This window comes from Cavia porcellus, unplaced genomic scaffold, assembly GCF_034190915.1.
Source record: "Cavia porcellus strain 051 isolate PalLab524CR breed Dunkin Hartley unplaced genomic scaffold, mCavPor4.1 scaffold_19, whole genome shotgun sequence".
NCBI classification, from domain to species: Eukaryota; Metazoa; Chordata; class Mammalia; order Rodentia; family Caviidae; genus Cavia; species Cavia porcellus.
Window position 1 is genome coordinate 21,052,005 of NW_026947502.1, and position 72,089 is coordinate 21,124,093.

Consider the following 72,089-nt stretch of genomic DNA (forward strand, 5'->3'; position numbering starts at 1 on the left):
GTGTGGAAAATAAACAAATGGATGACTCATGCTATGGATGGTTGAGAAAGGGATCTAACTTTAAGATGGTTTCTGAATCCATCTTTAACTCACAAGGGTAAAATTCTATGAATTTGATTTGGGCATCATTGTATAGATGATTTTAATATACAACTGTGTAGTTTTTGAAACATGATTTGTGGCTCATAATTCTTTGAAATTATCTCAATTTTCTTGACCTACAAGCAATTTAAAAACATAGGTAGGAAGTTGGGTAGTACTAGTCTTCTACTCCTGTGTAACAAATGACACCACAAAATTATAATTTGGTTTAACAACTTAAGCGTCCATTTGTTATCTTACAGACATCTTGTGTCACACACTGGGGTACAGGTTGTCTGGAGCTTCTGTCCAGGGTCTCACAAGGATGTAACAGAAATGCAGGGAGAACTAAATCTTATTTTAGACTTAGAGACCTCGTTAAAGCTCATGTGGTTGGGGAAAACATTATACTTCTTTGTAGAACCAGTTGTATGTTCCTTCCTCATAACTAGAGAAGTCTTTGACCTCTAGGCCTGCTTTTAAGGGCATAAGTGCTTAGGCACACAGAATGAACTACTGTCTGATTAGCTTAAACTTCCACTAGGAAAATGAATCACATCTGAAAGATTTCCTTTAATTTTTACATAGTAAGCCCCAGTGAAGGGACAGCATCTTATCATAGTCACAGATCCTGTTCCCAAGTCAACTAGAGGAGGTTTTACAAAGGCCTGATTCAGTGAGCGTCATTTAACTATCTACCACAGAGGATAAGTAGTGAGAATAAGTACAGCGTCATGAGATATTAGTCTTAGTAATGTTTGTATGTTTGTGTAGGTCATGTATTTATATATGAATGTAAATGCGTAAGGAGTGAATCATAATGCACATATATTTTGTCATTGAGTCATGTTCAAAACAATATTTGAAAAGCACTGGGATCAAGGAAAATTTTACAACTATTCTTGCATTCCCAAAAGTAAGGAGATAGCTCTTCCAACCATAAACAATATTAAGCAGCTTTAAGAATTAAAATCCCTCTCTTCATCACTAGGTGAAGAAGTGTTCGCATTCATTCATTCAATCAGTCATTACAGCACATATATGCAAAGCTTTGCATTAATCAACAAAGATGTTGAATTCCTTAAGGTCAACAGATACTAAGTGTGCTGTGAAACCAATGTCCAGACCATGTGTCCCGTGTACTGTAAATAAATGATCATTACAATACTAAATAAAATTTGGGGCAAAACTGTTAAGGCATTTCGAAAAAAGAAAAATCAAAGATGAGAGTTCTTAATCTGAAGAGATTTTAGTATTACTATGTCTACTACAGTAACATATTTTTCTTGAATTTTCAAAAGTCATAACTCCAGAATTTAACAAAAAATGAGAATAAGGAAAATATTAAAGGAGAGTTTATAAAGAACCAATGTCCAGACCATGTGTCTTATATACTTTTAAGGAATAAATTCATTCTACCTGCAATTAAAATAGAAAACCTACGGTCTATTTCTATTTCTTTATTTATTATTAATTTATTTTGATGCTAGGAATGGAACTCACATCATTGCACTTGCCAGGCAGGTACTGTGCTGCTGAGCTATATTCCTGGCCTTGAATTTTTCAAATATCATGTTTTAGTTTCTGTAGTTTTATTACTTCAAACAAATCCTTTCAAATCTCAGAAACTGAGTCTATGCCCACCTCAAATTACAAGTAGTTGTAACATTCTTTACTGGACCTGGTGTCATATACCTGTAATCCCAGTACTTGGGAGGCTGAGGCAGGAGGATGGCCCTGAGTTCAAGGCCAATTTGTTTTACATATTAAATTCAAGACTAGCCTGGACAACATAGTGAGACCCTTTATTTTCCCCAAAAGTAAATAAATAAATAAATAAATAAATAAATAAATAAATTTGCATTTCCTGAGCTGGAAATTGCTTTTGAACACATGTGAAAATCCACCAAATCAAGCAGAAATTCAGATGTCAGCTATCACTGCCCTTTAGCAGAAGCTAGTGACCTTGAGGAAACAATGCATATTATATGATGATGGTTATTAGAGCATAAATTGTTTATAAATCTATGTAAATTTTGCTAATGTAAATCTTAATCAGTCAATTTATTTGGTTACAGGATCTGTTCTTCACAAATCTTGAAGTGGTGTGGGTTTGTATGACCCTTTGTGATGCTCAAGTAAACATTCACAAAGCCAGTTAGATAGTGTGTGACACTTTTGTACACATGCATGCTCCTTGCCATTCCATCCTACCAAGTGGGTAAACACAAAAATTGCTTTTTGTATGCCTCAGGGAAATGCACTGATATGCACAGCCAGCTATTACACTGAAGTAAAAATTTACAGTAGAAGAATAAGGGATAAGCCCACTGAACCCATTGATATATTCTCAGTACAGTGGAATTCTGTCATACTTACAAGTTCAGTTTGAAGTTTTAATGCCTTCAGTCTGTCTCTTCTCCCTTCTATATAAAAAAACTGCTGAGTCTGTCTTCGTTAAGTCTTTTCATTGCTGAGACAAAATACCTGACATCCAAAGTTAAAAGAGGAAAGATTTACTGTAGCTCACAGTTTGTAGAGGTTTCAGTTCCTAACTGGTTGGTTTCGAGGTAGGGTGACATGGTGCAGGGGAATCACAGACAATAAACAGCTCATGCTATGAAGAAGGTAGCAAAAGAAACAAGCAGAAAGTGTCAGGTAGCAGCCACAGCAGCCCTCTTTCTGTCCCTTATATTCTAGTTGCTCATATCCAGAGTGGGAAACTCTTAGTCCTAGCACCAACCGTGAATTAATGCCACACCAAACACTTAATTCCAGCATCATGCACTGTAGATCCTCTAAAAAAAAAAAAAAATCTATGAATGCATGAGCCTTTGGGGGACATCAGTGCCATAAATGGTCTTTAACATAAAGGGATTGCTTGCAAACCAGTGTTTTTTGTTACTATCTTGAGACTTTATTATTCCTAATGAGATCAAATTCAATGTTAATAAATTTCTGGGTAGTTAGATAAAGATATGTTCACTTTAGTGATTGTGAGCCAGTTACCAGAGACCAGGATGTCCTTCATTTTCATATTGTCTTAAAATTTCTGTCAATCTTTGCTTCCATGATCCATTGATGTTTCTTCAACCACATGAGTAGTATTTTTCTTGCAAGAATCTCACAGAAATTAATAAATCTATCTTCATTTCTATCTTGTTAATATTGTTGATTAGATTCATGGTTTCAACATTTAGCTCATGAAAGATTTGTTTCCCTTGAGATTTAAAATGAAGAGATTAATTAAACTCTCTATCTTTGTCCTTCATGTTCTAACTCTATTAGGAAAAACAGGCACAAGACGCAAAACAAAAGAAAGAATTATATTTGTAATTAATTGATTGTTTTTTCAGCAATTATGTACAGTGTATAATTATCAAAAATTATGTTAAAATCCCTATTTTACATGAAAAAGCATAGTTGCATCTAGATTGACTAATCTAAATATTATTATAAACTTCATTAAATATAACTGAATACTTAGGATGACAACCTTGAGATTCTGCCTTTATCTGCTGCCTATGAGCTCTATAACGATGGCTAAAAATAGTTTACTCATTTTCCTGTAATAGAGATTTCAGTTCTCTACTTGTACAGCTTTTCTTAGTGAGATTGCAGCTACATCCACTTCTGTGTATATTAATGCAAAGAGTCAAGGGTGGATGTCCTTCAGATAATTCAAAATACATGTTACAGTGGCAAAAGTTCAGTTTCAAATGAATAACCTGCACTTAGTACATAGTGACATTTAATTTAGATGTTCAGCAGTATAGATTATTGGATCTGGGGGTTATACCTTGGCCTGTAATGAGTGCAAAAGTGACATATGACTGATGTTATTGTTTGCAAATTATTATTCTGCCAGTGAAGGTAACTATTAAAGACAATCAAATATAGCCCAGCTGTATAGTAAAATCATTACTTTCTGCAAATATCTTGTGATTTATTCAAAAGCTTCTGCATTATGGAGGGCTAAAGAATTTGAAAGACATCCCCACTATAATCCAAAGAGGTTATGACCTCATAGATTAAATTGAATGAGGAGTTGCTGTTCTCAAAGTGCCATAGCCTTGAAGACACATTCTTGGCAGTACATGGTCAGCTTGATGAGATTAAAACAAGCCCTAGATTTGCATAACATTTGGAATGCTACACTTTTCTTTGTCAAATAGAATACTGACACCATAGATTGGTTTACTCTTGAAAATATTAGCTTGTAATGATACAAATTTGTAGGATGAAATTATGAAAAATGTTTGCCTTATTAATAGCTCATGCTCTCCAAATATTTGTTAAGGGAAGTTTCTATTTGCCTGGGATATAGATCCCTCAATCTCTGTACTTGTAGTATATACAGATTCCTTACCATGATAATATTCTCTTACAACTCTCCCTTTCATTTTCCTGATAACCTGCATTACAAAAACAATCCAGCAAGCTTGGTAACAGGCAACTTTAAAGATGGTCTGAGGTTTTCAATATCTAATGCTAATAAATGAGCTTGTTGAGGTTTGTCAAGACTGAGTGCCTTGACTCTTCAAAAGAATAAATAAATAAATACCTTCAATTCTCTAGTCCACCTGATCATTGTACAGATTAATAGCATATTTAAATTTTCAGTTTTCCAAGGGTACTCTTTCATTGTTTCCTCTCCTACCACAATGCTGAGTTTGTATTTAAATGTTTCATTTTGTGCGTTTCAAACTGTCAGGCTGAAGAAATACCAATAAGAGTGTTAGGTTTAGATAATCGAAAATTCCCTTTACTCAGCTTCTTCGTCTATATTTATCTGTCTGGCTGTGAAATCTATTCCAAGAGTATTCATCTACCACCCAAATCTATTCACCAAGCATCAAGACTCATCAGTGAGATGGAATAATGCCATTTAATTAGTCTTTGATATACAGCTTAATTAGGTCTTAATAAGGGGTAGTGCATCCTAAAATCAATTATCTTGCTCTTTTTAATAAGAGCAACTAATTAGTAGGAAAATCACCACAGTTCTCTTTTTATCCTGAAGCTTTCCATAGTGCTAGGAAGAAGGTTATGAAGGAAAAAAATATCCTCCACAATATTTGGAAGAAATGTCAAGCTGAACCTAAAAGGATATACTCAAAATAGTTGCAATAGGTTAGAAATATTTTATAGATAATGCAATGCTTCCAATTCAGCATCTTTAAATATTTCACAATATTTTTGTCCATGCAAGAGAGAAAAGTCAAGTGTTTTCTTCTCTGTCACTCTTCTCTTAGTGTTAATGATAAGTGTCCCTGACATAAGTAAATCCACTGTGACTGTGGTTCTGGTGGACTTGGGACCACATTTATAAGTCATCTAGTTAACAGGTGCCTCTTTTGCTCTTAAGGACCCTTCCCTCATGAACTGCTAAATACAGTATACAAGTGGCTGTTGGTTTTTCCCTTTGAATTGTATTTCTTCCAAAACCATCCATTCTGATTAGCTATAGTAGCATGATACTTATAAATTTATACAGCATATTAATTTGACTCCAATTCCCATTATAAATTTAAGCCCTGTTTAAGCTGTCAATTTCAGGATATGATTAAAACAGGCAATCTCCTAGGTCTCTCTGAACCTACATTTTAATGAAATAAGATACAAAGGAAATAAAGACCAAAACAAAGATATAAGAGAATTTCTAAGCGTGATGGCTGATTTAGGTACAAGCATATGGTACTGTATTTTGTGAGAGAGTGGCTGGGGACAGAAGATAGATTTCCAAGAAAAGCAGGAAAAGGTCTCTAAGTACCTGATTCAGGACAAGATCTAGCAGAGAAACCAAAATAAAAGCCCCGGGTCAGGAAAAGCATAATATAGTTGAACAATATGAGAATGGCAACATGTGATGTGAGTAGTAGGAGACACAGTTAAAAATAAGTCACATGGCATGAAGATATCAGAACAGGTCAGGTCTGGTCAGCTATGGAAAAGAACTGTGATGCTATTCAGGGTAAAAGGTATAGAGGATATGTATGTGCACATGCGAGAAATTCTTTCAACCTTTCTATATATATATACACATTTTTGTAGTAAAATGTTCAATTAAAAAATCAATATAATTACCAAAATGGCCAAAGTAGGTCCAATCATAGGTAACAGTAGCTTAAGGGAGAATTTTAGTGGGAGAAGTAGAGAGAGACACCCTTCCTTCAAATTGAAGAACTGTGTTAAAAATTAACCTAAAATGATGTGATCCTTCTGGGAAGAATATCTCTGATGGTTTTCTGTTACATTAAGACTAAAATCTAAGTTCTTTTCACGTGCAAATGAGTCCAACCTTTTGGCTTCATTGGACAGCATTGAATGAAGTTGAATTTCTAGGGCTTCATATAAAATGTATAATGATTTAATGCATGAAAGTAGAAAGACTTCCTTTTTACATGCATGTATTATTATAAGATTACAAAAAGAATAAGGAGCCAGTAGGCCACAGTTTGGGTATGTCTGGGAGAGCCACTTGGTGAAACAGAAACTGAAGACTGAGAGAATGACCTTGTGAAGTTTGTCATGAGTTAGAAGCACACTTCATGCTGGTGAGACTGTCAGTGGAGTGTAACTGTATTGTGCTCCTTTACTTATGAAATGAAGCTGCAGTGCAGTATTCTCCCAGCTATATATGACACTTCTAATTTGGGCATGCTTGAGGATATAGGACACAGTGTAGAAGCTGTCTTCAGACAGAGCTTATCTCCTACTGGAAAGTTACTTCAGCATGTGACCAGCTACCAGCAAACTCCTTCGAAGCATGGGTTCATAGCAGCTCCTTGATGCTGACTACATCCTAGGAGAACACACTTCATAGAAGACACAACAACAGTACCTTGTTGAGCCCAGTTATCAAGCTCAAAAAGGTGCAGGCCGTAGACTCTGTGGCCCCATACAAAGTTATTGTAGTCAAGTAGAATTACTCTTTAGTAAAAACAACTCTATGATAAGAAAAGCATCTATACCAGGAAAAGGAGCACATGAAAATGTTTCCTTGGTACTGAAAGACTAAGCAGCCCCTTGCACACCTCGTTACTATGCAATTAAATGATGCACTGAGTTTGATGATAGTTATAGTGGTACAACTCTTTTAATGCATTGGGATGTATTTCGTCTTGCATTTTAAGTTTGTGGATTGTGTGGCATGCAAGTTCTTAATTCAGTAAATCTGTTTCATTATTTAGAAATAATAATAATAAAAGGGTACACAAATACAGGCACAACATGGGAATATGCTACATTTGAGGGGTCCTTCCTCAGCTATGTCTATCAGTGCATTTAATCTATATTTTTTTCCTGAAACCATTTAAGAGAGCATGATTTCTTTTATAGAACTCATTTGATCTTTCCTAGATGATTGAAGGAAACAAAAAGCCAAATATCCAAAAAGCATGTTAAACCATAAAGAAAGTGTTATGGGTTCAGTTTGTTACTCAGAGTTCAAAGGCTTGTATAATAAAGATGATCAGGTACCTCCTTGCCTTAGCTTCCCCTTCCTCTCTGTATTTGCTACTGCATCTTTTTGTCTTGCCTTCTGATAGCAGTCACTGCTATTAGCACATAACTTCTATTTAAAAAAATCTTATTCACTCTGTGACTCTTTTTCATCCCTTCAGTATATTAGACTTACTTCTGTGAGGGAAGAATTATTCCGAAAGTCAGCCCTCCTCCTGAGACCTGGTAAATGGTTACCTTCCTTTGACAGCTAATCCTGGCTCAAATGTTGTTCCTGATAGTTCAAGTCCTGGTTTAACACCTGGGTGAGAATAGCTGTTAGTTGGGAGGAATGAGAGGGCTCCTGTGAAACAAACTACTCTGGAGGTCCATGGAATAGAAGATGAAATTTCTGACCTCCTTTAATCCAAACACAATGAGATTTTGGGAGACTAAGTAAGGAGATTTATTGGGGAAGAGCAGGTGATTAATTATTATATGAAATGGGGAAGTAGTTTCACATCTTTCTAAGGAAATGATTGAATTGAAAATGAACTTCCATAAGAAGCTATGTATTGAATCTAAGCACAAGAAAAGCATCTGGGGCCATTTTAAAATGTGGTTTAAAAATTAGAAGGTTGTCGGAATGAAGTTTACAACTAGAAGAAGGCTTAGGTTTATTCAGATCCTGGCTATATAAGCACATAAATCACCTTCAAATTCAGCCCCTGATACAAAGCTCAGTTCCATGAAGTACTGGCTACTGTGTAGGTGGATAACTAGGTGCATGTCCGGATGAATTATTATACAAATAAAGGTAGACTCCTGATAGAATGACTGAGGATAATTTTTGACCCTAAAATAACAATATTGGGACATTTCAGAAGGGAAAATCAGAAATCCACTTCATTACTGTGACCATATGCAGGAAACAGATTTATATCTGAAGTCTCCAAACTCATATATCAGACGACTTGGTGAAATGTCACGTTTGCATTGTCCAGAAGAAGCCAAAGAAGTGTTAGCACTGGAAACTCTGAGTAATCAGCTCTTAGGAACTGCCTAGAGAAACTTGGCACCAACAGTAAGGATGTGCAGGTCTTTGGTTGACAAAAGTCTTAACTGTTGGCTCAGCATGACTCTGCCCTCTTTTTCAGAGTGTGGACTCTGTAAGGCCTCCATAATGATCTGCTTCAGACTAGCTATCTTCAATACAAGATTTCATGCTTGTTGGGTTATCTTTTTATCTGTGTGTACCAGTTTTGATAATAGGTAGGTGATGCAGTTAAAGAATCAGCTGCAAAATTCCAGATTCTGGATCCTTCATTTGCCTTATTTTCTAGCTGTGAGTGTAAACGTTAAGATCTTTAGCCTCCATTTCCTAATGGACTGTGATGAAGAATTGGAAAATTCACCAAAATAACTCAGAATAGTGTTTGGTAATAGTAAGCCCTGTAATGCTTATTGTTCTTATTTTAAGATTATACAGAATAGTTTTCTTCTCTTTTCAATTACTGTAATTTATAACTGAATATAATGTTAAGGACTTAGATACTATAGCTTTTTGCATCTCTTTTAAAAGCATTTTCTCTTCCTATTATATTTCTCTAAACAATTGGACTTTTTGATATATTTTCAATGACCATATAAGCTTTGAATGTTGATACATATCAGTGTTTTCACTGTAACCTTCCTTTCTAACCCCAACATGTTGTTACAACTGTATGTTTCAGTGTTATATTTCTCTAAATTCAACGAATAAACACATCTCAATAGCATTCATGTCTAGGCAACTAACTAAATAGTTTTGAGTATCTGTTTTGCCCTCTTTGGATTCACAAATAGCGTGAGTTGAAGCAAGAGTAAAATTGATATTGATTACAGTGATGATAGAAAGCATGAGAAATACCTCTGCCACGGGTGTATTTCCTTCCTGTAGAGATCTAGAGAACTAAAAGCAGAGTAAACCTGTTTCCATCTATGGCTCTCACTTCCATATGTTTCATGAAGCCATTTATGGCTTCTTTTGCTACTCTCGCTAACTGATTCCTTATTCAGCAAATAGAACCAAGATACAATTAACCTTGTGAATAGTTCTTTAGGGGCGACATATTTAGATTTGATTGGGTCTCAGTTCGGTCACTCTCATTGACCTGAAGGGCAAAAAAAGAGCATGCTGACTGCTTTAGGGTAAGTAATATTGAATTAAATCTCTTCAGAGACTAGTTTAAAGCCTGGAAAAGTCTTCTAGCTTAAACAGTAAGAGATAATTGGAGTGTCTTGTGGTATCAAGCATCTGAGTGCAAATTAATATTTTGGTGTGATTGCTTGTTGTATGTTTTTGAAGGATTCCCATTGAAAGTCTGTTTAGTTTGTGCACAAGCCTCCCAGTTATCTACTGAGAACAGTTGCAAGTAGCAGTTACAGTATTAATTACTGGATGGATGTTCTTTCAGAATGTTAAAAATCAGGTTATGTTTTTATGGCACTTTCAACAAGTATTACATGAGTCAGGGTATTCCAAAAGTTAAATGCCTTCTGAAGTCATGTGTTCAACTGAAATTCCATAGATAAGTCTTTCCAGTTTTCACTTGTATTGAGATAGAACTTTTCTGTTCTTTTCCTGAAGAATATCTCAAAATATTTGGACTTTAGAGAGCAATTAAGAGAAGGACTAGAAGGACACTTGTGAAAACAGAGCATAAATGAGTCTATGAATCTGCACCTTCAAAGGGAATAGCTCATTTGGAAACTTTTATTCCCCCTGAATCACCCACATATTCTTTTCTGTGCTATAAGTCTACTAACTTAATTAATGGTTTCAATGGAGTCAAGATTTTTTATTCATTTTCTTGACCCCCCCAAACAGTGTTGCTTAACTTTAAAATATTTGTCTCCCAAAGTGATATTCCAGACATAAAAAGGACTCTAAGTCCACTCATTCTCTCATGTCTTATATTAAAACCTACCATCTTAGTTTTTCAAGCTATAGAAGAGAAATAGTTAATTCTCAGTTGTTCTATCCATTTAGTACTATAGACTGTCTGGTTAGGGCCTGTGACCTTATGTTTTAATTACTTTTTCACTGCTAAGATAAAATACCCAGTATCCACAATTTAAAGGAGGGAAAGTTTATTTTAGCTTACAGTTTGTGGAGGTTTCAGTCTATAGTCTGGCTCTAAACATGTGCAGCTTGGCAGAGGGCCACGGTGGAGGAGAAACAGCCTGTGGCAAAGCAAGCAGAGGGCAGAAGCCATTCAGCTGACTTCCATCATTTTCTTTGTGTTCCATCGAAGCTACAAGGCTTTTAGTTGGTGCCACTTACACCCCTGGTGGACCTTTCATTATCCACACCCAAAACTATGCTAATTAATACACTTTTGATCCAGAAACCACTAAAAAGCCACACCTATGAATGTATGAGGCTTTGTGGGAACATCTAGACATAAGTCATAACATCTTACCAATTGGATTTAAAAATGCTTGAGACATAAAATAAGCAATGCCCCAAAATATTGGAAAAACTCAAATTTGATATTATGACATATTTAAGTCAATGTCCATAAAATAGCATATCAACTACATTAATTATGTTTAATGTCATCAAAACCTTATAGCATTTAAACATAATTTTCAGAGTAGGAGACTTTGTTTTATAACAATGTTGGAAAATGTACAATGACTGGTGAGGAATCCCAACAAATCATAAATTAAATTACTGATACATAACCAATAAGTTCCAAAGCCAAATTAAAAACAATAATACTTACCAATTAACAATAATTTAAATGTCAAATATGAATGGATGTTACTTCTTTTAGTATGATGTGTGGTGCTATCCCTAAAAATATAGGAGCACCTAGAGACATTAAAGAAGATTTATGAGGCCCTTTCGAGTCACAACAAATAGAGACATTTATAGTTTATAAATATAATTTATAATATGAAAACATTCATATAAAAATTGAAAGCAGAATCTTGAAGGTATAGTTTACATTTAAGTTTTGTAGCCCTACATACCATGAGAATAACAGTGGAAAATCAGGGGAAAAACAAAGTATGGTATATGTATCCAAGTGGACTATTACAATGGCTCTACAGTATTACACATGTCAAAGCAGGGGTGAATCTTGAAGACATTATTTTAAGCGAAATAAGCCAGTAACATACACATGTGTACACACACCCCTCCAAATACTACATTGTCCATATATTTGAGAAGTCTAAAGTAGTCAGACTCATGGAAACTGAAAGTTGAATTGTACTAATTAGAGGATGAAGGCAAGAGGAAATAGGGAGTCATTAAATGGGTGCACAGATTGAGTTTTATAAGGTGAAAGCATTATAGACATAAGTTTCTATGCAATGTGAACACATTTACTGTTAGTGGCCTGTCTACTCAAAAGTAGTTAAAATGGTAAATTAAATGTCATTAACACAACTAGAAGAGTTTGTGGTATACTAAGTTATGAAGTCTTTATTTTATTTATAGGATTATCCTGTATACGAGAATATTTAGAAAATTAGAAGATTCTTCTATTGTTTATATCACTTTTCCAATATAGTAGAAAAAATTTAAAACTATGATATTCTGAAATTTGAATTTAAAAGTATTTAAAAGTCCATTATAAATTAAAAAATAGTCTTTAAAATATATGACCCAAAAAACTTATGTTATTTTCCAAATGTGTGTGTAAGCAAAATATTAATAAACAAATATTTATGTTTTGGATAATTATATAACAAACAATTGTAAAAACTGTTATTTTTTACAATTTTTGTCTGTTTAAACTACGAAAAATTTTATTTGTATGACATTGTTGCAATGCTTTATCAGGCCTGCCTTTCAGAGACAGATTTCATTTGTAACTTGAATCTGTCTTATATTCTTTGCCCATTAACACATAAAAATAAAATGAATGACTTAGCTCCAATATGATTAAAATGTAAACATAGGCTAGCACTTAAAAGATATCTGGTTATAAATGCTCAACCCTATTATTTGAAATATGCTCAAGTAGATTTTTAAGATTATTATTAAAAACAAAACATAACCTCACAGCCTTTTCAAGAAAAATTCTAAGGTACTATGGAAATACAAGGTGAAAAACCTTAAACTGTAAAACAGTTTAAGATGTGTTAGAGATAGATGCAAAGATTTTCTAATAGAACACAAAGTAAGATAGATTTGAAAATGATCCTGGAATACAAAGCAATTTATACTGCTAAAAAAATATTGAGGAAAGCACCAGACAAAAATATCAGTTAACATTTTAATTGGACTCCGTAAGGTAGATGTGAAAAGCCAGTGGGATGAATGTGTGTTGCACCTATAGAAAATTCTATCAGAGGACACAACTAAGGCAAAAGCCCAAGATTTGAGAAAAATGAACTGAATCTGAAGAAACAAGGGTACGTGGCAGAGTAGCCAGAGAGGGAACCAGGAAAGTACAGGGAGGGCAACTTACGAAGGACCTTGAATTCTGAGCATGGTCCAGCATTATTAAATTGTAGAGAGAAGTTTGGACATATTTGTGTTCCCGAGGTACACTAAAAATGAACTGAAAAAGGACAGATGGTACAGCAAGCAGGCCATTGTCAGTAGTAGTTAGAAATAAGCCTCCAAGCATTTTAAGGATTAAGATAAATAAACTTAGAGAAAATTACTTCATTTAATGTGAAAAATAAACTTTTTTTTTTCATCTTAAGAGGACAGTAAAATTATAAAACAAAGTCATGGATTGCTGCTACCTAGTTTTTGAAATATTTTAGATACCCATACAACCTCTTTAAATAAGTTTGTGTTTGCAAATAGAAGAGTTGAAGGGAATAGTTTTTTCCTATTGTAAATGGAATGGATGAAGAATCCAATATTTCAAGACTCTCAATGCTGCGTTTTTCCCACTGAGCATGATTCATGCTTCCTTCAAGAAAAGAAGTGAGAAGAGATCTATCTTTCCGCGATAAAGCAAGTTAAGAAAAGTGCAGGAGTGTGAGCTTAGGTGGGGTGTAATAGATTGATTTTGATTACAACTTGAATGGGAAAGAGAACAGATGAATAAAACGTGCTCATTCATTCTTCAGCATGATGTGCCATCACTTAGTGAGAAGTGGAAGCGTTCATTAAAAATATGTGGTAGCCTGCTCCCCTGGATACCCACAGCCAATCTCACCTCATTATTTCCAAATTGGAGCTCCTTAAACGTTACCCTTACACAGTGTTCTCTTTCTGTATTTTCTGAATTGGTGAAAGGAAATCTTAGCATCCATTTTCTCCTCGTTTCTAAAGCTGGAGCCCTGAAAGTCTAGAATATTCCTTGTCCCAAATTTTCTTGCCCATTTTTCTTCTCTGTCCATAGAACTCATGGGTCCTCATCTGTGCACTCTGTGAAGCAGCTCCTTCCATTAATTCTCTCCTGTCTTCAGCCTCCATCCTTACGATATTTTTGTCTCCTCAATTTATCCTTTAGAGATCTACTATAAATGTATTTTATCTAAAATATAAATTATAACAATTTCTTCCTAGTATGTTAGAACAATATTCTATACATTAATACATATAAAATATAAAATGTAATCATTTCTTTGTAGTATATTAGAATAATATTACACTCACTAATATATGTGTATGTATGTAGTTACATAACAATATTTTTCAAACTGCTAGTCACTTAAGAGGCTAAATTTCAAGTTCAGTACTTATTGACTATCATGACAAGAAGATATTCTTGAGCTCTTCTCTAATTGCTTCATAAATGTTACGAGTATAAATTAGTATTTCCAACACTGTATTGTGCATAGTAACTTTTCAACAACAGTTTTACTATCTGTATTCTTTTTCCTGGTTCTCTCTCTCTCTGTCTCACTCTCTTAGTGTGGTAGTCAGGTCTTTTATACCCTGGCCACTATCTACTCCTTTTTACCAAATGTTGGAAACCCACTGACTCAAAACATACAAGAAAACGTCTATCACCCAGTATGTATCATACTTAATCATTGCTTCACTCTTTGTATATGGTATTTTCTTTGAGTGAAATGCTTTTTACTCTGCCACAATAACTTAGTTTCGATTTCCCTTTTTGTCCATATGAAGGGTCCATCTCCCATAGCGGGTCATGATCCCTGTCAGAACATAGCTGTGCTCACACACATTCCTGCAGCCTCTCATGTACCTCTAGTGAGACTGTGATTACAGCACTTGGTTGCTCATCTTGCTCTGTAACCTGGCTGCATTCCCTAAGGCTGGGATCTTGGCCTTATTCATTTGTAAAGTCTCACTGTATGTACCGAATAGATATCAAATACTACAGACATGGGTTATGTGAATATCACTGCAAAAATTTAGGAGATACCCAGGAGTCTCTCTTTGGAAAAAAAACTCTTTTAGTGATATACTCTCACTTATTTACACAATTCAAAACTAAATAATCAATAAACATATGAGATGATTAAAAGTGACCTTGTTATTTCTATATTTTTAGCTTTACAATTTATGACTCTGAATTGCTCTTGATATAGTTGATATTTTGAAATAATTAAATATGATTGACAAAGCACATAGTGTGAAAATCACGGGACAAGGATGTCAGTGTCAAAAGAATAAAGGGATAAAATTTGAACACAAAGGAAATTTGGATCCAAAGTCTTGGAGCCAACTGAAAACACCAAAAAATGCTCTATTGATGGGGACAATTCAGAGTAAGTAAATACTTCCACAGTTCTCCTTTTCCAAAATGGCCTTTTGTTGCTTTGTTTCAGTTTACAAAATAATTTTTTTGGTTACCAAGAAATCATTGCATTGATATTTTCTAGGAAAATCGTTCTGTATCATAATTAGATTAGAGAGGACACATTCCTAGAATGATCCTCCTGTCATGCAGCACATTGGCTTTTTTTTTTTTTTTCATTTTTCTTTTGCCCTTGGATTACAACTTTTTTTTTCTATCTCCATTTTCTTATTTTATTTAACACTTCATGGTTCAGTAAAACTCTCAAAACAGTCTGGCCTGAAGAGTCCTTTTTTTTTTTCAAAAAAGAAAAAATACTATGTTAAAATGGGGATATGGGCATGACTCCATAGTTTCAAACTAATTCACAAGGTAATGGTGAATTCTACCTTCATCTGCTAAACAGGATATAGTATGAAAGGCAGAATTTTTTAGGGAACACGGACTCTCCATACTGTTTGAGGAATGAGCATTCTTTCTGTGTCATTTTATTGTCTCTGTGTGCCCGTATATCTATGCACACACTTACTGCACTCAGTGAATTTGTACACTTCTGTCTTGTTTTGTATTTTGCTCATTCTTCTTACCATGATCATATTGAAAAGAACTAATGGAATGGGAGGGCACTGAGATGCAGGAGACAGAAATCAGAATTTGTTTTGGTCTTTCCATTACCTCTTCAAGAGCCATCCTTGATGTATCAGTCTTATGACGCCTTAGATGCTGAATTTTCTGCTGCTTATAATGAAAGGAAGGCAACCTAGTACATGAATTTTTGTTAATTACTCATAATTTCTGAAGACTTCACATATGTCAGAGGTCCTTACAAACTCGTGTAAAACAGAATCTTAGTCTTTAGCTACGGAAACTTTGATTTTGAATGACGAAGTGAAGAGAAAAACACAGAGATCTATACTTTTAAGAAGCACCCTCAGTTATTCTGATATTTGTAGTCTATGCATTATTTACTGGAGAAATATTAAGGTAATAATGGTCATCTTCCTTTTTTAGAATTGATTGAAAGCTCTGCAGATGGAATGTTTTAGACTAATATTGAAACCAAGTAAAAAGCAACTTGAATTCATGTCTTAATCATTTACTTTTCAAACTTTGATTTCATCACATAACATAATCCTGATTTGAAAAAGGCACTGGGAAGATTAAATAAAATTGATACTAAGTGCCTGAATTATAAAAATCACCCATATTTATTTGATAAAGTAAGCTAAGATTTAAGCATCATTTTTGGTAATTTTTAAGAAAAGAATTTTTAATTCAACATGAGAATTAAAACTTCAGGTGAACCACAATATACAAGTCAACTAACTAGCACATTTCCTGCTCAACTGATGATATTGTCATTTATTTGTAATTTACAGGAGAAAAAGAAAGCAGAGGAAGAGTGAAGAAATAAATTGAGGAAGGATAAGGGAAACCATTGAGAATTCATTATATCAACTATTAAATCTACTGAGAAAGATAGATTCCTACCAATTCCTCTTCACTAATTTCATTTTGTTAATTTGCTGATTTCATGAATGAGTAATTGTTATGTTTCAGCAACTGAACTAGGAATAAAAATAAATACACATAACATAGTCACAATCTAGAAGAAAAGTTCAAACAACCACATTCAATGACATTGTGTTAGGTATTTGGGGGTAAAATATGGGACTTTATAAGTGTCAGTAAGATGCACATCTAATATAGGCATTTAAAACTATATTAAGTGAATGTTTAGAGTTGTTACTTGTCAGGCAGCAATCAGAAGCCTAAGAAAAACTTAGCCACAGGCAGGATAATAACATGAATTTCAAATCATCTCAGGCACTGGAATTGGACCCCAGAAATAATGAACACTTCAAAGGATAACATTAAAGCAATTTCTTTCCAATGGTCTCTCTCTTTCTGTCTCTCTGTACCCTTCCTTCCTTCCTTCCTTCCTTCCTTCCTTCCTTCCTTCCTTCCTTCCTTTCTTCCTTCCTTCCTTCCCTTCTTTTTTTTCCTTTTTTGTGTCACACTGGGATTTGAACACGGGCCTTTGCATCAAAGCTACACTCTAGCTTTTTAATTAGATCTGGCTAAGGCAGGCTGTTCTTGAACCTGGCATTCTCTGTTACCTTTCTGTCAGTGTGATGAGATTATAAATGTGTACCTTTATGGTCAGTTTGTTATGATGTCTTTATGGTTTTCTTTTTTTTTTAATTTGGGGTTTTTGTTTTGTTTTGTTTTGTATCAGGAATCAAATCAAGATCTCACTTACCAAGCTGGCGCTGTACTGCTGACCTATATCCTCCAACTATGCAGTGATTTCCTTTTTAAATTTTTTTTGATTTTAAGAAACAAAACAGAAAAAACGGTAGAAACAATACACAATTTCAAAAAAATTACAGTAAGAAATCAACACTAGTTAATGTATTACACATTGTTATCTTAGAAGTAGTCTCTCAAGTTACAAAATCTAAGCATAAAACATGAAGACCATAAAACAGTGACAGCACAAACTATTCTTTTTCATGAACTGTTTATATATGCTGCTTTCTTATTTAACTTTAGGGGTACAGAACTGAGCAGTTTGTCAGAAATATCAGTTACTTTACTAGTTTTCTTTTAGTTCTCTGGTGTGACCCCAGGGCTGTCCACATTCTAGGGAAGGGCTTTGCTACTGAGCTACGGCTCCAGCCTGTCCTTCACTTTACCTTGAGACAGAGTCTCACTGAGCTGCCAGGCTGGTCTTGAACTTCAGCCTTCTTGACTTGCCCTCCTGAGTAACTAAAGCATCAGGCATGGGCCAGCCTAAGAATCTGTTAAAAGCCCCAATAAAACTTACCCGCTAAGGGGGAAAAAAAGATCTCTTGAAGGAAGACTGTTTATACAATCCAGAGACCCACTTCTGTGTTGGACACGACGCCTTTGCATAACATCTCTCCTGTTTACTAGTGACCTGATTCGAGGCTGCTGAACTTCTCTAAGCCCGTTTCTTTATGTATACAATGATGATAGAACTTTTGCATAAGGTATTTTAAATGCTTTTCATTCTTTAGTGTAGGTAGATCTGTGCATCAATCTGGTGTTGCTCTCTTTGTTTCAAAAGAATTTGCCCTGATATTTCTGGAACATTCCTCTCCTAGTGATATTTTTCAGCATTATGATGTTTAAAGTCTGTATCTTTTATGTAAAATGTATATTTGTTGGTTATGGAATTCTAGGTTGATTTTTGGGGGGACATTAAAAATATTGCTCCACTGTGTTTTTGTTGCTGTTATTTAAATAAAAATTATCTTCAATTCTCCTTATATTTTTCATTCTTTGGATAATGTATCTTTTTCTTTAGTGTTATTTGAGTAACTTTTTATCATTTGGTGTTAGAGATGGATCACTTTTTAGCAGTCTTTGGTGTCCTTTGGTATAATTATTGTCAAGTTTCTTACTTTTGGATTTGGTTCAGGTTCTTGGATCTGTGGGTTTATGGTTTTTTTTTTTTTTCAGGTATGGGAAATTTTTACAGTTAATTTTCTCAAATATTTTTCCGCTTTATTGTAGCTGATATTCATCTAGTTAAAGTAGTAACATAGTTCACAAGTTGTACACATATCTGTAGAAAGTGTGTTATGCAGTTTGTCATAGTATTACATCTGGTTTCAAGTTCAGTAATCTGTAATATTCAGTATAATCTCATTATAATCTGTTTTACCTTCTACCCAAGACATTGTAGTTTTCAGTCTCAAATTTTGATAAAATTTGTTTTTATCTTTCATTTTTCTACTTTCTCCTCAAATATAAAATACATAGAAACTACTTTATGTCCTCATCTTCTAATTAAAATACTTGTGTCAATTTCATATGTTCCGATTGATGGATTTTTTCTCTTCACTATAGATTATATTTTATTGCTTTTCTGTGTAGCTATCAATGATGTTCATGTCAGACACTTTGAATTTAACTATTTAAAGTGCTCAATAATTTCATATTTCTATAAATGTTTGCGAGCTTTATTCTGAGATAGTTCAATTACTTAAGAACTTCTTGACCTTTTTGTATCATTTTTAGAAGGACTGGTTAAGAACACTAGCACTAGTACTCATCCGGGATTAATTATTCTTCCATTTAGACATGAACTCTTTTTGACTACCTAATTATTTGTGCATTACTAGCTTTTTTTCAGACTCCCTAGCAGGAGCAGGCACTTGTCCTTCCCTGAATGAGTAGTGGGTATTATTCGCCTTGATCCTTTTGGGATTTTTTTTTTTTCCTTATGAAGCTAAGTTTTCTTCATGTATGCAGGGAATAGTAGTCTGCCAAACACTCAAGGGACAATTTTTGTGGGTTCATGACATGTCGCTCTGTGAGTGCTCTCTTTGGCAGCTCTCTAGCTTGCCAACTCTGTCTCCCTCAGGCTCCTGGTACTTTGTAGTTCTGAGACACTACAAGGTGACCTTGGCCTGAGTTGCTTGCTTTGTAGTCTACGGTTCAGGAACCTTTCTGGGCAGGCGTCAGGCCCACCTCACTTGATGGAAGGACTTCCCTTTGTTTCTTGGTACCTGATGTCTCAAAACCATGTTTCTGCCTCTCCTTTATTTTTTATATTTCTAGATAAAAGTGTACCTGGTCTCTCTTATTTCATCTCAGCTGAAGACACAAGTTCCTTAGGATAATTTTTAAAATATTAAAACATGTATTTTTCCATGTATAATTGCATGCACTTTCATATTTCATATTTCATATTTCTAAGGAGACAAAGAATATTAGGGTGTTGAGGTTACAAGGTGAGATGCCCCTCGAAAAGATTTCATCATCTGGATAACTGTATAAAGACAGTAGTTAGGGAGCCCACTATTTGGTAACTTGTGTAAGATTGCTTCTTTACAAGAATGGGGCACATTTTGGGAATCTTAACCAAAGATTTAGTGTTGTTTTGCATGTGCCTTGCTGATTTTTGGAGTTAGGTGGCTTGTATTCTAATTTCTCAAGTAATTCATTCCTGATATATCTAAGGAGTATCTGTTTTAATATAACAATACTTGTTAGATTCTGGCAGAATTTTGAAACAATGAGAACATCTTTTTAAAAAATTGAATATGTTTCACTGAAGTATAATGGTAATTAATAAAACTGTTCTGTTAAAATTAGTCAGAAAATTCATTTTCCAATTTTTATAAATTAATTTATTTTCATTATATCTTATTTAAATGTATTTGTTTAAATAGGTAAGATTTAGGGTTCAGTTGGTGAAGCCTTTATCATTGTTTTGCTCTTGTCTAATTGTGTGCGTGTGTGTTTATGATAGTTGCTTATTGCTAAAATGCTAAAAATACCTGTATATACTTTTTAACATGTAAGAACTGCCACATCATTATTGTCATATTTCTGCATGACTCTGTAGAATCTATAATATCTCAGTTTATTTCATATTTTTATCAATGATATTGATCTCCCTAATTTTTTTCTTCTTTGATTCATACTTTGACATATATCCTTCCTTATATATTTGACAATAGTGTATGGATATTTCTACAGAATATTTCTATAAATTTATAAAATTAGAATTTTAGAGGGCATAGAACAGATATAGTTTTACTTTGGTTGTAATTGCCAAATTGCCTTCCACAAATAATTGAGCCTTAAATTACAGTTTAGATTTTAATGTATACAAAATTATAACAATATAAGGCTTACCTCTTTGAGCTGTCTGGACCTGCATGTAAATATTTACTCAAGATATAGTCCAACTGCACACGATAATCTACTATAAAATTTAGTTGCTTATTATTAATAATACATATATAAGGATAAGGTGTCAATTACTAATTTAGAACTACTCAACTAAATTGGCAGTTTAAATAATAACTATCCATTATGAACCCATAATTATATACAATTAACTTACTACAAAATAGATGTATGAATCTTCCATGTCAGTGTCTTAAGAGATCAAATGAGAATATTTACCTTTATAAATAGATTTTTGTGCCAATACTAGGTAGTACATGCTACATTGCTTCAATTTTGTGTTAAAAGCTAATCTCATAAACAGTTTTCTCCATTTGGAAATATTAGTTCTCTAAGTAAGTGGATTTCTATATACAGCTCTTTCCATATTTGTAAGTGTCAGGGGAAATTGTCAAAATTAGATAAAATTATATTGTGAACTCTCGAGGAAGGAAGTATGTAAGAACAGAATGAGCAGTGCTAATGTAATCAAAGTAGTTTTCTTACTAGCCTCTGGATGTATGAAAGGAATCTACACTCTATTTCTTTTCAGTTTTAAGTATAGGAAAGCAGTCATTACCAACCATAATGTAGACAAATTGACCAAGAAAAATTCATAATACTATTACAGATTCTTCTGAGACTGTTACCCAAGAAGCATTTTTATTAGTATTACTAAGTTATCCTAACTATTGTATAGACAACACCCTCAGGCCGAATGTTTGTATTTGCATCTGTTAGTCTGATTGCCAATCATGGGAATAGTAAATAGAGAAACGAAAATAGACCCATTTGCCCTCTTTCTTTCAGCCTACTACCAACAGTAATATAGATAACAATCTGAGAAAATAGGGTTGTTATAATTTATTGGACATGTTGCCGTAATGCTTCCTGTGGGCACAGAATGACATAAACAAACAGTGCATTTTCCTAGCCATGGAAGAGCTGAGTAAATAGATCATATTATTTTAATGAGGACATATTAAACTTTAGCTCTTCCTCCTGATCTGGACACTTTGTGAACATATATATGATGACTTCTGAGGAATTATCTGTGAAATCATTACAAAGGTCTTTTGTTTGAAAGCTGGTTTGAGATGCATCAATTTTGGTGCTGTAGAATTAGAATTAAAAACATAGGAAACTTACCAGTGTACATATTATAATTGATATCTTTTGAGGATTTTGTTACTCTGGGACAGTGTTAAAAGAAGATTACTTAAATGATAAAGTTACTATTTTTCCTCTACTAAATGGCCCAGTTGCTTTTAGTATTCTGTTCAAGGTTAAATAAGAATTTCATGGTAACTTAATTCCTATTGGAAATATTCTGAAATTGGGTTCTTTTTTTCTTTTCTATCACATAATCAAATCAACTGTCAGTTTCTCATTATTTCCTGAATTTTAAATTAACATAAATATGTATATTTAACTGAAAGCAAAACAAGAAAACATTATCAGTATCATCTGTTAAAGTCACCTGCATTAATAAAAGATAATTTGACATTCAGCTTATTAATGTAAGAATTTTTTTGAAAACCAGTTATATGTATGAATTTATGAAACATTTAGCAAAAACTTCTTTTTTAAAAATTTTATTTAAAAGGAAAAAGAGAAAAAACAAAACAAAGCAGTGTAAGGGTACAATTAATACAGAACTACAGAAAAAAAAACACAGTAAGAAATCACCAGTTAATAGATTACAATTATCATCCTAGAGACAGTTGCTCAAGTCACAGTATCAAAGCATACAAAGTGGACATTCAAACAGTGAGACTGCAAACAGTTGTGTTCAATGATCCAACCAAAAACATTAATATGGGCATCTACTTAACACCCCTAAACACACTTGCAGTTGTATATTTTAGAACACTTTTTTTTCCTCTCTTTTTTACAATAAATTTACACATTTTGGGTTTTATTACTCCTTAGTTCTTATTACTTTTTTTTTGGAAGAGAATAAAGTCAAATATGGCAAAACAAAGCTGTCAGTCAAAACCAAGGATATACATAGCACATGATGTAAAAACAGAGTACAAGGTTATCGACAATGGTTACTATAATGCCTCTTGCTTCCTTAAAAAGAATTGTCTATCTCATTAAGCATTATAAAGTTGAACAAAACAGTAGAGAACAAGACCGATAAAACCTAAACCTTGTAAACACTACAGGACTTCCAAAGAAGATAATAGTCAAACCAGAATGGGCATCATAGTGAATCTTATTGCCTTCAAAGTAGTTGCCTATACCTTCAAAATTGATACTAGGGACTGGGGATTTAGGTCAGCAGCATAAGCGCCTGCATTGCAAGCAGGCAGTCGTGGAGTTTGATCCCTGGTACCAATAAAAATGAAAAAAAGACAAAAAACAAACAAAATTGATACTATCATACAGAATGGAACAGAGTCTAATCAGTCAAAACAAGATAGTGGGAGTATTACAGGACTTCAAATCAAGTTAATAGGAAATAAATAAGTTGCTATAATATATCCAGCTAATTTTTTTGATTTTTCCCTTTAATTAAAAAAATCATAAAGAATAAATAATTTTTTAATGAATAAGGAAGAGATTGAGATAAAAGAGGACATAACACCATAACAGTACAGGTCAAAGCATGACAGTTTCAGCAACCTAGTGCTTCACCACCAAATAACCCAGTTTTAATAGTAGTTACCATACTGTCTTTTTCCTTGAAATATTTGAATATAACTTCATATACTATAGCTTCAAACATATCAAGTCAGTGTAAAACCATTCAAGTGGGTGAAAGCATTGTAGGATTTTTAGAACCAACTAACAGAAAATGAACAATGGTTTGTATATTATCTCTTTGCCTATAACAATTTTTATTTATACTATCACATAAAATAAAATCCAACAAGATGCATCATGATAAAACCAATGGAGACAGAAGAGCCATAGTTCAGTGAGGCTTCAAAACAAGATGATAGTAAATCAGCACTAGCTATTTTGATGACTTATTTTCTTCAAAATAGCTGTTCATTTCATCACAAGCAATAATATCAAGCAGCCCAGAATAAAGCCTTTCCAGTTAATAAGTGAAAACTTTATAAGGCTTCAAGGCCACATAAAGGGGAATCATGATTACCTCCTACTTTTATATATTTGAATCATTACTTACATTAGGGAAACTATTCAGTATTCACACATGAGAGATTTATTTATTTCACTTATGAGTATGATCTGAAGCTGCGCCCATTTATTGATAAATATCTCAACGTAATCCTTCTTTATAGCTGAGTAATATTCCATTGTATAGAAATACTACAACTTTTTTATCCATTCCTCAGTTGATGGACACTTGGGTTGTTTCCAAGATCGGGTGATTACAAATTATGCTGCTATAAACACAGGTGCACATATATCACTGTGGTATGATGCTTTCAGTTCTTCTGGAATATGCCTAGAAGTGGAATAGCTGGAACAAATGGGACTTCCAATCCCAGCTTTTTGAGCAATCTCCAGACTGACCTCCACAAAGGTTGTACCAGTCTACACTCCCACCAACAGTGTAGGAGAGTTCCTTTTCTCCCACAGCCTCTCCAGCATTTGTTGTTGTTGGTTTTCTTGATCCTGGCCATTCTTTCAGGAGTGAGATGGAATCTCAGTGTGGTTTTAATTTGCATTTCTCTAATGACCAATGATGATGAACATTTTTTCATGTATTTATTTGCCATTTGTATTTCTTCATCTGAGAATTGCATATTCATCTCAGATGCCCATTTTTGATTGGGTCTTTGAATTTTGGGGGTCTGAGTTTTTTAAATTCTTTATATGTTTTAGACAAAAGTCCCTTGTCTGAGGGGAAGTTCACTAAGATCTTTTCCCAGTTTGTCAGTTTTCTTTTCGTTCACTAAGATCTTTTCCCAGTTTGTCAGTTTTCTTTTCACTATGCTGGAGATTTCTTTTGACATGCAGAAACTTTTTAATAAGAGGTGGTCCCAGTTATTGATTCTGGGAAGTATTTCCCCGTGCGGTTTGAGTCCTGTTCATGAATTCTCTACCCACCTCTATGTCTTCAAGGTTTCTACCCAATTTGTCTTCCAATAGATTTTGTGTTTCTGTTTTAATATTCAGATCTTGATCCATTGAGATTTTAATTTAGTACATGGTGATAGGCATGGGTCTAGCTTTAGTTTTCGGCAAATGTAGAGCCAGTTTTTCCAACACCATTTATTAAAGAGACTGTCATTCTTCCAGTGAACCTGCTTGGCTCCTTTATCAAACATAAGATGGTTGAGTGTGTTTGTAGTTGTGGTTGTATCTTCTAATCTATTCCATTGATCTTCGGCTCTGTTTTGATTCCAGTACCATGTTGATTTTACTACTGTTGCTTTGTAGTATAACTTCAAGTCAGGGATTGCGATGCCTCCTGCATTGCCTTTGCTGCTTAGAATTGCCTTTGCTATTCTAGGTTTCTTCTGGTTCCAGATGAATTTTAGGAGTAATTTCTCTAGATTTATAAGGCATGTTGATGGTATTTTTATTGGGATTGCATTGAATCTGTATAACAGCTTTGGAAGAATGGCCATTTTCACAATGTTTGTTCTTCCTATCCATGAGCAAGGGATGTCTTTCCATTTTCTGAGATCATCTTCAATTTCTTTTTTCAGTGTATTATAATTTTCCCTGTATAGGTCTTTCACTTCTTTCATAAGAGCAATTCCTAAATATTTCATTGTTTTGCTTACTAGTGTGAAGAGTGTGGTTTCTCTTATTTCCATCTCTGTGATTTTGTTGTTAGTGTATAGGAATGCTATTGATTTCTGAGTATTGATTTTGTATCTGGCTACATTACTGAATTTATTTATTATATCTAAGAGTCTTTCAATGGAGGTTAGATGGTCTTCTATGTAGAGTATCATGTCATCTGCAAACAATGATAATTTAACTTATTTTCCTATCTTTACCCCTTTTATTTCTCTCTCTTGTCTAATTGCTCTGGCTAGTACTTCTAGTACTATATTAAATAGGAGTGGTGATAAAGGACATCCTTGTCTTGTGCCTGATTTTAAAGTAAAGGCTTTCAATTTTTGGCCCTTTAGGATGATGCTGGCTGTTGGTTTGTCATAAATGGCCTTTATTATATTGAGGTAAAGACCATCTATTCCAATTTTCTGTAAAGTTCTTATCATGAATGAATGTTGGATCTTATCAAAGGCTTTTTCTGCATCTATAGAAATGATCATGTGATTCTTACTTTTGGCTTTATGGATATGGTGGATTACATTTATTGATTTACGTATGTTGAACCATCCCTACATTCCTGGGATGAATCCCACTTGGTCATGATGTATAATCTTCTTGATGATTTGCTGCATCCTGTTTGCCAATATTTTATTGAGGATTTTTGCATCTGTGTTCATTAGGGAGATTGGTCTATAGTTCTCTTTTTTAGTTGGGTCTTTCTCAGGTTTTGGTACTAGAGTAATATTTGCTTCCAGGAGTGACTTAGGAAGGATTGCTTCCCTTTCAATTTCATTGAATAGTTTGAGGAGTGTCGACATTAGGTCTTCTTTGTATTTCTTGTAGAATTCTGCAGTGAATCCATCTGGGTCTGGGCTCTTTGTAGGTAAGGACTTAATTACATTTTCAATTTCATCAATAGAGATTGGGTTATTCAGCAGTTTTACATCCTCTTGATCCAGCTTTGGTACTTCATATGTTTCTAGGAATCTGTCTATTTCTTCTGTGTTATCAAACCTTTGAGAATAGAGGTTTTCGAAATAGGTGATGATGATCTTCTGTATTTCTTTAGAGTCTGTAGTGATTTCACCTTTTTCATTTCTTATTGCATGTATTTGAGCTTTTTCTTCCATTTTTTTTAATAAGGTTGGCTAGGGGCTTATCAATTTTATTTATTCTTTCAAAGAACCAACTCTTTGATTCATTGATTCTTTGGATTGTTTTCTTAGTTTCTATTGGGTTGATTTCTGCTCTAATTTTTATAATTTCCTCCCTTCTTTTGGCTTTGGGCTTGACTTGCTCTTCTTTTTCTAGCTATTTGAGGTGTAGCATCAGGTTATTTATTTGTATTCGTTCTGTTTTCCTGATGTGGGAACTCAGTGCAATAAATTTTCCTCTGAGGAAAATGCTTTCATTGCATCCCAGAGATTCCGGTAAGTTGTGTCTGTATTTTCATTTTCTTGTAGGTATTGTTTAATTTCTTCTTTAATTTCCTCTGTGAACCATTGATTACTCAATAGTGTGTTATTCAGTTTCCATGTGTTTGTGGGTCTTTTGCAGTATCTTTTATCATTAATTTCTAATTTCAAAGCACTATGATCTGATAACATGCAAGGGATGATTTCAACTCCTTTGCATTTGTTTAAATATGTTCTGTGAGCTAATATATGGTCTGTTTTAGAGAATGATACATGTGCTGCTGAGAAGAATGTGTATTCTGATGTTGTTGGGTGGAACATTCTGTATATGTCTATCAAGTCCATTTGTTTACAGGTGTGATTCAGTTCTGTTATTTCTTTGCTCATTTTCTGTCTGGTTGACCTGTCCCTTGGTGTCAAAGGCATGTTAAGGTCTCCTGTTACAATTGTGTTACTGATAATTTGAGTTTTCATTTCTGTTAATAGTTGTTTTATATAACTGGGTGTTCTGGAGTTTCGGGCATACATATTTAAGATAGTTATCTCTTCCTCTTGGAGTTTTTCCCTAACGAGTATGTAGTGACCTTCTTTGTCCTTTATGATCATTGTTGGTTTAAAGTTCACATTCTCTGCAAACAGAATGGCTACTCCTGCTTTTTTTTTTTTTTTTGATTCTTGCTGCATGAAGTATTGTTTTCCATCCTTTGACTTTCAGTCTGTGAGTATCCTTCTGGTTTAGATGGGTTTCCTGTAAACAGCATATGGTTGGATTTTGTTTCTTGATCCTTTCTGCTAGTCTGTTTCTTTTGATTGGTGCATTGAGACCATTTACATTAATGGTTATAACTGTTTAATGCTGGTTTATTGTTGACATGTTATCTCTTTGCTGTTGCATCTTTATCTTTCTGTTCTATTTAATTATCTACTTTACTTAGTGGTTTTTTTTCCTTTGTGTATCTAAACTGTCTTTCAATATTTTTTGCAGGATTGGGTTGGTGTTCATGAAGTTATTCAGCTGCTCTTTGTCATGGAAGTATCATATTTTGTATGATAGTTTTGCAGGGTACATCAGTTTAGGTTGGAAATCATTTTGCTTTAGAATCTGGAATACTTCACTCCATGCTCTTCTTGACTTTATTGTTTGTGTTGAGAAGTCTGCTGTGATTGTGATAGGTTTTCCTTTATAAGTGATCTGTCTTTTCTCTCTGACAGCTTTTAATAATCTATTCTTGTGTTGGATTTCTGGGATGGTGATTATTATATGTCTGGGTGTAGTTTTATTTCAGATATGACTATTTGGAGTTCTATAGGCTTCACTGAACCTGATGTCAGTTTCTGATCTCATGCTTGGGAAATTTTCAGCTATTACTTCTCTAAATATCCTCTTGACATCCTTTATGTTGTCCCCTTCTTTTTCATTAATCCCTATCAATCTTATGTTGTTTTTCTTTGCATCATCTTGCAGTTGTTGGGTTGTTATTTCCTGATTCCTTGTTATTTTTAAAAGATCTTTCCTTTCCTCTTCACTAGCTGCAATCCTGTCTTCAAGGTCTGAAATTCTATCTTCACTTTCATTGAGGTGGTTTTTACACCTTTCAGTGGAGTTTTTTTTTTTATTTCCTGTATATCTCTCTGCATCTGCTTTATGTATTCTGTTTGTTTCTTATATTGCTCATCCAGGCATTCTATCTTTTTGTTTATTTCCTCCAATTTTTAAACTGTGTTTTCTTTAGATATATTCAGAATCTCTTTGATTTCTTTTACCATTTCTTCTTTTACCTGGGAGATTATTTCGAGTTTGAATTCCTGTAAAGCTTCCTGGAGTTGCTTGTTTATTTCAGTAGCTATTACATCCAATATTTGAGGTGTATGGCATATATTTTCTTCTATATATATCACTCCTAGGGTTTCTTGAGATGGGCTTTAATTTGGTCTTTTGTTTTGTAATTTTCCTATATTTCTGTGTTTCAAGTGTTATTTGAAAGCTTCCTCAGGGTCTGTTGGAAATCCACTTCTATGTTCACAGCTCCTGGGACTCTGGCATCCAATTCCCCCAGGCCGCTGGGCCTCTGGAACCTATGGCCCTCTTCTGCCTGTTTAGAACTCCATAGTTCCAGATAAGCTGGGCTCCTAGGATAAACTGTGCACCAGCCTGCTTGCTGGAACCTCCACAGTTCTCTGAGTGCAGCCAGAATGGGGGGGGGGGCAAATGTCAGCACCTCAGACCCACTTAGCCACTTCACTGCACCTGGAAGCCTGGAGGGTCCCGAACAATCTGGGCTTATGGCAGAGTGCTCTGGGCACTTACTGCAGGCTGCGGGCCTCTGGAACTGGTGATGCTCGCCTGCTTGCTGAGAAATCCACTGTTCTCCAGACACACCCAGAAACTTCTTATAATAATAGATTCGTAGAGTAAAAAACCAAAAACCCACTCACGTGCATTCTGATGCCATTATGATAGTTATTTTGCCATTTGTGCAGGTATCCTGCCTATCTATAATTCAATCAGAAAAACTTATGAAGTATGAAACTATCAAGCATATTCATATTTTCTGTTCCAGTTAGAGAAAGAAAATCACCTTTGGCCTCTCTTGAATGAATTTCAAAAGCTTTAACACACTTTTACAACTAAGATGACAGAATCACCCCTGCATGATGTGGAATTCATGCTTACCATTGAAATTAGTTTAATGAGAACTTTTAGGTGTAGGCTTAGGTGAACTGATCCCACTCTTTACTAGAAAAAAGCCATTTTTGCTCAGCAATATCTGAGGTATCTGCTACTCAAAATTTTTCTCCAAAATCCTCTTGTGACTTTTGCATCTCCAGTGTTTTACCATTATAGCGAATTGCAACTGTGTGTTCAAAGAAACATTTTGGACAGCACTGATCTATAGTTAGAAGAAATTCAAAGGGGGGATTCATTTTGTATTGTACAACTGACTATATGAATCTCTCTTGTAAGTGGTTGGTGTATTTGAATTTTTTGCTTTGTTTTGTTTTGTTTTTTGTACATTGTGTAAAGCCATGGTCCCCAGATACAGTTTAGTTTGGTAAGTAAGTACATTTCAATCTGAAGATTGAAAACATTCTTCTTGAAAGTTGTGAAAAAATCAATAGTCAAATTAAACTCAAAAGATATAAAAACTACTTTAATTTAGGAAGGATTATAAGCAATTTTGAAACGTATGGCAAATCTTATCATCAGTAAATCACTGGACAAATACTGATGTGAATGTAAAACTGGTCTCTACACTTCTACAATTAATTTGTTGAGAAAATGGAACTTAGCACTGATTTCAGACAAAGCAAACTGTTTTAGAGCCAGTAAGATACTTTGTCACAAGCTACCTCAGTTTAAATTCTCTGCTCTTCTTAATATCAAGAGGAAAGTTGACAGCAATTAAGCAAACTGTTGGAATCATATGAATTTACTTTTAAAAATAGAATCGTATTTAGAAATCTGAAGAAAGAGAAGAAAAGCTTAATTTCATAGGGAAAGAGAAATTCAAGGGAAACCTTAAGAAAGAGACATCATTGATTGACCTAAAATTGAATTCTGCTCATATGGATTGACAGAATTTGTGTTCTTGTGAATTAATTCAAACATTGATTTCTGGAGAGAGTATTAATGGATAGGACTAAATGAAAAGTGTAGAGTAATTTTTAAATAATGTTTTGTTTGATTGATTGATTGGTTATAAATTATTTATACTTTTTATCCTTAAATATGTAAATGTCATCCTTGAACTTCCTCCTCATTTTTTTTTCCTTAGAAACATAAATTTTAGACTTTTAGAGAGTATCCTCTATTACTCAAGTGTAGATTTTCTTTTCTGGCCATACCACCTTGTTTTCCCTAATTCTCATTTAAATGGATTTCTAGAATAATTTTTGACCCACTGCAACATGTCTTTGCATTATGCTGATGCTTCTATGAATATAAAAAGACTTTCTCCAGGAGCCTGCTGTATTGGCCTCAGAGTGCTACAACCATGCACTTTGAATGCAATTATGCAAAATAAATGAAAGAAATCTACCTTGCTGATATTTATGTAACAACTTCTAGAATAAATCTGATTTACAAATAGACTGCGACCATTAGCTAGAAGCCTTACCACATCATTATCTCACAGAACTTTACCCAAGTGCGATGACTTTTTTCAAATCAGCATTATTTTGCAAAGTAACATAAAACAGAGAAAGCCAATTGACTTTTTCCCCAGCCTTTCTGATGAAGAAATAAAGCTACTTAAAAATCAATGAGGGCTGCATTTTCAGAAGTATTTTTAGTTGTGTGTTTCTTGGGAACTGTGATTCTTTCTGCATGATTCATCTTATTTTTTGGAGCCATTTAATATTCTTGAGTTGTATTTAGCTTCCCTATAAAACTATAAAGAGTAGTTTGAAATTCTTAATTGTATTAAAGCTGTGGTTCCAATAACAATATTCAAAGGGTGCTGCCCAGTTCGTTGTGCTATGAGTATCAGAGCAGAGAAAAAGTGAGGGTTTTTTTTTTTTTTTCCTCTGCTGACTTTTAAGTAGTATTGATACTGAAAGGAATTTGGAGAATCTCAAGAAAGATGGATGAGAAGGAAGAGTTCTGTCTGGAAAAAGATTGCTATGAGGTGGTTTATCTGTAGCCGTGATCACTTTGGTGAGTACATATTTTTTATGTGCATCCCAGGATACTTGAGGAGATGATACAACTTGCTGCCTGCATCACACAGCAGCTCTCTGTGAGACGCCATTCCTTTTTAATATTAATTCTGTGCTGTGTGACCCATGATCTGTATTTTATTTGATTAAATAGCTCTTAATTAAAGGACTTTTTAATGAGTGGAAGACTTACAACCAGTTTTATTCTTAGAAGTAATATCTTGACACAAGAATATTTCCAGAGTGTGTGTCTCAAATGCAACTATGAAATACAGACTTCTGTGTAATTTGTTCACTCATAAGTACTTCAGTCTCACCATAGAGGTGGCATTCCAGAGCCATGATGAGACAACACCTGGAAGTGACAGAAAAGCAATAGGAAGATGTCAGGGTAAGAATGAAAATTACAGTGAATTTTTCAATTAAATGTCATTTAATGCTCACTATAATAAAACATGCATTGCCATCTGTCCCCTCAAAATATTATCCCTTATTTTTAACATACCTCTGCCATCACTCTTGCCACTTTCTGAAGCAGTTCTAGAAGTTCTCTTCCTTGAGTGTTTGTAGTTTTGCTGTCGTGGCTGCCCAATGGCCTCCATCTATTGAAAATGACTTTGGCAAATTCGGTCAAATAAAAACCTTACAGTTTGCCTTCATCCACTTTTTTCAATGGAAATGCCATCATGTAACTTCTGGTCCTTGCCCAAAGTCAAAAAGAACATGAAAAGCAGATGTCAATAAAATGCTGTGACAATGGAACTAAAGACGTTTATGATATTTTGGAAACTGTGGACTTAGTTATCTGGGTAGTTAGAGAGTGGTTACATATACTTACTATATGTTGGGTTCTGTTTAACAAGTTTCACAGCAGTCACTCTATTGGCATCCTAAAACAACTTCAGGACAACTTTTATGACAACATTGAAATAGCAACTCTTACTATTCTTTTTAATACTTTTTATATTTTTATCAGCACATGTTAACAATGCATGATGATTACATTCTGCGTGGGAGGCCCGATAGAAGACACATCCTCACGCTTTTTTCATCTCCTTCCCTTTTCCTCTCTTTCTACTCTCTCCTCTTTCCATCTTTAGCTCCCTTTCCATTTTGTAAAAGATCTTTCTATTTTCTACTATCTTTTATTTTGCTTCATATTTATATTTTGTTTCTTACATTAAAAAAATGTGATCTTTAAACTTGCGTGTCTAATTTATCTCACTTAATATTAAAGTCCCCTGGTGCATCCATGATCCCACAAATGATTCAACTATATCCTTCTTTATGGCAGAATAGTACACCACAGTGTTTAAATAACAAATTTATTTGAGGTTAATTGGTTAAAGTCACAGCTAGTGAGTAGTAAACCCAAGATCCAAATTTAGACAGTCTGACTTCAGCGTTTTACCACAGTGTGCCATCCAAAGTAGTACTTCTCATACTTCAGTAATCATAAGACTGTTCAACGTTCAGTCCTAAAAAAAGAATGGGTAGGGTCCAGATACTCAGAGACTCTGACGCAGTTATCAGATAGTTCCCAGACACTCTGTCTCAATAGGCTTGGCTGGGCCAGGGATTTTACAGTCTTAATATTCCCAGGGCACGTCGATGCTGTTCAACTACAAAACACATTTTAAGTAGCCCAGCCCCAAGGAACTATGCAAATCAGCACAGCCGAGTTGCTTTGCCAGTGTGTTACAAGGATCAGGCTCAGATTCATTCCCAAGTCTTACAGCCCTTTTTCTTTAGCTGAAAAATACAACCACGTTTCCATATTTAAACCCAAGTGATTTGGTATGGTTATTTTTAGTTTAATTCCTGGAAATGCCCCTTCCCCATTCCATACTTCATATTTTAGTTATCACTAAAGCTTTTCTAGAGTAAAGATGCGCAACTGCTCAGAAGTTCTTTCACATAGATCCACTCAGCCATCATCCTGCTGCCAAGTGAAGGCTTTTGCTAACGATCTTCCATGGCTGGCCTTCTCAGCAGGCTTTCCTGTAGCTCCTCCTGAGGCTTCAGGATGCACCTCTGCTCTGGCCAGTCTTCTTCTGCTGCACCTGGGTGGTCTGTCATTAAATACTGTGCAGCTGTCTCTGCCAGCTCTTAGACTCCCCTCGCCAGCTTGCATGCCCTATTCCAGCTGCAGGTTTTTGCATTGTCCAGTGACTTCAGATCCCTTCTTAATCATCTGGCTTCTCTCCTGCTATTGTTTCATCAGTGCCATCTTGTCATTGGCCAGCTTAGGAATTAACACTTTTCCTAAGATCATAGATAGTGGGAAATCCTTTACTTTAAGGGAGAAATGAAGAGCACTTTCTTCTGTCCTCAACAGTGTTATATGACCCCGTGGCCTTCACAGGGAAATCTTCAAATACTTTAACATGTGTACGTTTTCTCTAATCTGACATATTTTGCTGTGTCCATGGTAACCTTGTTAGAAAGAAAATTTCATCCAAACATATGAATCAGGTTTCTCCACCTGCCACCTAGAGCAGAATTTTCTGGGAATTTGCTGTGATTTACAATGTCTGGCCTATGGGATTTAATCAATTTGGGAACTGTAAGTCAGAATTTTTGTTTTTAATCAGAAAATGATCTCCTGAAGGTGAGGAAAATAGTTTCTCGAGCTCAAAAATTAAAAATCCAAAAGGTTATATTTTTTTGTGTGAGGAATCGAGCTCAGGACCTTACACTTGCTAGGCAGGTGCTAGTTCACTGAAGTTATATCCCAAGCCCAGCCATATACAGTTTTTCTTAATTAGTCATCTTATTTAACATTTTTGAAAGAAAATATACAGACTCCATTGTTTAAAACAATTTTTAAAATTATTCATTGCACTTTGCAAAAAGATCTCTAGACAAATTTATTTACAGATTCTATCACGGAAAAATTTTACTGACTACTTTCTTTCTGATAGTTTTCATAAGCCGTTTCATAAGTTATTAAAAGATCAAAATGTTTTAGTAGCCTTACTGAAACAGATCAAGCCATGTTAGTGTCTCGTTTAGTCTCTTAATAACTAACCAAATAAACATATAAATGTCATTTTTCTTTTGAGAATTAAAAATACCTAGCCCCCAAACAATTCCCTTTGAAAACATTTATGAATTTAACCATATTTCCAGAGAATGTTTGGCAGTTGTCATAGTATAAAAAAGATTACTCCCCTAATAATCTAACACATTATGTCCTTCAAAATACTTATTTTTCATATTAGTATATTGCATCTGTGTTCTTTCTCTAATTTTTAAGTAATATTTTTGCTATGGAACAAAATCAAAATATACAATGGATCTCTTCTGCATAGAAAGGACATTTTTCATAGCTCCAATATTGAAATATATAGTGTCCTGTCTGCAGGACTAACAAAAACTACATGTTAAGTATGAAGATTTACAAGAAACAAAAGTGATTATTAGAAAATTAGCATCAGAACTACTCTTTATTTTCTTCTCACGACAGTGTCTGAAGATTGCTATAAGATTCAAGCAAACCATACCTAAAAATTCTGCCAAGCATTGTAACAAAAAAGGAAAATAAAACCACCTTAGTTTACTCTTTTCTTCAAGGGTTAGAACTCACCAAGTTGAATGTCTTGAGTCACCCATTGCTTTTTCCATGGACTCTCTAACAAACCTCAAGGGTCTGTCATATCTAATTACCAAAGGAACATAGAGCCCTTTTTTCTACACTCTGACTGCTGTGTTGCATTATTGAATCTTAAAAGATCATCATTCCTACATTGTTCTAATATAAAATAAAGTTAACTTATTCAATTAATGACACCACTACTCTCATGGAGTTCTCAAGTTTGCAACCTGTAACAGTTGTTGATAATTTCTAAGGATAGACCAGTGCATGAAAATAAAACCTACATTGAAATACAGAAAAATGCTGAGGTAGGATTCTTATCTGAGGGGAGTCTACAGAATCCTCTGTTCCTTTGACTTTCTACAAATATTCCAAATATCCACCGAGATAATGTGGAACCTGTTCATGAACACATCCTATGAGGTTTTTACAAAATTACTGATGTGGAGCAAGGCTCCTCTTCTGTCCTTGCGAGCTCCATTCCAGGTTAAGTGACACTGCATTTTTCTTTTTTCAGTAGCCATAAGAAAGGAAAAAGAAACTTCTATAAAACAAACTCAGTGTACAAGTACTAATGGACTCAGTAACATTTAGTACTGGCAAATTGCTGAAAATTTGTCAGGTAAGGTGATTTTGTTTTCAATTTATGCCACAGAAACATAATGTAATGTCTAATGCCAAGAAAAAAAAATCCACTACACTCCATAAAACTATATTACTGTATATGGGTTTGGCATTTGAAGTGCAAATGAGAGCAAGTTGCCCTTTTCTGTGTTTCTTAAACAGTGTGTAAAGTTGTTAGATTATACTGTAACATTTTATGAAATCTTTTGTGCTATAAGAAAATTGCCTTCCTGACCATGGTGATGTGAACCAGTGTAACGCACGTGACTGAGAACTCAAATGGCAGCCCACAAGGAAAGATCTGCATTGGTGTTCAGGCATCGCAGGCATCCGGGTGGTCTTCGGTCATTGTGCCAAACCGAGATTTTAGACACTTGAGCAAGAGAAAAGAATACAGTAAAACTTCAGATACATCCGTGAAAGCCTTAGTGATGCACATTGAAATCAAGGACCTGCAGAGGGTGATTCCCTATGCTATTCAAAAACTACAGATATAAATTCCTCAAACGGAGATGTTACATGTTTTGTTTTGTAATATAAAGTGTAATATAAAGTGAGAGATATGGTTGTGCAAACACTGAAAGTCCTTTATTTCAAGGAAGTTTACATGGAAGTTTTAGAGAAAAAATTAGGTTTTAATCATCAACCTTCATGTATTTTATTAACTTGAATACCTTTCTTACCTCTCTGATCCTATTTCCTTGTTGGAAATAGTAAGATAATAAGAATACACTCTCTACATGTCTCACAAGATCACTGTTAAGATCAGATTAATGTATGTGTGACTGCTTTAAAATGAGTTGGAGTTTTATGATCCTGAAATATTATCTTCCCTTACAAAGAGGAGTCTAGACTGAAGGCTTGGTGGAAGCGGCCCTCGCTGGCTTTCTGTGTTTTAAAACAGAACAAGCTGTGAAATAAAAGTCAAATCATTGAAAGAAGTTCTACTCTCTGAGTTGTCCTACAATCATAGTGCTAGTGTCGCTTCTCAGAAATTTGAAATGACTTATTAAATGATTATGGAAATATGGTTTGATGCAAGTTCTCAAGCAAATTTTGCACTAGATCTTAGCCAAAAGGCTGAGAAGAGGTCAAGAAAATCTTGAAAGGCGACTCCTATGTTTACTCATTTACATTTGTTCAAATATCATGAAATTGGAAGAGTTTTTCAGCAATTTCTTACAACTACTTGGACCACATTCCATTCATGAACCCGAGAAAGCCTCTATCAACTTGTGAAAATGACTCACTGCCCTGCTTACAGTTTCAGAAATAAAATCCAGCACAACCAAGGCATGGATTCAAGCCATCATCTCCCTACCCATTACAACTGTCCGTCTTGTTATCAAACGATGTGTGACATTTCTTTTGATCAGATGCTTTTCTTTCCTTTGGGCTTTGAGTGGTCTTTCCTTAGGCAGTTTTCTAATGATTGATTTCGAAGATTTCAAATGTTAACTTTCCAAAGTGACTTCAATATGTTCTAAAATAACTCAGCCTTGAATTTTGAAAACTTAAATGTTTGAAAGATTGGCCTTCCTATCCAGCTCCACTCTTACTATTTTTAGCCCCCACAATAATCATTCCCTAGGGTTTTCTTCTACCTTTTATTTGCCGAAACATTTATTGAATATTTCACCAAAATAAATGAAGTCTCCCCTACTGTATTCATTTTTTTTTAGATTCCCAGTGCATATTTTTATGATACTCAGGTATGTTCATGTATTTCCTCTATTTTACTTTTGAAGTTCCTTTATAACATAGTAATAAAAGTATAGGAATTTAAAGTCCACTCATGTCTGTGGGTGAGACAAGGTCTAGAAAGTAGCTCAGCATGCCAAAAGCACAACTGGAGAACTAATTCCTCTTTGTTTTGAATTTCAAAAATCTAGTGTATTCTGGAAATGCCATGTACTACCAGTGAATTATTGCACAAATTGCTAATCTCAAATTTTGCTGCTTGATAATATTTCAGCATCACCTACATGTAAAATTTAAAAATGTACAGTTTCAATGTAGAAGGTAGATACCTAAGTTACACATCTATGTAGAAACAGGTCACCTGATGCTCTCAATTGGCTTATTGTTCACATTAAATATATAATATCATTAGCTGGACATGGTCATACACATCTATAACCCTAGGATACTAGGGAGGCTGAGGCAGGAGAATAATCATGAGTTTGAGTCTTGCCTGGGCTATGTAGTTCAAGACCTTGAATTACATAGCAAGACTTGATTCAAAAATAGATAAATAAATAGAATAAATAAGTAAATCACAAAACAAAAACAATATTCTTAAACTTTTAATTCTTGTTCTACGTTTGTATCAGTTCACTGCTATTCTTTATCCCACATCTTATAACAGCTTAGTGCAGAAACACACAAATAAGGAAAGTGTCCTTGACGGTAGCTTCATTCAGTGAGGGTTTTATATTTATTTTTCCTGATTCCTTTCAGCCTTCCTTTGGCCTTTTATCTTTTCAAAAGCAATTCTGTAATTTTTCCATGGCTATTTGACCTACCATTAAATCAAGCATTGGTTTCCATGTGTGTCTTTGTGATATTTGAGTGAGATGTTTATCTCAACTTACTCAGCTTTAAAAAAAATTCTTACTCAAGCTTTTCATGATTCATTTTCTTTGCTGAGATCAATCATTTGTTCTCTTTTATGTTTCACCTAACAAGCCATTGTTAATTCTTCATAATCACACGAAAGCTATTCATCTCTAACTTATTTTTTAATCATTTTGGGGGGTTTTACACTTGTGTCATTTACCTTTTCAGGATTTCATATTATGCTTTTGCCATGTTTCAATTTCATGCTACACTGAAGTTGTGACTCTTTTCAAACCTCTTTTCTTTTGTCATTATTTACTTTACTTTATCTCCCCTTGTGCTATTTTGAGCTTTTCATCTTCCATCATTCCAAAATTGCATGGACATTTTCTGCATTGTATAAATTCTTGTTCCTTTTTTCACTGTGCTCTCCCTTTTGTTCTTGATGGGAGTCAAACTGTCACTTTTCTTGCCACAATTATAAATGAAAATTTTTGTGGCATTATACATAACTTCACACTTAGTAGCTACAGCTTCACTTATTTTCACTTTAAATTTCCCACTTGTATCTAAAATCAAATTTTATCTTCCTATATTTTATTTCTATTCTATTTTACTGCTTCATATTCTTTTTATATTTTTCTGAGACTATTTTAAACTAATTTTCCTCTCCTGAAAATTTCCATTTCATTATCTTTTCCTTTTTAAAAAATATGTAGCATTAGCCCTTTTCTTAATCTTATTTCAAATCTTTCTGCCTTGGTTCTGTCTATTGCTGTCTTACAAAGAATGTATGGTATTGACAAGAAAAGGCATAGTTTAGATTTAAACCTATAATTTTTATATAGAATATAAAAGCAAAATAATCATTCTCATTACCAGTGCCATTAAAAATGTTCCTCAACATGGCTCATTCCATTTCATGTATCATTACAAGCATTATATATTTATATCTATCTATCTGTCTATCTATCTATCTATACACATACATACTTAGATTCATATACCTTTTGATATCTTTACCCATAACAACAGCAATAATTGCACTAACAGATTAGTAATTTGTAACCCACTGGCAAAATAAATCAATTGTAGAAGAATGATGTTTTGTAGCATCAGTGTAAATTTCCCTCTTGCAACTTTTTCCTTTAATTATATTCCCCATAATGTTTTAATGGGGAAGATTTTTTTCCAAAAACTTTAAAATAAGAGTGTTGGTTTTGAAAACTGTTTTGCTAAGCATATGCTTCTTGTCAGCACTATGATTTCATTTATAGAGGAGAAATCAGTTGTCCAAGAAATTCTACTATTTGTACAATAGTATCTGAAATTTTAAATGTGTATATCTTTTCTTATTTGTTTCTGTAGAGATTTAATGACTAGTCCAAATATTTTTAAATTATACTTTATTTATAGTTATTCCCATCTGATTATCCACAGATAAGTTATTATTTGGTTTTGACGGATAGTTTTTATAAGACCTGAAGTACATGATATATATTCTTGAATGTCTTGTATATTTTTGAACATATATCTAAAATTAATTCATAATCATTCATACAACACTAATTGATTTTCTTGCTTGCTGTGTAATATTTCATGATAAAGAAATGTATGTCTCTGTGTAGCTTTCAAATCTCTTTCTTTAGGACACATTTATATGGCTAGGATTATGAAGGCAAACGTTATTTATCTTCAGGCTTACAATATGCACTAAAGATTAGTATTTTAAAACTTGTCATCTAAGAAAAGATTCTGAGAATGCTATTTTATTCCTACCTTATGGATGATTTGATTTTGCATGTGTTCTGATTTCTGTCATGTAAATTCCAGTAATATTCCCCTAACAATTAGTTTGTTATAATATGGGTGAACTTTCCCAGAAGAAATTGTGCACTTAGGATTGTAAACATGATGTTGCTTTTATTTCATGATTTCTGCATGTGGAGAACTCTGTTTAAAGGTACCAATGAATCTATAACACCCTGGACCCCAGTATCAAAAGAATAGCAGACCTTGGGTGTTTACTGGAAGGAAATCACTTCCTCAAATTGTGAGAGACACCAATTTGGTTCAATTTTAAATAAGTGCATATGAAACTCAGATGCTGTGTGTGACTGGCATCTGTTTTCTGCCTGTCGTTTTCCCCTCTGGCCCTTTGGCCCCTGTTAACTAACATCGCGTTAGAAGAAGTGATTGAAGCAAAAGACAGCTTCACAATCAGAGCCATTCAAAGTAAATGTTTGCTATTTTTGTTACAAGCTAATACAGGGTAATAATTTGCAAAATTGAAACCCCATTCATGACAAGCTAGTAGATAGAAGTCAAATATTTTCTTAGAAACTTAGATTTTAAATAATTTATATCTCAAAATTATATTTAGAGTCTTAAATGTTTCTTATTTGCTCCTTTTTCCACATAAAGTTTAAATATATCCTAAATGTTTAATTTAGTGATCTTTTCCATGTCACTTTGAGTATGGTTTTCCAAAGAGGATCTAGATAATAAATTCTCTTCCCTCAGAGAATCTGAGAGGTTGACAAGATTTTTGATGTGTTTTGGCTTTTGTTTCCTTTGCTTGATTAAAAATCTCAGGGGGAAAACAAAAGAAAAAACATAACAGCCATAATCAGTTTTGAACTTTTTTCCAAGTCAAGTGCAGATCATAATAGAATTGGACACGATCTTCTCCTCCAACTCTTTGATTGGAATCTTCCTTAATGTATGGTTGATATAACAGAAGACTCCCTTCTTCGTATAATGCCATTACTTCCTATCTCCTTTTTAGACAAATAACAAGGGCCTCAAAAATCAATCACATGCACATTTTAAATTGCTTTTTAATCATAAGTTTTGGTGCTCTGCAACCTGAGTTGACCACATTTGTGTTGGAAATTTGTAATTCTTTTGCAGCTGTTGCTTTTTATTATGTAAGTTAACATTTAAAATACAGCATTACACATTAAAAGGATGGGACAAATCATTGTTTAATAGATGAAAGAACAATAAGAATTCAGGCTATAGCTTTCCTTTTGGGGCAATTAACAGAGTTGCTCTAATGAATTCCCTCTAAAAATTTCAGTTACTTAAAGCTGACTTAATTAAACCATGGAGGACTATAAGATATCAAATGTTACTTTGCAGTAACTTTTCGACTCAGTTTAAGGGTTTTTCAAATTTGTATTTATGAACACACTTCACAACATTGCTAATTTTGATCCTGGCCTCTCCACTTATAAACTCTAAACAACTAACCTCAGCATATATGAGTTCACAAACTTTTCTCTGCATCTAAAAAATGTTGCAAGTGGCTAAAAGATAAAGAAGTACATTGGCTAAATATGCTATGGGCCAGGGTTTATCTAGTAATCAACAATACCAACTTAACAAGTTCGTGAGGTTTCTTTCCTTCTTTCTCTCAGGCTTCTACAACCTCAGCATCTCTAACAGGAGCTTCCTCTTTTGTGAAACATGGGTCTCAAGAGGATTAAGATTCCATGCTTTGCCATTTCTGCCCAGCAGAAGAAGTGATAGTCTTAATCTTTTGATTACACAAAGCTATGTCCTTCACTTAGTTTAGGCACCTCTGCCACATAATCATAGCTGAAACCAAGGAATCCCACTCTTACTCAGGCTTGATGATAATGCATTCTTAAACCAAAGCTGCATTAAAGCTGTGAAATTATGTTGATTGCCTCAGGTCCATGAGGCCTCTGCTCATACATGTGAGTGTGGCCAAGCCTGCTAAATGGCCAGGCTACGGAACACTTGGGAAAGTAAACTAAGGTAGTGAGAAAGCAAGTTTCAATCTGATCTACAGGTACTCAGGGCCTTCAATGTCAGAAAAGTAGTTTAGAAGGTGAAGAGAAAGTATCATTTCATGAGGACATTTTATTGAAGATTGTATTTAAGCTACATATGATGTACCATAGGGACAGAACTTGGCATCAACAGGCTGTGTCCTTTTTTGCAAGAAACCACACTTACATGTTATTCATAGATCACAAACTATGTTTTTTCATGTGAAAATAAATTCAAAGTATAGATGAACTAGTGACATGGCATTTTTGGGAATGATAAGAATGGCATTTCCCTGGCATTTTTGGGAATGATAAGAATGCAAGCTAATACTTGTAGCAATATTTCAGATACCAAATTCCTACATAAGCTCTGTCTTGATTTTCCTAACAAATTAGAAGTGTAAGCTTTTCATTCACTTTGGAAAGAAGGAATCTGAGGATATTTCCTCAAATGTGTGACAGATCAATGATGCATAAAGACATTTACTGGTGATCTGTAATCTACACAGTGAACCTGAAAGTTCATAATTGATGAATAATAAGACATGCTAGGAGAAAGGGGCTAACTGACACATAGCATTGGCTCTTCCTGTTTTTGAAGGTTCATATCAGGAACTTAAGAGTATTTTTGTAAACTTTGTATGAGACTTTCAAAAGTGAGGGTGACTGATAATTAGTAGAATAATCCTCAGTCTAACGACATCTCTTAGTATTTTGCCCAAATAATTAATAAGGCCTATAAACACAGGGGCTCATGGAGCTGTAGGTCAGAGTGAGGAGACAGAGACGTTTTCTCTTCGTTATACATTGCTTTCTTGAAGGAGGCTAAAAGGAGCTTGCAGGTGACATCGACACACTTTGCTCCATTATTTTGCTTGATGGAAATGTTGGAATTCTGGAAAAACTCCAAATGGATGTAAGCACTTTTAGGGAATTGGAGAGTTTGTGAAATATAACCTTGGATAATGAAAAATAATGGATATTGGCAAAAATAATCTTGAACCCTTCTTTGTCCTGATGGGCTTTGATTTTGGACAGTTCCTTTAAGAAAAAATGTTTAGGAGTTGTCCTATCTCTATCTTTGGACTTTATGCCCAGTACATGTCAGCATTTGAAGCCAGAAATAAGCTGCAGGCGCATTAAGAAAGGAATGGAAAAACACCTGAACTATTATAAATTAATGACATGGATGAATAGTGACAAACTCCAGTATCTAGAATAGTGCATCCCATTCAGGTTGCATCTGCTTATGGTTTCTTAAAATGTATGGTCAGTTTTTATAAGGACCTAATCTTGTAGACAAAAGGAAAATTTTAGAATTTGCCTCTGGTATTTAAACTTGGTAAAGCATAATAAACTGGTCATATTCTCTTAGCTTTTATAAAGAGAGTGCTATTTCAAACAATAGGTCCATATTCTTATGTTAAATAAAAGGAGAATTACATTTTCTGAAGCTTTGATTTTAGAAACTAAAAGTTTGCACATAAAAGAATCCCATTAATGTTCAACTGTACTTTACTGTTCAGGCCACAAATACTTTTAGAGTAATTACTCCTATTTTGTAAAATGTATATCTTAATGGAACTCTTTACTTTTTTCTATTCTTATGATTTGCCTTCTTTTTTTTCCCTTCTTTTTCTTTTTATATTTAAGCCATTTGGTCAGCACTTGTTTCAGTGATTGCAACTCTTTACGTTCCCCAAATTTAGATATGTCTACAAACATAACCTTCAATCAAATTGACTGCAGTCCAAATTAAAATCAAGTTGGACAATATTTCAACATTGCAAATTTGAAAGTTTTGGATTTGATGTTGAACAACTTCTAGGTCTCATATACGTGACCTAAATGGTGTACAAACACCAAAACGAAATGTTAGAGATTGTGCTATACATCTGAAGCTTTTGTTGCCATTACACTTGGATTGTAGAATGAGTTTCTGTGACTTCATCTGCCTATTTGGCATAGAGCACACAGAGTCTTTTTCCCTTATATAAAGGAAATACATAGCTTCCCTTTTACCAAGTGCCAATCTGGAGCCTTCAGGAATAATAAATTGTGTACAGGTAGAGGTCAACATGATAATTACATTGCTTTATTTTTCATAGATATAAATCTCAGACCACTAGTAACACTAGTAATCCTGCAAGTAGATATAAGCTAAGTGTAATGAAATCTTGTGTTTATGGTAAAGCATGGACCTAATGTCTTAGTTTATGTCTTTGATTCCATGTATAGCTACTATGGCAACAGAAAACTAAAAATACTCAGCAGTGTAACAGACCTATATTGTAGAGTTGGATAATTATTTTTTTCTGATTGAATTTTTCAAACTCTTTAATGATTTGTGTCATGGACTAAAAATACCAGCACCTTCTAGTGGTAGCCACAAATACATTCTGGAGGCAGAGACCATACCACCAGAGTTTAGAAGACCACTCATTTAGAAATGACCTACCTTGACCACATACCCAAGTCCTGTTTTTGTTTTTGTTTTTTTTTTTTTTTTAGCTTATGAAATCAGTAAAAAAGACAAAGCCATCCGATGTACACACACACAGCCAGAGACAAAGAACAGACGCCCTTTCTTCCACTTTTATAACTCTTTGATATATGTGTTATTTTCTTAGTGTTGAAGTTATAGCCCCCAAATAAGAAAATACAATAGAGCCAATAAAAACAAAAATTTAGCACTTGAACATCTCTTTGGCCATTTTCTTTCTGTGGGAAATGAAAAGCTGGCATAGTGGTTGAGAGTGCAGCTAGGTTTATAACCCAAAGAAGGTCACAGCCTCTGTGTGGCTGATTCTTCTGTTGTAAAATGAGGGTGCTTCCAGGATACAACACACTTGATCGCCATAATAAAAGAACAGAACGTCTGACATGGCTGTTACATGCTATGTGCTTAATAAATGTTATTTGCATGTTATGTTGTTTTGAATTCTCATGAAAACATTGCAGTAGGTATTATTAGGAAGGAAAATTAAGAATCTTAATTAGATCCATAGCAGGCCTGCAACTGAATCTGGACCTGGCAGATACCTGAACACGCCTGTTGTTCCTATGTAATATGCAAATAAAGGCTACAAAATAGGAACCTTCTGTATCATTCTATAAATGAGCATTCAGGTGCTTAGAGGAGAAAATAACTGGTCACTCAAATTTCTCTGTTTTATTTTCTATAAATAAATAGCATGTAAATTTATCCTAAAGGAAAGATTTTTAATAGTCTAATTATATATTTACAATGCAGTGTGAATTTTTCAAAAAGTTTTATATGGATTAAATTATTATGTCTTTATCCCCAGAGTGATTAAGTATTTTGCCAAAAAATGCACAGGAAGAAAGGAATTGAGTTTTTATTTTTACTATTACACTTTAAATAAATGAAGAGACAATTATATTCTTGGATATGAAGAATCAATATTAACAGGAATCTATTAATGGAATGCAAGCCCAAACAATATCCCACTTCTATAATTCTTAAACGGAGATTGAAAAGATGATTTTAAAATTAATCAGAAACAAATATTTAAGAGTAGACAGTAATTACTCATGAACATGGGAAAATTTGTCATACACAATATAAAATCAGTAATAAATACAACGCTGCATGCCTGACACAGGGGCACAAAATAACAATGGCAGAGTAAAGTCTTTAGAAATAACTGATCTGAAAATTTAATGTATAATCAAGTTACCATTTTGAAGTATTTTCAACTTGCAGGAACAAGGAGAGGTTACACAGTTATAATATTGGGAAAGAAAATACTCTTCAAAAGTTTACTCGTTCAACACTAAATTCCTCATGCATTAAGCAAAGTAAGATAAACATCACAAGTCAGAAATTTATTAGAAGAAAAATTAAAATACTATTTCTCGTAATTTTAAATTAAAAGGTCTGCCTTGCAAAACAAATATAAATGGTACTAAAGAAAAACATAAATTTAGTGATTTTTCTTATATCTTTTATTATTCTAACAAAGTGTATATTTGTAAAACTTACATTGAATTCAGTTTGAATATTTTGCCATCACTTATGGAGACTGTTCTTTTACCTGTTCTGCTGGTTTTAATGCAATTATACTCCCAGTAATAAAGGATGGGATAATAACTACTTACTAGACATAAAAAACTCTTATATAGTAAACTAGAATAAACAGCTTAATTCACTTACTGCACTGTTCAGGGACTGAAACTTGAGAAGAAAAAAATTCTATGACCATAAAATATAAAATATAAAATATATTCATGATCATCTAGTCTAATTTTTTCCCAGAAAATTTCAGCTCTATGTACCTATTGTTACCAAGATTCCTTATTTCTTCATATAATATTAAGTTTCTACTTGGTATCTTTCCATTTCATTTGGAAAGGGCATCTTCAGAATTCTATATAGTGCAAGTATTCTAGTAATCATCTTCCTGCAGCTTTGGTTTCCCTCCTTGGAATATCTTCATTTCTCTTTCACTTTATGAAATACAGTATTTTTGCTGGATACAACATTCTCAGTTGATATATTGTTTTCATTTATCACTTTAAAAATACTATCCCTTTCTCTTGACCTGTGTGTTTTCTGATAAGTTATCCGCTGTCAGTCTAACTGAGGAAATCTTATACAAGACAAGGAGCGATTTTTTTTTATACTGCTTTTCTTTGTCTTTGACGGTTAAACTACACACAATATGTCATGGTGTATATCTCTTTGTTGTTACATTTTCTAGAGTTCAGTGGGCTTCATAAATGTGTAGATTGATGGGTTTTTTAAAAGTCAAATTTAAGAAGGCTTTCATCATTATGTATTCAAATATGCTTTCCATTTTTTCTACTCTTCCCTGCTGGTTAAAATATGAATTATATACACTTAATGGTATAGTGTAGGTCTCTTAAACTATTTACAACTGAGTTCATGTCTTTTTCTGTTCCTGATATGGAATAATTTCTGTTAATTTTTCACCATGTTCACAAATAATTTTTTCTGATTAATCAAATCTACTACTGAAATTCTAGAATGAATTTTTCATTTTGATTAGTGTGATTTTCAGTTCCAGATTTTGTCTTAAAATTATTTGTTTATCTTACTTCTCAAAATGTGTATTGATTGCACAATAGCTGATCACAAAATAGGATGAATGTTTAAATTTCAAAAGTAACATTGCAGTAAAGACACATTGGTAGTAATTGCTCTCAAGATACGCCCCCCCAACATACCTCACCTAACATTCAGCACTCACTTTTTCCCATATTTCTTGCCACTTCTTCAAGCAGTTCTAGAAATCTTCTTTCATGAGTGTCTTTAGTTGAACCATCACGGCTGCCTCATTGTTCTGAATGAATTCAAAACGCTTATGTTAAGTGGCTGTTTTGACTTTGAAGACACGAGCCAGAAGTCAATAGTCCCAGACCAAGTGAATAAGGTAGATGAGGACACACCGTAAGGTTTCTGACATAAACTGGTGTAAATACTCCCAATTAATCAGAACACTGAGACAGCCACAATAGCACAAATAAAGACTCTCAACAAAGATGATTTCCAGAACTGCTTCAGCAAAAGGCAAGGATAAGATGAGGTGTACAAAGTAAGGGAGAATATTTTGAGGTGGTTGTATCTTTAACTGTAATAAATTATTTTACTTAACCACCATATTTTAATCACTCCTTGTGCATATTAATGCAATTCTGCGTAATATTTCAAAACATGCATACAGCATGTACTGATGGAGTACAATGTTTTGCCTGACTTTCCTCTCACCTTTCCCAAACTCTAGTGTTCACAATTCTACAGTTTGACTCATGTTTCCAGCTTCCATATATGGCACAGAATGTATGGTAGTTGTCTTTCTGAATCTAGCTTACTTCATGTAACGTGATTTTGTTTCAAATTAAAGGATTTAATTCATATGTATATTATATCATGTATTTTTAACTACTCATCTGCTGAAGGCATCTAGACTGACTCTGTATCTTAGCTATTATAGAAAACCTCATAGTGAACAAGCGTATACGGTATCTGTGATGCATGGATGTCACGTCCTTAGGATTTATAACCAAAAGTGGGATAGGAAGCTAACTGAAAGATGCATTTTTAGTTTTTTGAAGGCTTTGCACATTTTTCTCCATAATGGTTAATTTAGATACCCAAAAGAAGTGTGTGGGAGTTTCCTTTGCTCCGTAGGATCTCCCGCACTCATTACTTTGGATTTTGAATAGTGGTCATTTAAATGGCTGATTTTATGAAGCACCTTTTCATATATTTTTTGACCACTTGTATTTATTCTTTTGAAGAGTATCTGGTCAAATCATTTGCCCTTTTGTAAACTGAGTTAAATAGATTCTTTTGTAAAGATTTTTTTACTTACAAATTTTGGATATTTATATTATCTCAGATGAATAGTTTATAAATACCTTTTCTCATGTTGTTCATTATATTTTCACTTTTGATTATGTGTTGATGTACAGAAACTTTTTAGTTTAATATAATCCAATTTGTTTATTTTTACGTATTATTTCTTTTTCTTTGAGGATTATGACCAAAAAATTATGGCCTGTGCTAGTATCCTAAAGTATTTGCACTATGCAGTCTTACAGTATGATGAGAGTTTCAGGTCATTTATTTATGTCTCTGTTATGGCTTGGGTCTGGACATCTCCAAAAAGCCTCCTGTGGTTATAAGTGGGGTTTTCCAGATGTGGCGAGATCTACAGTGTGTGAGGCTTGGACTGATTCATGGTGCAGTGCTAGGCTCAAAGTCCATTAGGTTTAAGAGTGTGTGTGCTATCTTCTTTCAGTAGTCTGGGTGAGATAAAAGGGCCAGAAAGACACTTGGTTTTTTGCTACCTTCTTCCTAACATGAACTGTTTCTTTACGATGCCCCTCTGTCATGCATTTGTTTTGGAGCCAACCAATTATGGACCGAATTGTCTACAGACTGTGAGCTAAATAAACCTTTCCTCTTTTGACTTTGGTTGCCTGGTTTTTCATCTCAGCAATGAGAAGAGTAATTAAGATAGAATTCAAACCATTTTCAGCAATTTTTTGTACAACACAAAACAAGGGCCAAGTTTCAATCATACAGCTACATAGAGCTCTTTGATCTTCCCAGGTATATTTATTAAAGGGGATGGCCTTTCTCTAGGATATGCTTGTGGCACCATTGTTGAAATCAATTACCTTTACATATGAGAGTTCATTTCTGGAGCTTCTGTTCTGTTCCTTTGGTCTGTATTTCTGTTTTTATGCTAATATCATACTGTTTTGGATCCTGTCTGTCCCAGAAATTCTGTGTAATTCCATTGATTGATTTACTATTTCACTGGTATTCTCTACTTATTCATACATCATTTTAAACTTGTCTGTTTATGTTCTTTTTGATTCTTTTTCCATACCTTCCTTTATCTCACTGACTATATTTAAAACAGTGCCTAAAATTTTTTGTTTAGCAAGCCTACTGTCTATATTTTCCCTGGGGAATTTAATGTCTTCTGTGAATTAGTCACATTTTCTTGGAAACTGGACGTTTTGAATACTATGGTGTGTTAACTCAGAAAATCAGACATTTCCCCTCCACAGGCTTCAATTTTGTTTCTACACTTATATGCTGTAGTTCTTGTGAGTTTAATGACTTTGGTGAAATATTTTGAAAGCACTGTATTTTTGATCTGAAATCTTTGTTCCTTAAGCTGGTTGTCAGTTACCTTTACCCAAAGGAGTTAAGACTTACCATTTGAAGGGAAACTTTTAAATATTTTTTTTTTTACAAAACTGAATCTATTAGCATGTTATTTGTGCCACAAAAAGTCTAAGAACTATTTTAAAAGTTACTAAAAGTGAAAATATGATTCACTGTCCTGCTACTCTGTGCATCTATTTTCAGAGCTTCATGTTCTTTTCTAGTCTACGTGATTAACCAATATTGTATAATTATAATCCAAATGTATTTCCAATTTAGTTCTGCCTATATTAGGAGTAGTTCCATGTTTGTTATTTATAACTATAGTGCTCATGTTTACATAATCTGAAACCTACTTGAAACTAAGCTAAGAATAAATAACAAAAATGATATCCTAATATCTCTTCACTGAAAATACACTTCTTTAAAGGATATGCTTACTCAAGGACATTTGGGTACCTGGCCAAATTTTCAATTTTCATATAATAGAAATGGGATCCGGACAATTTATTTGCTTATCTAAGCTTATACACTTTATGTAAGTCAGAACTAACACTCATTTATGATAGTTTATCATTAGTAATGTATTAAGAGCATACAAATGCTAAAGAAAAGAGCAATGAATAAAGTACTCTGTAGGTGGAAAATGCAACAGCATATTTCAAAGATAGAGTTTCTTTAAATTTCTACATATATGTAGGCATGAGATCCACAATTCTAAGAAGATCCTTTAGCACTTAGAAAAATTTGTAAGAATAGAATCCTGTTTTCAAAGATCGTAATATCAGACTGATCCTAACTCTTTTCTTATAATAACTAGAATGGTAAATAAAATGAATAATCTTTGGGATACTTGAAGATCAAACAGAAGAATGAGTACTCTGTAAAACAGATTAGAGTAAAAATCACCCAAAAGAGTGTTATACAGTAAATTTTACAGTACCTAAAAAAAAAGTAGGGTCAGGGGAAGAGAAGGGCTGTGTTTCTTCCACATATTCTTCAGTTTAGGACATAAAATTTTAAAAAAATATATTTGGGAAGGTTAACAATGTATAGAGGAAGGAAGGAAATTTAGCCTAAATAAGACATCAAACAAAAGATTTCTTTAGCTGAATCCAACAAGAGATCTGCAAAGACCATATAGATCACATTCAGAGCCATCCTAGACTGAAGAGTGGTTCTGTATCTCCGGATCTATCAACGTGTAGTTGTGCTAAGTGGTATAGTTGGAGAGATGGGAATAGTATGTGTGCTTTCACATATTTCTGTGAGATGTATAGGAACTGGGTGTCGGAAGCTCAAACTCTCTACTTGTGAAAAAAAAAAATGCTAAAGAGAAGTGTGATTAGAGGAAAAAATAGTGTCTATGACCCCGTTTCAGCATTCTTGTATCACAAAAAGGAAAATATTAATATCTTTAAATGTAACATAGAAGGATCTGATAAAGCTGAGAAGACCCATGCCAATTATATAACCAGTCAGTCAACTATTTGTTTTGCAACAGCTCAAAAGATGTCTAAACATTCAGCAATATAAAAAAGCATACAAAATCATTTAGTTCAAGGATTTAGTAGACTATGCCAACCTTATCTGATATTCATGAAAACAAACTAGCTCATAAATATTCTTAAACTGAACTGGAACTTTGCATATACTCAGTATTTAGTTTGGTTATTAAACAAGATAAACAACAATATAAGTAAATATAATTGCCTCTACTTGGATTTTTAAACCTCTACTCCCTGAACAATTCCCCAACTATAATATTACTGAGGGGTAGTCACTAATTACAATAAAAATTACTAATTAGTATCTTTTCTACCAAGAATAAAAAACCTTTGAGATTCACTGATGGATGTATCATGACATATTCATTTTTTCTATTAAGTTTTGTCAGTGAGTTTTGTCATACACTTTTGTTGCTTGGTCCCATCATAAATGTGGCAATTAAAAGAACATAGGCTGACTAAAATATACTCTGAGAATCCAGGTATAGACTGGCTCCAGGAATTTAATAACTGATATCTACGAGCACTTATGGTGGACCAATTTTTCAGGAAGTCTATCAGAGGTAATTAAGACTTCATCTTATTTCCTTTTTCTTATTTCCTTTCACTTTTCAATACCTCTCTTAATCTGCTTTATACAGCTTCCACATTAAGGCCCTGCAGGATGCTTACCATCACACAGCTCTGATTTCCTAGGTTTCCCTTCCTCTCAGTTCCCTCCCTTCAGCCACATGGGGCTCTTTGAGCTCCTGGAATTTGTAAAGTATTCTCCAACTTCAGGATATTTATTTCTTCATTCTGCTTAGGATGCTCTTCGTCTGTGTCTGAGACCTTGCTCCTCTCCTTCCCTTCAAATTTTCTCCAAAAATCACATTACAGAAGAAGTCTTGCCTGATTATCAAGTAGTAAAGTACAGTACTCCTCTTTTAACAAAATGCACATTTCCTAAGCTCACTACTTTGCTTTTTTTTTTTTTTTTTTGGCAATCAATTATTACCATCAGATCTACTGTACATTTACAAGTATACTTTTAAAATTTATTTCAAAAAGAAAAATGGAAAAATAAAAATAATACAGAATTTCAAAAAATAGAAGTTGACACTGGTTAATATTATATTACATATTGTTATCTTAGAAGTAGTTGTTCATGTTACAAGATCTAGGCATAAAAAATGATCAGGCAAATAGTGACAACACAAACTGTTCTTTTCTGGTGACCTAACAGAGATTAGTATTTCATTATCTATCTTGCATAAATACACATACAAAAACTGAGAGAGTAATCAGATCTAAAATGTACAATAGATATTGTAATAATGAAAGGGAAAGAAACTGCTCAAAAGGAAAGAACAACTGGAATAGAGGAAAGGAGAAAAGGAAAAGATTATATGTATGTAGGTATAATTTTAAACAGAAGCACAATTTTAGGCCATGTATGTCTCTCACTAGTATATATGCTTCTTGAGGACAGGAATTTTGTCTGACTTGTTAATTCTTTATCCTTAGCACTTCCCAGATGTCACTGGCATTTAACGGGACATTCAGTAACATGTCTGAATAGCTGTGAAATTGAATAAATCCAAATATACCCTTCTTTCAATCCAGGAAACTCAGCTGCCTGCTGGGGTGAGTCCTGTGCTCCATCTCCCTGGGAGAGTTTAAGATCATTTCTTCCAGTGGTCAAGGAACCACCCAGCTTAGAGCCACACTAGGCTGGGCTTGGCAGATTTCAGGCCTACCTGGGCCACGCCCAATGACCTTCTTTCAATCCAGGGAACTCAGCTGCCCACTGGGGTGAGTTGCTGTGCACCATCCTGAGCCCTGGAGAGTTTAAGATCATTGCTCCCAGTGATCAAGGAACCTCCCAGCTTCCAGCCACACTAGGGTAGGTTTGGGAGGTTTTATGGGCCAACTAGGTTATGCCTAGTGACCTTCTTCAATCCGGGGAGTTGAGGGCATGTAAAGTGTGTTCTAGGGCATTGGTCCTTGCCTGGGAAGAGTTTTGGACCATAATCCACAGTAAGTAAGTGCCTGTCCAGCTCCTGGAACACTGGAGTTGGCACAGGAGGGCCTGAGGGCCTGACTGGACCACGCTCAGCAACCTCCTTTCTGTCCCAGGAGCCAACAGCACAGGAAGTGATTTCCAACACGCCCAGGGGAAGCCTTGGAACAATACTTGAAACACAGAAATATAGGAAAATGACAAAATAAAAGACCAAAATGCAATATCAATCCTCTAGCCCATCCAGAGAAAGCCTACAAGCCATGCACATAGAAGAAAATATATGCCATATCCTGGAAATACTTGAAAAAATAGCAACTGAAATAAAAAAGCAATGCCATGAAGCTTTAAAGGAATTCAAGCTAGAAATAATCTCACGGGTAAAAGAAAAAATGATAAAAGTATTGAAAGAGATGCTGAACACATCTAAAGAAGACACAGTTAAAAATTTAGAGGAACAAAACAAAATAGAATCCCTGGATGAACAACATAAGAAACAAACAGAATACATAAAGCAGATTCCAAGAGATATACAGGAAATCAAAAATTCCATTGAAAGTTGTCAAAACCACTCAACAAAAGTGAAGATAGAATTTCAGACCTTGAAGACAAGATTGAAGCTAGTGAATAGGAAATGAAAGATCTTTTAAAAATAACAAAGCATCAAGAAATAACAATCCAACAGCTGCAAGATGACACAAAGAAAAACAACATAAGATTGATAGGAATAACTGAAAAAGAAGTAGACAACACAAATTGTATCAAGAGGATATTTACAGAAGTAATAGCTGACAATTGCCCAAACATGAGAATGGAAACTGACATTAGGATTAGTGAAGCACATAGAACTCCAAATAGCCATAACCAAAATAAAACTACACTCAGACATATAATAATCACCATCCCAGAGTTCCAAAGAATATTCAAAGCTGTTGAGAGAAAAGACAGGTCACCTATAAAGGAAAACCTATTAGACTCACAGAATACTTCTCAACACAAACAATGAAGTCAAGAAGAACATGGTGTGAAGTATTTCAGATCCTAAAGGAAAATGATTTTCAACCTAGACTGATGTACCCTGAAAAACTGTCATTCAAAATGGATGCAGAAATAAGATGTTTCCATGGCAAAGAACAGCTGAAAAGCTTCATGATCACCAATCAAAAACTGCAAAGAATACTGAAAGACAATCTAGATACACACAGGAAAAATACACTAAGCAGGGCAGACAATTAAACAGAATGGAAAGATAAAGATGCAACAGCAGAAAGATAACATGTCAATAATAAACCAATATATAAAAGTTATAACCATTAATTTAAATGGTCTCAACTCACCAATTAAATGAAACAGACTGGCAGAATGGATGAAGAAGTAACATCTAACCATATGCTGTCTGCAAGAAACCCATGTAACCCAAAAGGAAACTCACAGAATGAAAGTCAAAGGATGGAAAACAATACTTCATGCAACAGGAACTGGAAAAAAAAAAAGCAGGGGTAGCTATTCTGTTTGTAAACAATGTGAACTTCAAACCAAGAATGATCCTAAGAAGTCACTACATACTGGTTAGGGGAAAACTTCAAGAGGAAGAGATAACTATCTTAAATATATATGCACCAAATTCCAGAGCCCACAGTTATACAAAGCAAGTATTATTAGAAATGAAAACTAAAATTAGCAATAACACAATTATAACAGGAGACCTTAACACACCACTGACATCAAGTGACAGATCAACCCATCAGAAAATCAGCAAAGAAATAACAGAACTTAATCACACCTTGGAACAAATGGACTTGATAAGCATTTACAGAGTGTTCCATCCAACAATATCAGAATATACATTCTTCTCAGCAACACATGGGGCATTCTCTAAAATAGATCACATACTAGCTCACAGAACACATTTATATAAATGCAAAAGAATTGAAATTATCCCATGCATGTTATCAGATCATAGCGCCATGAAACTAGAAATTAATGATAAAAGAAACTGCAAAAATCCCACAAACACTTGGAAATTGAATGACATACTCTTGAGCAATCAGTGGGTCACAGGGAAAATTAAAGAAGAAATTTAACAATACCTACAAGCAAACAAAACTACAAATAAAACTTGTGGAATGAAGTGAAAGCTGTCCTCAGAGAAAAATTTATTGCACTGAGTTCTCACATCAGGAAAACAGAATGAATACAAATAAACAACCTGATGCTACACCTCAAACATCTAGAAAAGGAAGACCAAATCAAGTCCAAAGCCAAAAGAAGAGAGAAAATTATAAAAATCAGAGCAGAAATTAATGGAATAGAGACTAAGAAAATGATGCAAAGAATCAATGAATCAAAAAGTTGGTTCTTTGAAAGAATAAATAAAATTGATAATTCCCTAGCTAACCTAATTAAAAAAAATAAAAGAAAAAGCTCAAAGTCATGCAATAAGGAATGAAAAATGCAAGATCACTACAGACTCTGTTAAAACCAAATATACCTAAGGCACACACTTTGTAGAAAGTCAGCTTGATGGAATATTCTTGAATGAACAAATACAGTAGTATATAAAACAAAACAAAAACTATGTGGACTTAGAGAGGAAATGAAGCAGAGGAGAAGTTGCTTTACTGAGAAAGTTAGTCTTTAAGAGTTAGTATGCTTTCTCATACGTAGTATCAGAGTCCAAGGAATGAGGAATCACTCTGAGAAAAAGCCATTCACAGGAGTGAGAAGAGCACCTCTAAATCAGGAATCAGTTAGCAGGTTGTTCAATATGAGTATCTATGACTAGGGTCAGTAAAGACGATAAGAAACATAGGCACTGTTCAGGCGATTAAATCTTTCACCAGCATGTTTAGAAGTTTAGGGTTACTCTATCTTAAGACAACAGAGAGTTACAAAGGAATCTTACACAGGGAACTGATGTGTTCGTCATCCTGTATGACAAAAAGGACCATAAATTATGTTGGGTTTACAATGTGGGGTTTTGAGTTGTCTTCACTGTACTTAGGCAAGACGAATTTAATATTTTAAAAAGCAAATTTGGGTAAAATGATGAGCAAGGTGTTTAATTCTGATCTTTTCATTTGAGGTGGTTTTAGACCATCAGGGAAAAATAATAAAAAGTGAATTAGCAACACTGGTACAGAGCTAAGGGATCCCAATGTGACAATGGCTGAAGGTTTGATCTAGAAAGATGTAGAGCTGGAAGTGAGGGTATAGCCAAAAACTTGAAAAGGCTAGAAGATTTTACCCACAAAGGACAAGAACTGGGAAGATATACTATCATCTGGATTTGCTATCATATGAAACGAGGATTTCATTTATTTCCCAAATCTTCAGGAAGCACAATACAAATGACAAAAAGACTTAAATGCTATTTGTGGTAGCATCATACATAAATACATAGATTTTACATAATTAACATACATAAAATGTGCTCCATAAAATCAAATCATCTCAAGCTGAGCAGACTAAAACAACAGCAAATATTGATTACTTCACAGATTCGGGGGATCTGAAATTCAGAAGTGACTTAGTCCAGTGGTTTTGGCTTGATATCTCTCATGAAGTTGTAGGTAAGGCAATAGTCACCTAAAGAGTTGACTGAAATGAATAATTCACTTCCAAACTGCTAGCTCCTGTGACTGGCACATGCCTGCTGGTTGTTGCAGGAGCCTTCATCCCGTCTCCACATGTGGCTTGACACTTGGAGGGGTGTCTAAGCATCTTCACACCACAGAAACAGCCTTTCTCAAGATCTCTTGACACGAGTTAACAGAACCCAAGCTGTCATACCTTTAGAACTGAGCCCCCAGAGTCACTCTAAAAGAGGCAGGGCCATCTTGGAGTTCGGGTCCCCAAATTCACTTCTCCAGGGACTGCAAAAGCTTCTTTCTGAGGTTGTAAGAGCCTGGTAACTGGAGCTACAAGGATGGAGCCTAGGCTGAATGCATCAGATGGATAGGAAAGGGGAGGTTCTAGAACATGCAATGGTGATATTGGACAAATTTTCTGTATTTTGAAGGGTTCTTTTACAAGGATTTAAATTGACTTTGACAAATACAAGAGAGAAATACAGTTTAAAAAGCACAAAACAGTTTTTATTTTTATAGTAAAAATATTTGATAAGTTGTTGGAGGGTTACATTTATTAACTGAGCCTGGAGGTGAGGGCAGAACGGAGCAATCCCCCAAGATGAGATGATTGGCAGTGCACCCTGTAGAAAGGAGCAAGAATTTAAACACTGAGAATTGTTTAATTAGCCTAACTTCATTCAAGACCTCTCAGCCTAATTTTCATTGTTTGTATTACACACCATAACATCTTTCAGTATCAGCCCATCTTTTTGCAGTATCAAGCCCCAAGACTCCAAAATAGTGTGTTAAGATAACCTACAAGGCATTTCATTCTCTAAAGAAACCAATTATATATGAAATTAATAATTAAAAATTATAAATAGAAAGAACAAGAAAACATGCATACTCCATGTCCTGTGGGTAGATTTTTGCATGGTGTGCAGGGAATTAGGTGCAAAAATATCCATTTATGTTAATGGGCATTGCACGTCTAATTTCTCATGCACCACACCATGGATCTTCCCCTTGTGTCTTCCCCTTGTCAGTACATGGTACCACTGGAGGGGGGAAGCAAAGTGAATGACTTACTTGATGGTCTGTCAATCACAATGGCAACCAGAGAAATTCCAAAGCTGTTTTTAACCTCTATAGAAACAGTTAGTGAGACCATATGCTTTTTTCTTCCTGCCAGATGCTGTCATTCATCAATTTCCTATTAAGAAAATGGGATTCTGCAAAAACCACTGAGGTTTTTTCTCATTTTAATAGATATTGCATAAAATCAGATTGCAAACATATTTTTCAGCTTTTGCAAAATAACTTCTGACACTTGATAATCACCATATTAATTTGGACTGGCCTTCAGTGATGTTTTTTATGGGAGGTCAGTGCACCATTCCAAAATTTTTATCCTGGAGAAACTCAAATTATAAACAAAGAGCAGAATAAAAATAGGTAATAAGAAGTAAGGAGATAGATCTTTGCCAAACGGGAAAAGGACCAAGAGATGGAAGGAAAGAAGAAGGTTAGGAAGAAAGTGAATGAAAAAAAGAATGAAGACCTGTTGTGTATATATACCAACTCGGCAGAAGGAATGTAGACATCGAACACTGCAAGCAGGTGTGGACTAATAAGAATTTTAACATGTTCTAGAATTGCTGCTAGCCAGAGTTTAAGCATAGAGATTAAATTGTTTTGTGAGGATGACTTAATTTGTAAAAATGGTAGAAATGAAGTGATCATTTAAAAATTATCAGAAACATTAAAATATTTTAGTGAGTAAAGAGTTAACGGAATATTTGAGAATTAGAGGAAGGGATCTGAGCTGAAAGCTTATTACCCAGATATGTCAAAGAATTAATATATATATATTGCCCTCCACCAAATAGAAATATCATTTAGTTTCAAGCAGAAAAAAAAGGCTTAATTGCTGTAAAGTTCTGGGTGGATTTGTTTATTTATTTATTTGTTTATTGTGAAGGATAAAGATACCCAAAAAAGCTAAAGGTTTATTTTCTTAGGAATAGTAAAATCCTCTCAGCCCATACAGAGCAGCAGTGTGTCTTTAGTGTTTGGTTTTCTGCTGTAACAACAATCATATTTTGGATTTTAAATTTGAATGCTCTAGGTGGTTGGAATATATTGACACTTGCCATCATTTCTAACACACAAGTTTTTGAAGCAGTCTTGTGATAATATCCATAGCTTCAAAAGCTTGCTTGTCACCCTGTATTCACTTAGCAAACCAACTAACATGGAAATGTAGGGGGAAGAATATTGTATAACTCTGGCTTGGCATCATTTTGCATTGTCAGTAGGAACCAACTCTAACAAACCCTGCAAACAGCTTATAGAAGACAGGGATGCTCTGAAATTCCAGGCAAATTTCTTCCAAGAGTTAAGCACCAATCAAAATTTTGAAATTTCTTTGGCTGTCAGCCAGCAACTAACACACAGGGTCTGCTTAGTGCTTAAAATTTTAGTAGAAAGCCACTCAGAAAAAAATCATAAATGTATAACTTTATAGCTGTCAGACTTTGTGGTATCCACTCCAGCCTAACATGGTAAACTCTTATTTTTTTTCTTAAAGGTCATAAATGAGCTGTAATCTTGCTTTTAACATTTTAATTTTCCCTTTTCTTGCCCTGATGTTTTTTTCCCTGCTGGGATGGCTCTACTCGTGAAGGTCAGGGGAATGATAATGCTGAGGTAGCTCTGTCTTTTTATTCATAGACCAGGTAGAGAGTGCATATAGCCGTAAACCTGAGCCTCCATCACACCAGCATTGCTATTGACCCTCGCCCTCGGCTGGAGATTGTGCCTTCTCCTGGGGATAACAAATGATTCATTTTGCAGGTAGGCAGAGGCCTGGGGCTTGCTTATCCAGACGCTGCCAATTTTCCTGAATGATCTCTTGTGATTGGTTTTCTCATATGAATAGACTATTTGTGAGTACACTACTAAACTGTGTTTATTCAGGAATTTGTCTTTGACAAAAACAGCCGTCCTAGAGTTGAGATGATTAGTGCTTTATCTGCTAATGCAGGTTTGCATTTGACTGTTGGCTAAAAACACATTTTCATCCTGGGAAAATATTACTGTCACTTTTTTGGCACCGGAACAATTTTTGGGTGTTTGATCAAGTTTAGCCATTAAAACAACAAAAAACAAAAATCCTTACCTAAGGTTGCTGTGCATTGACCTCTAACTGCTAACTGCATTTCCAGCTCTGGGAGGTGACACAGAAGGAAGGAAGGTACCAGGTTTACAAATATATGTATATCTCCCATGTCTCTTCCACTTTCTCATTTTGTCACATTTGAAATGTGTTTAAAATCAGGATGGAGGTGAGCACAGAGATGCAGCGGTCTGATTCTGATCTTAATGTTGCTGAGGGAGGAAGGTCCTCTCCAGGGTACAAGGCAGATGAGGGTAGGTGAAGCCAGATTTCCACAGCAGGAGTATTTAACCTGAAGCTTACTTTCTTTACATTTCACATTTAGAAACAGGGTATTGAAACAGCTACTAACTTCAGACCACATAAGCTCTTTGTCTCATGGAGTCCACAAATGAAGTTGTGGACAAAAAGGGACTGAAGACATTGTTTTTTTAGAAACATAAGAATAGAAATAGCTCTCTCTTTGTAAGAGGTTCTAAGTGGGTGGCCACGTGGCTCCTTGGTCCAGACCATGTCGTGGATAAGCAGAGGCCTGGAATTGCTCAATTGTTCATTCATTGGCCACCATCACAGGTGGCTCTGCAGATTGAAAATAACCAATTGAGCTCTGACTCTCTCAGTTATTCAGCATGCAGCGTTTAAAGGAAACATGGAACTTACATTTAAATTCTGCAAGACTTAGGACCTGGGAATGCCTGCAACCCTTTTAGTAGGATTGGGCTGCACCCCATGTTTTCTGAAGAAGTCCATTCTTGGCCTGATGTCCTGGTCCACCCCTATTCTTATTTTAATTCCTATCACCCAACCGTATCTGAGGTGCTTTCCTTTCTTTCTGCCTGCCCATTAGATAACTAAATAGTCTTCTACAGTTGTATCTTCAAATGCAGGTGTACAAATATGCACATAGTCCATTAAGTGAACTATTAAAAGCAACTGCTACTTACCAGAATATTATTTTACTATTTCAGTATTTTCTAAGTTTATATTTCAGGGCCTTAAAAATGGCATCTGCCTAAACCTTCTAAAAGACTTTGATTTGGTTTGTATCCAGAATAACCGTCAAGATCCAGATATTACAGATTTGGTCCCTAGATCATGGTGCTATTAGAAAGCCTCTTTGGGGTAATGCTGTCAGAAGACATTGCGGAACTGTGGTCCCTTCATCTTAATCGCAGTTTTATACCCAACAAGGAGGTGGACGGCTCTGTCCACTGTGCACTCTCTTCATGAAATGTGACCTCATTTCAAAGTGATAGAGCCAACTCATTAGAGATTTCAACCCCTAAAACTGTGAGTCAAAATAAAATTTTTGTTTATAAGCTCATTTCCTCAGGTATTTTGATGCTGTAGTAGAAAATTAACATGACGTTAGTCTGTAAGATCAGTTCAAATAAAATTTAAGTAACCTATAAAGAATACAAGTCTCAGAGGTACAACTGAACCTCAAAGCTCAAATGCTCAGAACCTTCTAAGCTTCCTCTCCAAAGTGTGTTTCTTCTAAATTATGTATCAGAGAAGGAAACCCCACATATTTACAATAATGTCCTAATCCTTAACTCAAAATCCTCCGTCCTTCTCACTATTCATTTTGATTTTGCTTCTTCCTCCATTCCCCACATAATAAACCAGCCATCTTTTAAATTTTTGTTTAAAAATGTATTTGAGGGGCTGGAGATTTAGCTCAGCGGCATAAGCGCCTGCCTTGCAAGCAGGCAGTCATGAGTTTGATCCCTGGTACCGATAAAAAGGAAAAAGACCAAAAAAAAAAAAAAAAATGCATTTTTGAGGTTCAATTCCCTCGGCCACCAAAGCACAAAAAGTATTTGAAGTTACCTGTTATTAACCTCTTTGTTTCTATTTCTCCTAGGTTGAACCCTCAGTATCCCACAATCAAGTTCCCTTTAGTTAAGTACTATGAAGTTTCACAGCAGTTTCAAGGTTAATGCAACTCTTTCTACTTATCTATATTGATTTTGCAGAGCTTCTGTCTCTAACTGCTCAAACACAGGGTATAAAACAACAGAAACGTGTTGTGTTTCTGTTCCGTTTTGGAAGCTAAAAGCCTGACACTACAGTATGGAAGGACTGTACTCCTCTTGAAGGTACCACAGGAGAACCCATGCTTGCCTTTCCCAGTTTCTGGTGCCTTTCAGCAGTCCTTGTTATTTTGGAGCTAGTACATGCAACACTCCAATCTTTACCTCCACCATCATATCATCTTCTCTTTTTCCATCTCCTGAGTGTTTGTCAGGGGCTGCGTTTGAAGGTCCCTGGGGCTGAAATAAGGAATCTAACCCATCCAACACAGGTTGGCTGTCTCCCATGGAAAAAGAACTTTCAAAATACAACAGTAAAAGAAGCATCAGAAGGATTTATTAGAGGAAGATATAGAATGCACTCATGTGAACTGTGGGTACTCAAAGAAATGAGGCACAATGCAGTTGTGGACTGGGGAATTTTCATGTGTTTTGGGAAGGGGAAATCTGTGAGCAATATAATCTATAGTCTTAGTCTTAGTGGGGGGGGGCCACAACCCACCCCTATGAGATGGTGGTCTATTCCGTGGGAAATACCAACATGTGGTTCCTCCATGGTGAAAGATTATTGGCTAGTAAAATGGAACAGGCAGACTCAGCTGCACCTGAAAAGGAGTTGCCCAGGTTTGTTGTTTCAGGAATAGGGAAAAAAAGGTAAATGAATGAAGTTTTTGTTCTCAGGCTGCAGTGTTTCTTTAAAGTACAATTTATAATATTTCATTGTCCTTGTCTTCTTTCTGCTTAGTTTTATTTCTTCTATCTTACCTCATGTTCATTCCTCTGTTTTTGTTCTTGTTTTTTATAAAGACAAGAGTTATTGGGTTTAGAATGCTCCTTAATCCAGTATGACCTTATCTTAATGAATTAGAGCTGCAAGGTTTCTAATTTAGCTATAAAGCAAATATTCATACCTGCGTTTTCAATCCATCTGCATATGAGGATAATCATTACTGTGTACTGGAATGCTGGACACTCCTTCTAAGACTCTAGGCTCTGCTTGATCTGAATAAAGAATTGGGCAAAACAAGTCCAAAAGAAAGTGAAGTTTTACATTTATTAATGGTAGGAAAAGAAACATGCTCTGCAGAGTGAATGTAAGCTAGTTAAAAGTTGGAAAGGAAGTATAGACTGCAAGGTGAGAGCAGTCCACTGTGAAAAAGGGAGCACAGGAACCAGGAGCTCAGTGGCAGCTATCTTTTCTATCTTTTGCTCCTCAGGATAAGCTCTGATCTGGGCCATCCTCTCAAAAACTTGCTTGATTTCTTGCAGGAAGAATTTAAGCTAGCATTCTCCGAGGTCCTCAGTCATGGCTTTGGAAACTGTTTTTGCTGTGCATTTCCTGGATCTCCATTACTGACAGCTCACACCCACTTCTTCAGCCTGTTTTGCTCCGCCTAATCTCCTGCCTCCTAACAAGGAAAATAAGAAAGTCATAAGGATCCATGGTCTATCTTTTTCTTTTTTTTTTTTTTTTCCATTTGCTTATTTAAGGTACTTTGATGACTGACAGTTCAGCTGTAGAGACCTCAGCAGAGTCATATAGAATAAATCTGAAAATGAGACTGAGAGCTATGAAGACAAAGTGGTCCCTGTCTGTCACTTTTGAACAGTGATCATATTTCCCCAAATGAAGGCTTTGATGCAATTTACAACCCATCCCCCCCCAACATACAAATGGTCATTGTGGTGACTTAGAACACAGAAAAATATGTCAGACTGGATGGAAAGCCCTCTAATATGACATATCTTTTAGGAGTTTTCAGTCTTACTCCAAGTTATAGAGCACAATATTTTAGAAAAAAATAAACATGATGACTTCTACCTTTTTTCCCCTCCAATTACCATAATTTTGCAATGAAGAGATACCCATTCTCTCTCTCTCTTCGGACACGAGGGTGATTTCACTGGAAGAAGTTTCCATCCATTTTGTTTGACCACAATTAGATTAATCTCAACATGTTGGCTATATACTAGAACTTTAATAAAGATTTGTTAGATTAATAAACCACTCTAAGAAATTGCTCTGATTCTGCCAATCCTTAACCAGGATACTATTCAGAGCTTCTCATTTTGTACAGAAGTCATCTTCTGACATCTAAATATCTTTGTAAGCCCATCTCTCTATTATTTGCCCTGTGCCCTTAACCTTTATTCTCCTTCTCAGCACAGGCAACAATGGGATATTTTCACTTGTAAGAAATATTTTCTCCCCAGAACTTGAACACATTACCTAGAAAGAGCCTGATAATAGAAGTCACCTTAGTGAACTACAATGATTTTATCTGTTGCTGTTTGGGTCATGCTCTGGTAGTTCCCTTACTACAAATAGTGTGGCACAGATGGCCTAAATTAATCTCCTCCCCACTTGTCTATTTCCTACTTCTCCTCTCTGTTGAATGGTTTTATCCCCTGGCCAATTCATTTGCCCTATTTACTATCCTTTTAGACTACTGAGTTTGAACTTAGCTTGAGTCTTCATTCTTACCTTCTGGCATGAACTGATTCAATTTGCCCCTTTCTCTTTGCTTATTTACCAGCAAACCAGTGAATACAATATAAAAGCCTCCTTTTCTTATATTAGTTATGAGACAGCCTACATCTTTATCAGCTTAAAGCTCACAAATGCAGTGGCACTAAAATTATAGACATTTTATTTCTGTTGCTGTAGCAGTGTGGAGATGTAGGTAGCTCAGGAAGTTGCAGTTTTGCAGCATTATTTCTGCAGGTTCCTTTGTTATTCTCATGTGCCTACACCAGGTATTCGCTTTGGTCTATTCTACTTAGCCAAACTGGCTTATTAGTTCTGTGTCTAGATTTCAGTCTTTTGAGCAGAGAAAAGTAGGAGCTGTAGGACAAATAACTTCCTTCCAAAACTTGCTCTAGAATTTGCACACAAGACTTTGCTTTAACCAAAGCATATTTGCATGACATAGATTTAAAGGAAGTACTTGAGAGTTCTTTTTCTAGATAGATCAAGAAGCTGTTAGGTTTGGGGAGCAGCGAGCAGTGCTGTGCCTGTGCCTTGCTCTCTGTGACAGTCCCAATCCTATCATTATGGCACTGAGAGTTCTCCCCGATGACTTCCGCAGTTGCTTACATCTTTCATTTGGCACTTAGTGTACAATGCATTTAATGATCAATTAGCGTGTATATCCTAATTCTTAAATATAAATGAGAAACGTAAAAACTAGAACAGGAATTTTTATGCATTTTATATGATTTACGGAGATTAGCACACAATAGGCACTCCATAAATACTTCTTGGTTCAAACAGCGCATTGGAATAAAGTTGAGGATATTATACACCCTTGATTGCCTTATTATAGTACTCACCCTAATGTGTTTCCAACTTGAGCTTCTTCATTAATATTCAAGACGGAGAACTATTATCTTAAAGCAAACTAAACTTTGCTAGCTTCAAAAGAAGAGATAATAAACTACAGAGCCCACTAAGGGCAAGTGTCTTTGAAGTGACTGTGTAGGAAAGGGGAATTAATCACCAGCATTAACTGCTTCTTGGAGGCTTAGAGAAAGTACTGTATTTTCAGCAAAGAATCATTTACTTAGAAGAAGGATGGAGTGATTGGTTAGGAGAACCATAAAGGTCAATGCCTTGCCTGACCAGCTGGATACAGAGGTTTAAGAGGGTGTGACCTAAAAGATAAGGAGGCTGGGAAAATAAAAACTCACTGCATGGGAAATGCAGAATATGAATCTAGAAGTTTCTTGGTGGAAATGGTGGAGCTGGGTCTTCTGGTGAGAATGCTTTTGTTCAGAGTCAATTCATGTTTTTCTTTGCACGCTTACAGCTTTCAGAGTCAGCTTTATTCAACTTTCTCTGCAGTTGTGCAGATGGTGTGTGAGCTTTCTGGTCATTTAAATAGTGACATATCGGAAAAACAAAACTATGCACTGACCTCGTAGCTACACTTTGTTTCTGACAAAGAAGAGCTGCTATGAAAAGAAGGTCATCAGAAAAACAATCTATATTCCATTGAAATTGTTTACTTGTTAACTAATAAATGGGGATAATGTTCTAATAGTACTATTAACATCTATTACCTAGTAAGTGCTAAAACTGTCACAGTGGGCGTATTATGCTTTGTGTGGTTTGATAGTGTTCCTAGAATTTTGAAAAAATGGGAATCTGAACAGCAGAGATGGCTTTATCCTACTCTCCCTATAAAAAATAGTATGCAATGAACTGGGTTTCTGGAATCTGTCTGAAAGGGTTCTGATTTTTATTCCTTTTCTTTGTAGCCGTGACAAGTCACTATCACTCTAACTCAGTTTCCTTCTCTATAGAGAGGGATTATTAATAATATCTCCTTCCAGTTTGTCACACTAAAACAAATCATCATTGTCTCATGGAAATACATATTCTGCATTCCTCCTCCAAACTTTCATTTTTGCCATCTCCTTTCCCTGTCCCCTAGCACTGGGCAATGTTTATGAGTGACAGTGACCTTCTCTGGGTAAATCATGTCACTTACCTGCAAAGGATTCTCTGGCAATTTTCCATTTAGTGCTCAAGATAAACTCTAAATCCCTATGCAAGTTTATCATGCTGTGGAAAGATGTAAGTCAGGTGTGCCTTTCTCCCTAGCAAACCCCGCATACTGACTGTCCTGTTTTCAAAACATCACACTCCTGGCTTTGTGTCTGAACTCTTTGCTCTCTTCTGGTTTCTTAGAAATTTCTGACCTCAGCTGTAATGTTGCCACAAAGAATTCTTTGTCTGACCATCTTTCTAAATTCCTCATAGATATTCCCTAGCACATCTCTGTGTTTAATTTCTTTTAGTGTCCATGTCACATTCTTAACATGTCTCATTGATTTGTGTGTCTACTTGTGAGTTTTGTCTCCTTCACCTGTTAGGCAAGCAAAACCTTTCTCTCTTTGTTGGCGTCTGTTTCCCGCATGCTTAGCAAAGTACTTAGAACATGGTAGGTTTTCAGTATTTATTCAGTAAAAGAATGAGTGAGGATTGGAGAGGCATCTCATAAGTTTGTACTATAAATTAATTGTGAGAGTACATAAAAAACATTGATGGTGGAGTCAGACACTTGGCAAAAAGCCCAAGAAAAGCTAGAGATTTTTGTTATCATGAACCTACAGTACCCAGGATCCAGCACAGTGCTTCACTATCCGCAATGCCTTTCAGTTCTTCTGCCAAGTCTTTCCTTGATCTTAGAAATTCACATAGTAAAACATAGTTCAAAATATCCTGCTTTATAGGAGATAAATATCCATGCTATTCGTCACTGTATATTAAAATCAGTTGTGGAGGCGGTTCCACTGGGCATGCAGTGGTGGGAAGAATTCAATACAGTTTCTTATCTCCAGTGTTGCTCTGCTGGTATTTGGGGGATATTCTTGCTTTTCACCCATGTGGGTCTGGAAACATCTGCAGGCTTCCTCGTGTCCTCTCTTAGTTTTATTTCAAAGGGCTAAATAAAAAGAACTGTTCCACATGGAGCATCAGTAGTAGCCAAATAGCCATCAGTGATAACCAAATAGATCTGTAGACCCGGACTATTATTAGTACCAAATAATGACAGCCATGTGTTTAACTAAACTTCTATTATCAGGTTTGAATATTGCTTTTAGTACTTTTTGATCAAATAGGAACTTCAAGGTTACTGTCTCCAGACTATATGCCAAGTAGAGGTAATTTAAGATACAAAGTCCTCCCTATTCATTACACTATCAAGGAGTAATGTTCACCTTTGCCAGTATCACTCACCATTAGTCCACACCAAAAAGTCATTAAAAATGAGATTTTTCTCTTTAATGACAGAGCTAATATAATACAACATTACAAGCAATGATGTTTGTAAATTGTGGGAAATAAAAAAGTTATTATTTTCAGTTCAGAGAAAAGGACCTCAATTGTGAAGGGAAGGTAGCAATTGACCAAGTGCATAAAAAATATTCTGAGTTCTAAATTCTCCTTTGAAATGACCTATTACAGGCTAAGGTTCCTTCAAAGGTATAAGTGATGTTAGATGGGAATTAGATCTGAGATCCCACTGTACCATGTTGTAAGAGGTAGGAACAGATTTTAAAGTGTTCTTGCCTGTGATGCTGCTGCCTAGGAATATTATAAGACCGCATTTGTATTGATAATAAAAGTGTTGAGTTCTGGCTCTTGTTTGCACTATCCAGAATTTTAAAAATCAGCCCCGCTCTTGAGGATTTGGACTTTTTAAATCACTGTGTATGACCTATATTGGGAAACATCGTCTATCAGGAGAATGCTAAGGAAGGGTCATTTATCACATACTGAGAAGTCATGATCACAGGCCAGGATAAAGAGATGAATAAAACATGGAGAACTTAGTCAATGGTGGCTTTGGAGACTGAGAGAAGAAAAGTGAAGTTAGGATATAAATTTTAATTTAAAAATCAATACGAAGCAGATGTTTTGTAAGCACCCGTTAAGATGATCTAGAGCTTACTGAACAGAGATACTGTGAGCAGGTAGATAGCCCACAGGTATTCAATCATCCTCTAATTTGGGTAGTAAAGAAAGAGTCCACCAAGCAATCAACACAAGTTTCTTAGACTGCAGGAAGGAAGAATGAGTAAAAGCCTGGCTCAGTTAGCAAAACCTACCTCCCACAGATTCCCTTCAGCCCCTCTATTTTGCATTAAAAAGGTAGAACCTACCCTAAGGTAAATTTTTTTGTCTAGATGCCAAAAATTGATAAGCTTTTTCTTCTTTTTTCATAAAACCTCTTGGTTAATACAATTAGACACATTTATATTTTTAAAAAGCTATTTCTATTCAGTATCACCTACATATCTAAGTGTTCTCCAGCTATTCAATTTTAAATTTATCCTTTTTTTTTTCAATTGAATCTTTTCTTAGATAGGCAATTAAGGAATGGTTCAGAAGTGGTATTTGAAACTCACTGTACTGCTTTTCAAAATAGAATTCATCATTCCCTCAGCTAACGTGTACGAGGCATTTAAATTTTAAAAGATGGCCTTGCCGGTTGTACATGAACATGTACAGCAACAGGCAGAAGCTAAAATCCTGAAAGGTAGACACCATGTTATCAAATGCTCTTTTCCCTTCTGGGTAGTATTACTTACATTGTGCAAATATGCTATGCAAAATAATCTTAAAACTGATTCTGCATCTTCGCCTCAGGTTCATACAATATTCATTGAAAGTTTTACAAAAAAAGAAATTAATTTAGGGTAAAAATCAAGCATTTTAAAATGCTCATGTATATCAGTGCAGCAACATTCCAAATGGGAGTTCAGAAAAAGCACGGAAGAGCCAGATGAGACTTTCATGCAGTTTATATAATTCTACATGCATATACGTGTACATACATGTTTCCAGCATTCAAAGGCAACAGGAAAATCTGTGTGTGCTGGCTCGTGCTAGTTCCAAGGGCTTGAAGAAATACTTTTAGTCTGTGAAATTATTTGTTCTGTTATTTAAATGGTGCTACTCATGTGAATGTAAGCTATTGCATGATTTTTTAAAGATAAAATGAAATTGAATTGAATGATACAAGTGCTTTGAATAGTGACAAAGTGTGATATAAAGAGAAATCAACTCATAAATTTAATGAGCAACATCTCTCGTTAAATTTATCATGAGCCAACTTCTCTGACTTGTAGATAGATGTTTGGAGAATGTGATAAGCATACCTATATTATATCCAAAGGCAAAAACATGGAGAATTTTGATCCCTTAGGAGTAAAATGTGTTAGCATTTTTCTTTGTGTGTGATAAAATACATTTTCTAACATTTTTATAACTTTGTGATGTTTTCCTGTAATTTTTTGACAAGAATACAGTGGACTCCTAACACCTTCACAGTTTTAATATTTGAAGTTTACAAACTTTATATTTCTGTGGCTGCAGTTATATGGATTGGAAAGCATTACATGATTGTGAATCATCTTATGTAAGCGAATTTTTAGATGAATTTTCATTGTGTAGTTTATCTTATAATCCTGAGATACAAAATTACATCAGATGCTCCCTCTTTTGGAAAGAGATTTTCTTTTTTATTAATCCTTCATGTAAATTATAAAAGGAGAGCCTTTTTTTCATTTTCTGTTAAAGCTGCTTTGTTCATTGACTTTTGTACTTTGTAAGTTAGTTTCTATACAATTTAGTTTTTATCGGTTCGTAAATTCATATTCTTTGTCTAAAATATCACTGAGTATCACTAAGTGATCATTCCCCTGGGAAGTATTTTGGGCCCTGTACACTCTTTCTTGTGACCTGATATCAGATTAGTAGATTATTCTGCCCTTTAGCAATTAGCTGTATTTTGGGTTGAAATCAAACTTAACACTAAGTAACTAAAAGTTACTAGAAATCCTACCATTTATTTATATCAGTGTGTCTTTGTGAGAGCAGGAGACTTTGCCAATACAAATACTCTGTAATATATTTTTATCTATATTTATGATAAAATAAAGCAATTTAATATTTAAGAAAAATGGAGGAAGGAATGACCTGGGAAACAGTAGTTTTTATTTCTCTTTTATTTCTCATAACAATGTCAGAATTTAAGCTAAAAATAAATCCATATAATTTGCTTTTTGAAGACCACACATGTATTTATTTGGATCATTAATTGATACTCATATGCAAATGAGTCAACAGTTGTATGATTCATTGGCAAAAGTAAATGCGGTAATCCATATGCCCCAGGTACCAGAGTACCTAATTGAAGTGCACTACAAGGAAAAGTCAAGTTTATTACCCTTGCCTACAACTTGCAGAGTGACATTTTGCTTTATAGCATTTGGAATCTTTCACCTCCCAAGAACAATGAACTTCAAAAACATAATACAAGTGGGAAAATTGCCTTAAAATGTAATTTTAGAAGTGATTCTTTGAAAATACTGTTAAATGTGAAAGTTTGGTGAAGAGATGAAACTAATATTCTACTCATCTCCTACTGATTCATATTTAAGCCCAATGTAAAGTTCAGATGTTTAGGGGAAAGAGAAAATATAAATTGATTGAAAGAAATAAGTCAGAGTAATGTCTCAAAATTTAACTCAGGTGTGGTCCTTTGAGAGTCTTCAGAATATGGCTTATGGTGTTTTTCTTTGTTGATTTTTATTATTCTTTTCTCCTCTCATCCCAAGTAACATTTGTTTTCAAAGAAAACAAACAAACCAACCAACCAACAAACAAACAAACAAACAAAAAAACCCAAATCCACAATTTCTTAAACTGATTTTCCTTTCCTTTAAAATTGGGTCATTTTATTTAAACATCAACAGTAATTTAATAAGTTCTACCATAAAGGAATGATAATAGAAAGGAGCAGAAGAGCCATGGTGACTCCTAAGTACTGGATGCAGGTCACAGATGGGCCTTGCATAACCATAAAAATGATGAGTCCTTAACTGATCCAGGTACCATACTAAACATTTTCCCCACGTTTTATCATTTTTTCCTGCAATTACTAGATGGATGTATGTCCATGAGAGTCCATTTTACACAAGATTAGGTTGAGTTTCTACTGTGGTTTTGCTCTACATTTTAGCACAATTTCTCCTTTTGAGGTCCATCGTTTCATGCCCCAGATAAGCTTATGAGGAAACAATTCTACTAAACATATCTAAGTAAAAGCAACCTGTTCCCGGCACAGTCACTGTTTTTTAAAACTCCCACTCTCCTTGTGGCTCCCACCTACCCCATCCTCCAGCCTCCAATCAGCTCTTCTAAATCCTTTCCCATATTCAAATCAGTACTAAAGGGGAGCCAGCTAATGTTTCTCATTTCCAAGGCAACCTACAAGCTCCATAT